This window comes from Mirounga angustirostris, unplaced genomic scaffold (assembly GCF_029215605.1).
Source record: "Mirounga angustirostris isolate CCGP_5_RB_7025 unplaced genomic scaffold, mMirAng1.0.hap1 SCAF_5, whole genome shotgun sequence".
NCBI classification, from domain to species: Eukaryota; Metazoa; Chordata; class Mammalia; order Carnivora; family Phocidae; genus Mirounga; species Mirounga angustirostris.
Genome location: NW_026991713.1, coordinates 146,932,583 through 147,004,249, shown reverse-complemented (window position 1 = coordinate 147,004,249; position 71,667 = coordinate 146,932,583). Strand labels below are relative to the sequence as shown.

General features: G+C 49.3%; 1 long non-coding RNA gene across 2 annotated transcripts; it reads right to left on the bottom strand.

Annotated features, from left to right (window-relative positions):
- Nucleotides 1-24,608: 24,608 nt before the first annotated feature.
- LOC135364531 (uncharacterized) lies at nucleotides 24,609-52,666 on the bottom strand. Of its 2 annotated transcripts, XR_010411841.1 has the most exons (9): nucleotides 52,448-52,666; nucleotides 47,510-48,103; nucleotides 42,884-42,956; nucleotides 42,535-42,721; nucleotides 40,668-40,756; nucleotides 39,323-39,590; nucleotides 38,513-38,836; nucleotides 31,100-32,659; nucleotides 28,088-30,545 (listed from the first exon to the last, which is right to left on the bottom strand). It is a non-coding gene; the product is annotated as an uncharacterized LOC135364531 (long non-coding RNA). The 2 variants fall into 2 exon arrangements; XR_010411842.1 differs by lacking the exons at nucleotides 28,088-30,545; nucleotides 42,535-42,721 and adding an exon at nucleotides 24,609-24,883.
- Between the last annotated feature and the right edge of the window lie 19,001 nt (nucleotides 52,667-71,667).

Genomic DNA, 71,667 nt, shown 5'->3' with positions numbered 1-71,667 from the left:
GTCCTGTTGTCTGCAATATCTGCCTCGGTGCTGTTGACATTTGGGGCCAGATGATTGTTGTAGGGGCCGTCCTGGGCACTGTAGGAGGTTTAGCAGCGTCCCGGGCCTCTGTCCAATAGATGCCGGTAACGCCTCTTCTCCCTGAGTCGTGACAACCCAAAATGTCTCCAAACATTACCAGATGTCCTGGGTGGCAAAATCACCCCAGTTTGAGAACCTCTAATCTGGACCCAGCACTGCTGTATCCTGCTGTACAGACCCCAATTTGAGAAGCACATTGTGTCCCATTGAAGGATTCTAATCCAGGGTGGGGGGGGGGGTCTCAGGCAGAAACTGGACACTTCTTTTGGCGATCACACTGGAATATTAATAATGTGATCTCCCTCGTTCTGCAAACAGAAGCTCAGAGCAACAAGGTGAGTCTCTGCCAAGTCACACAACCATAAGTGGGTTTGTAACCCATGTCTGTCTGACGCCAAACCCTCACTCCATCCACAGAGTCACACTCAACTCTCTCCAGGGCAGGGAAATCCTCATTCTGCCCCCACTTATAGACACCAAAGAACCTTCTCGGGGCACACATCCCAGCCTGTTTACAGGAACTGCACCTCTCCTTCTCCAGCATCAGCATGACAAACAATACGGCCTCATCTTTTCTGCCCCACAAGATCCTCTGCCGAGCCCAGCCGGAAAGAGACCTGCCTTCCCTGCCCGGGGTCACCAAACTTTTTCAGTAAAGGGCCAAACATTTCAGGCTTTACCAGCCTTTTGGTTTCTGATACAGCCGCTCAGGTCTGCCACGGAAGCACACAAGCATCTACACACAATTTGTAAACAAATGGATATGGCCGTGTGCCAATAAAACTTTATTTACAAAAATAACCAGCCAGCCCATGGGCCATAGTTTGCCAGCACTGAGCTGTTCAATAAAGAAGATGTGGTGTGTGTATACAGGGGACTATTATTCAGCCACAAAAAAGGCAGAAAATCATGCCATTTGCAACACCATAGATGAACATGGAAGACATTGTGCTAAGCGAGATAAGCCAGACACAGCAGAACAAGTACTGCATGATCTTACTCACATGTACAGTCTTAACAAGTTGAACTTACAGAACCAGAGGGCAGAATGCGGTCGTCAAGTGTCGGGGCCAGGCAAAATGGGGAGAGGTCGGTCAAAAGGTACCAACTTTCAGTTATAACATGAATAAGTTGTAGACATCCAGTGTGCAGCCTGACGACTGTAATTAATAATCCTCTACGGTACCCTTGAAATTTTTTTTTAAAGATTTTATTTATTTATTTGACAGAGAGACACAGAGAGAGGAGGAACACAAGCAGAGGGAGTGGGAGAGGGAGAAGCAGGCTTCCCGCCAAGCAGGGAGCCCGATGTGGGGCTCGATCCCAGGACCCTGGGATCATGACCTGAGCCAAAGGCAGACACTTAAGGACTAAGCCACCCAGGCGTCCCTGGTGCTAATTTTTTTTTAATGGAGATATAACTGGCGTTTGACATCTAATTAGCCAGAGGAATTGTGCTGGAAGCAAGAGCATGTGCAGAACCCTCCACAGATGACCCACAGCAGCTGACCAAAATGAGCACAGATCACCAGGCATTTACAGAAGGGACATGGACCCATTTGCAGCCAGAGTCAGAGCTGTTCCTCGGGGAGCAAGTCTGCACCAGCACAATGCGGGGTGCTCCCAAAGTGCTGTCACACTCAAGCGTGACAGCGACCCTTCCTTCGTCCCCATCGTGCAGAGGAAGAAACGGAGCTTAGGTCATCGACACAAGATGGAAGAGTCAGCAAGAGGCTCCACAGCCCACCAAAGCATGGGGCACAGAGAGGGGAGTAAGGGAGAGAAGGGGGTACCATTACCAAAAGAGAAGGGAATGCACCGGAGTGTCCGGACCTCAACAGTCACCATTCCAGGGGACACTTATGTAGTGCTGGACATGTGCCAAGCACTGCTCTGAGTGACGAGCGTGCCAACTCACTGGTCCCCACAAGGACCAAAGACTGCCCGAAAGCACCTGCCACTGAGAAGCGCAGGCTTGTTGACCCCCAGCAACAAGGGAGAACACACACAGCAGGGAATCAGGACGGAGCTCAGGAAAAGGCTGTTGGGAGGGAGGTACTATAGGATTTGGGCTCCTGTTAGGTGATTCGGGGAAGAGCTTAAGGAAGCCTGGCTTTGTTCGGGGCTGGATACCGTCCGGAAGTGGGTGTATTCTATGATGATTTTCATTATTCGCACCTAGAAGGTGGGAAGAGCAAACCAAGCCCGAGGCTGTGATTGGTAAAGAAAAGCAGTCACTCGTGTCAGCCGGGAAAAGGAATCGTTTGGTCATTTTTGTGGTTTGGACAATGCTTATGTTTTGTCCATATTTAGACAGGACTGCAGAGTGGGCTTGTTTTTGTCTTGACCTATCAGAGTTACAGAGCACCCTTTCCTTTTTTAATTTATTTATCTTACTGAGATATGATTGACATATAACATTGTGTCAGCTTAAGGCGTCCATGCTGGTTCGATACATTTATATACTGCAATCAGATGAGCACCGTAGCGTAGCTCACACCTCCAGCATGATCACATCATTACCATTTCTTTTTTGTGGTGAGAACAGTTAAGATCTAGTCTCTTAGCAACTTTGAAGTTGACGATGCAGTATTGTTGACCGTAATCAGTAGGCTGTGCATTAGGTCTCCAGAACTCATTTATGTACTAGTTGAAAGTCTGTACCTTGAAATGGCATCTCCCCAGGTCCCCCCACCCTCCAGCCCCCAGTAACCGCCATTCGAGGCTGTTTTTACAAGTCACAGAGGGCCCTTTTCTGATATTGATGTTCCGTGGAGTTCATGCTCAGGAGAGCACACGGGGGTCCAGCTGTGTGCACGGAGCCAGCTTCTAGAGACACGGTGCAGCACGGGCCAGTTCCCGGATGTCGGGGGCTGCTCTTCTCCTTCTTAGAACTTGAGACAAGAAGGATCAAGCGACTTGCCCCAAATCACAAGGCTAGATAAAAAATGGAGCTAGGATACTGGCCAAGGCTCTGGAGTGTGTGAATTAAACCACACATGGCCTTGCCTCAGTTCCTTGATATTCCTTGATATGCCAACAACTATGGAAGAAGGAGGGAAACAGACATTTTCTGAATGTCTACTCTTGCCAGGCACTGACACAGGTCCCTTGTAACTCCTTCAAATCACCCACCCTTGTTATTCGTTAACTAGGGCAATCAGAACAAAGCACCCCAAATTAGGTGGCTTAAAACAACAGACCTTGAGCCTCCCCTAGTTCTAGAGCCCAGAAGTCAGAAATCAAAGTGTTCTCAGGACCAGGCTCCCTCTGAAACCTGTAGGAGGGGATCCTTCCTTGCCTCTTCCAGCTTCTGGTGGCCCCAGGCATTCCTTGGCTTGTGGCTGCATCCCGCCAGTCTATGTCTCATCTTCACACGGCCATCTCCCCTCATGTCCTCTGTGTGTCTTCTCCCCTTAAAAGGACACCAGTCACTGGACTAAGGGACCACCCTACCCCAGCATGACCTCATCGGAACGAAATTCCATCTGCAAAGACCTTATTTCCAAATAAGGTCACATTCACCAGTCCTAGGGGTTAGGACTCCAGCAGACCTTTTGGAGGGACACCATCTCACTTGCCACAACCCTTAATGCTCTTCATTGCACAGAATCGGATAGTGAGTCTCAGAGAGGTTTAGGAACCTGGGCAAGGTCACGCAGCCAGAACAGAGCAGAGCCAGCCTCCAAGCCCCCAAGGCTTTGATGCCTCACCCGCCACCTCAAAATCTCTGAAAACCGTAGCTCTGGAAGTCAGATGTGGCTGGGACAGAAGGCAAGGAGACACCACCTTCCAAGGGCCAGAAAGCCTGTTTCGCTTTCCTTTGTTTCTTCAAGAGTTTCCCTGCAGGGGACCAGCACAGCCCAGGAGGCGATGAGCCAGAACAGACACACCTCGGTACAGAAGCCTCTCCACCACTCACCAGCAGAGCCCCCACGCGTCCAAGAAGACAGTGGTGGCAACCTGACATTGACAAACGACCCACCCGTGTTTCCAAAGATTCCCAGAGCTCCCATTTTCCACACTTCTACAATTCAATTAGGAATCCCGAGATGTGTAAATCTTGGCATTCTTATTGCTTCATAATAGAAGCAAAGTATTAAACGCAGACGCATTTTCTTAAATCTTGGCGGTTTTGTTTCCATGGGCTCCGGATATGACAGCCAATCTCGTATAATAATTCCTCGGAGGATGACAGATACCATCCCTGCAGACAGCTCCAGAGGGGGCCACTGCGTGGGACACGGGGGAGTCACAGGTTTCCAGGGAGAGGGCTGGAGAATCAGCATAATTATCATCATTATTGTAATAATGACTGCCTTTGGTGTTCTCCCCTATCACTCATATTCCTCCTCAGCTCCCACCTCCCTTCTGCCCTGCTCACAGCTCCCACGACCAAATTCAACATAACCCCATTTCCTTTGTTGCTTTCCTGCCTATGGAGATGGACCCCAAAGGCCTATCCCACCCTAAGCTAGACCTAAGCTGATAGCGACAGGCAGCCAAGAGGAAAAGTTCAGCGAAAAAGAATAAAGCAGGTGAAGACTTAAAATATTACAAAGCCAAATGCCTGCCTTCAGACCCCCTACGTTGGCCCTTCCACGTGGTGTGACCTTGGGAAAGTCATTGAACCTCTTAGAGCTTTGGTTGTCTCATCTCTGCGGTACCTGCCATACGGCGTTCCATGAGATCACCCGTGGACAAGACCCATGTGGCATCTGGCACACACCCAACATTCACTGGACACCGGCTCCCTCCCCCAGCAACTGAAAGCCAAAGCATGGGATCACCCCAGCCAAGAAGCACATTCCGCCCATGCAGTTCATCTCCACCCTGGCAGCCAGCCTGCTGCCCACATCCATTCCCTCTCCTGACTGTACACAGAGGACTTACCCAGGGCGGACGAGGTTGGTGGCCTGGCCTCTGCTGGGTCCCTTAGCCCTTCTGAAGGGCCAGAGCACTGGGGCTAGCAGGGGGGAGGCTCAGGACATCAACACAAGGCCATGAAGGCGTGCTTCGACCCTGCGCCCGTAAGCCCTGCCCTCCTGAAGAGCTCTCACTGGGTATCGTGCGGTGGTGAGGAAGCCACCTCGCTGGTGTTCAAATCCCAGCTCCGCCACTTACAAGCTGTAGGACTATAGGCAAGTCCCACGGCTTCTCTTAGCCTTCGTCTGGCAAATGAGGACACGGGCCCCCATCATCAGAGCCATGCTAATACAGCAGCTTCCGGCCAGATGTGGATGTTCTTAAACGTTAATCCCCTAAAATTAAAGAAAATTTCAAGTTCTGTCCTTCAGTTGCATGAGCCACATTTTAAGTGCTCAGTGGCCACACGTGGCTAGTGGCTACCGTATTGGACAGCACAGATATATAGAATACTTTCATCAGTGTGGAAAGTTCGTTAGGCAGCACCGTCTCAGGATTACGCCAGGATCAAATGCATGGATGAGCGTGCTGAGCACCGTGCTTGACAGACAGGAGATGCTCGATACAGTGTAGCTCTTCCAGCATTTCATTCTCTGCAAGGGGGTGACGGGGGTGGCGTGGCTCCCACTGAGCTGATGGGAAAGCTGAGGCTCTGTGGAATGAAAACGTGTGTTCAAGTTCTCATGGCCAGTAAGTAGGAAAGCCAGATTTCAGCCAAGAGAGCCCACATGCCTCTTTGGCTTTCTGGAAGAATCAGAGTTGTTGGGTCCGCACGCTGGGAAGCACAGAAGCTCGCTGCCTCTTGGAGTGGCCCTTTAATGTGTTCATCTTTGCAAATCAGTGTTCCAGACCTCTGCAAGGATGCAGAACCATCCGTGCTCTTTACAGAAACAATCAATTCCTTGATTAAAATCTGACAGCTTAATTAATTAGGGCTTAATAGCTCAACCTTAATTATACTCTACATCATTATTTGATAATATGCACAGATTTCCCACGTGGCTGTGCACACATGTCTTCTATCAATCAATTACAAATGCCTGAACTTGACCCCCGGTACTCGAAAAATGTCTTGAGCATGAAAAACGTCATTAACGCGGACGCCGACTTCACCAAGGCCTGCTCATTATCGAGAATTCTCTGATTTCAAAGTTCTTTGAGACCCACTGGAAAGAAGTCACTCTGCATGGTCCTAATTCCCTTCTTGCCTCGATACATTTGCAGGTTTTAAAAAGTATTAAGTAACATCTCTGGAGCTTACTTTCACCTGAAAAGAGACTCAGAGATTTTTTTTTTTTTTTTAACCCAGAGAGTGAGTTGGCTTCTAAACTAGATGAGAGTCACTGGAATCCTTTGAGTGTGATGACAGAGTTAGGAGGGGCCCCATATAAGCAAGGAAGCCACAGGACCTGGACTCGAATCTTTGGTAGTGTTGGGTGGGTTGGTTTTTTTTTTTTAATAGGTTCTTTAGTTTTCAAGAGATATCATTAATATATAACATTACATTAACGTCAGATGTACAACATAATGATCCCATAAATCTTTGAGCTGTGTGATCTTGGGTGAGGTTCTCTACCTCTCTGACTCTCTGTTTTGTAAGTTTTGTAAAATGAGCCTCTTTGCTTGTGAAATAGTGTTCACAATTCCTAATCCTCAGGATACTCAAGGAGATGGAAAAGTGTCTGTCAGGCAGTAAATGCTCAATAAATGTTACATGCTAATCCATCCGCCGCTGCAGAACTATGCTTTGTCCAGTTGCCCATGGAGAGCACTCAGTGGGAGGAAGAGGTCGTACCTCTGCATCTGGGGGCTTCTGGGGAATGATCCAGTAGAAAGGCCCTCAGAGTTGGTAACACCATTATATTCTGCCAAATAAGCCGGTTTCTCCTTGGATGTGTTTCAGGGCCTTTGTGGGGAGTGGCGTAAGTTTCCAGAAGTTTTCGGAGCTACTACATGAGCTGTGGCCTGGCCTACAGGAGAAGGCCTTCATTTTGAGTTGAGATCCAAGCCTGTAGTTATGGTTTTGTGACAGGGGTATTAAGCAAGTCCCTTTCTCTTGGGACCTTAGTTTCCTTATTGGTAAAAGAGACTAGCCGTTTTTCCAAAGACCTGCTCCTGCTAGGGAATCACCTGGATTGTTTACTTAAATTGAAATATACCATGCAGTACACATAATACACACACACACACTCCCCAGGTAAGAACTCTTTTGACATAGTAACTTTTTTATGTACTGATTGCTGGGCCTCAACCCCAAAGACCTTGACTCAGGGCGTCTGTGGGGATTTCCAAGAATGCATTTTTTAAATCTTCCAAAGGACTTGTGATGGGCAGCCTTGTTGGGAGACAAACAAGGTTGCCAGCCTCCAACCTCCCACCCACCCGGAAACCATGACTCTGATTCTCGGTGTAGGACAGGAGGCACACGCTAACCCCATCTTTCCCTCAACTCACCCAACCTACCGAGTGAGTGAGCTGGGGTTTTATTTCCATTATTTTCCCAGCACGGACCTCATCATGACCAAAAAGTACTTTACAAATCCCATTAACTTTATCTAATGGAAATTCTCACCACATCACAATTGCCAAAGATCTTTTTTATTCCCAAGTTAACCTTGGGGAGCTGTTAGGTGTTCTTTGGGGCATGCATGCACAGAGGACTGAGGAAATCTTTCAGTTTTTTACCTCCTTGGAGAGCTTGGCACGGTTGGCTAAGTATGGAACTGCTCATTCCTAATTTGTTTCTCCGGGTGAATATTGATTTGACTTGAGTTGTATATCACAAATGCTCATCAACCTCCAGCAACTTGGGGCATGGAGGGGTTTGTTTACTATTCAACTCTGAGCCATCTGAGTGCCTGTGTCAGGTTTGGTTTTGGTCGCTGCACCTGTTCCCTCGGATGTCTTTGTTACGAACGTCATGTACAGAAAAGTCATGGCCGTGGTTGATGTGCAGGGCAGGGCTCCTTCCCCCACCGATGCTCTGCTGGGTATCTTCGAAATCCCATGGAGGTCAAGCTTGCAGAAGCTGGAAAGGGGAGCCTCTCATTTGGAACAGTGCACATTCCGTGGCCTCCCTGCTGCGGTACTGCCTGGCTTTGCATTTCTGATAGATCTGTCCTTTTGTGCTTTTGCACTGGCTAAGTCAGCGCTTGGGGACATGTGACGTCCCTTTTTCTCTTTCTTGGCATGCTCCGTGTGCACTAGGCAGCTCTCCATGCTGCCTGTGGGGAAGAACCATGTTCAGAGCAGTGTCTGCTGAGCCTCGAGCTTTGTAGTCCTTGATTCGCCTGGGCGTTTGAGTGATGGTTGTCAGGAGCATTCTATTTTAAGAATCTAGGAATGTATAAAAAGAAGGTAAGATCCTTAAGAGCAAACAGGTTTGATTGGGCGGCGGTGGGTAGGTCCTTTGGGTATTTGTTTTTTCCTCTCTTTCCTGTTAATATCCGTGGCTTATCGGGATGTTTGGGTTGGAGGGTGGTGTGAGGGATTTACGGAAGATGTCACAGATGTCACCCCCCCCCCCCCGGTGCTATCGAGAAAACAGCAAGTTTCCAAGGATTCTGCAAACCAGATGGGATTCTGACTTTGTTTCATCACTAGGGAGCTCAAGGAGGCCTCTACTAAGGAGGTGGGGACAGGGAATCCCAGTGGAGGCAGCCTACAGTGCCGTGTGCATTTCCAAAGCGGAACAAGCCAGATGTTGACAGCCCAGAAAACTGCACAGGCAGGAAACTAGCAGCAAAGTATAAGACAGGTGTCTGGAATTGGAGGGGAAGCGGGAGACACAGCAGGACACGGGAACCTCCTCTTCTGATCGGGACTGCGGAAGCAGAAGGGGTGTCCACTGTGGGACCGGGCCTGCCCGAGGCAAGAAGGCTCAGGCTGGGGTAGAATAACGAACCATCGCACTTTGCCCAAGACAGAGGGATTTCCTAGGATGCAGAGCCTTCCGTTGAAAAACGAGGAAAGTCCCGCAGAAAATCGGGATGAGTTGGTCACCTTCGGTAGCAAACACAGTTTCTCATAGTTCCTCCTGCGTGGACTTTAAAGTCAGGCAGACAGGGGTTTGAATCCCAGCTGGGCCAGCTCGGTGACCTGGGGCAGGCGACTTCACAACCCCTTGCCTCTGCCAGGGGAGTGGGGAAGGAGCCTCCTTCACAGACCTGCAGGAAGGTAAAGATTAATAATGCAAGCCAAGTGTGTAGCCCAGGGCCCGGAGCGAGTGGGCACCAAGTACATTTTTCTGCTCGCCATTCTGAAAAAGCGAGATACCAGGGCGCATCTCGATGCCTACCAAGCAGGAAGGGAAGAGTCAAGCCAAATGTGGGGGTGCAGCAGGACAGCGGGAAGTGGAAGTTGAAAGGCCATGAATGTCTGGAGCAGATGGGAGAGGTCAGCAAAACCAGTGCAGAGCAGGGACTGGGAGAAGATGAGGTGGGACAATGTTGCGGAGAGACTCAGGGGTAATCTTTCATGCTCCGTGGGATGCCTTAATGTCTCAGGGGCTCAACAGCTCTGGGGCTCCCACTTGATGGAGAAGGAAGACTCCTTCTGGAAGGAGGAAATGGACCCCTGTGAGCAGCCTACAACCTGGAGATGTCACCTCTCCCATCCTCCTCTTTGACCATTCTGGAGAAGGAATGCTTCTCCTCCCTGCCCACCCCCCCAAGTGCCTGATGCACCTGATGCACCTGATGTTAGCTCCCAGGAGACTGACCTGCCAACTGACTCTTCTGTAGACTAAAACAATCAAGCTGGAAGGAAAGAAGAAGCGGGAGAAAGAGCTTGGAGCAGGGAGTATAAGGATGTTTTCAATAGAACAATACTTCAGTGGCAGAAATAAAACACAGTATGAAATTATTCTAAGTATTTGCAACCTCCTTTCTCTTCCCTGCTCCCTCCCTATGGACCTTTTATGGAGAGTGAGTTCTTTCCTCCAGGGTCGGCTCTTGGATGCTACTTTATTCATGTGTTCAAAGGGCAGAGTGGAAGGAAAGCTTAAAAAGTCAGAAAGGTAGAGTTGATCTACAAGGGAAAGAACAAAGACAGAGACAAGAGTGGAGAGGACCAAGTCTGGGCTGTGTGTCAGGGCTGTGTGTCAGGGTTTCAGAAATTAAGAACAGGGAAGGAGAGAGGATGTGGTGGGTTCCCAGACGCCAGTGCAGTGTTTTAGATGGAGATTTGAGAGACGTGCTCATGCAGATTTCTTTTTCTTTTTTTATGTTCAGTTAGCCACTGTATAGTACATCATTAGTTTTTGATGCAGTGTTCAGTGATTCATTAGTTATGTATAACACCTAGTGCTCATCACAACACGTACCCTCCTTAATACCCATCACCCTGTTACCCCTCCTTCCACCCCCCTCCCCTCTGAAACCCTCAGTTTGTTTCCCCGGGATCCACAGCCTCCCGTGGTTTGTCTCCCTCTATGATTTCTCCCCCTTCAGATTTCCCTCCCTTCCCCTATGGTCCTCCATGCTATTGCTTATGTTCCACATATGAGTGAAACCATGTAATTGTCGTTCTGTGGTTGACTTACTTCACTTAGCATAATCCCCTGCAGTTCCATCCATGTTGATGCAACTGGTGGGTATTCATCCTTTCTGATGGCTGAGTAATATTCCATTTTATATATGGACCACATCTTCTTTATCCATTCATCCGTTGAAGGGCATCTCAGCTCCTCCCACAGTTTGGCTACTGTGGACATTGCTGCTATGAATGTTGGGGTGCATGTGCCCCTTATTTTCACTACATCTGTATCTTTGGGGTATATACCTAGTAGTGCAATTGCTGGGTCATAGGGTAGCTCTATTTTTAACATCTTGAGGAACCTCCATACTGTTTTCCAGAGTGGCTGCACCAGCTTGCATTCCCACCAGCAGTGTAGGAGGGTTGTTGTTTCCTGATTTGTTAATTTTGCCATTCTAATTGGTGTAAGGTGGTATCTCATTGTGGTTTTGATTTGTATTTCCCTGATGGCTAGTGATGTAGAGCATTTTTTCATGTATCTGTTAGCCCTTTGTATATCTTCTTTGGAGACTTGTCTGTTCCTGTCTGCTGCCCATTTTTTGACTGGGTTATTTGTTTTTTGAGTGTTGAGTTTGAGAAGTTCTCTATAAATTTTGGATACCAGCCCTTTATCTGTAATGTCACTTGCAAATATCTTCCCCCCATTCCGTGAGTTGCCTCTTAGTTTTGTTGACTGTTTCCTTTGCTGTGCAGAACCTTTTTATCTCGATGAAGTCCCTAAAGTTCATTTTTGCTTTTGTTTCCCTTGCCTTTGGAGACGTGTCTTGAAAGAAGTTACTGTGGCCGATGTCGAGGAGGTTACTGCCTATGTTCTCCTTTAGAATTTTGATGGATTCCTGTCTCACATTAAGATCTTTCATCCATTTTGAGTTTGTCTTTGTGTATGGTGTAAAGGAATGGTCCAGTTTAATTCTTCTATATGTAGCTTTTTAAAGATTTGTTTATTTATTTGAGAGAGAGAGCAGAGGGAGGGGCAAAGGAGAGGGAGAGAAAGAATCTCAAGCAGACTCCCCACAGAGCATGGAGCCCAACTTGGGGTTCGATCCTGAAATCACGACCTGAGCCGAAATCAAGAACCCGCTGCTTAACCGACTGAGCCCACGAGGCACCCTGAAGATTTTTAAAGACCAAGGAAAGAATTTTATTTCTCTCGATTAGATTTTCTTCCAGAAATTCCCTTAATGCCATTTCTCCGAAAGCAAATCTGTGCTGAGACTAGACCACATACACATTCGCATTTATACAGGTTACCCCAAGTGCCATTAATTCATATTCATGAAATGCCTCCTCACTTCCAGGCAGTTCACCACTGAGTGCCCATGACAGTGGGTGGATTGCATTGATTGCCCAAATTAATGGCCTCCCTGCTTCCAGAACTTTCCAACGTGATTTTGCGGCTTCTCCCATCAAGGGGTAGAGTCTCTTTCCCCTTAGTTCCCTGGCCGTATGCCTGATCTGCCAATAGAATGCAGTGGATCCGAGCAGAGGCCAAGAGGATTTGCAGGTTTCGACTGCCTGTCTTGGGCCCTTGCCTCACACTCAGGTGAGCCCTCTGGAGGCTGAGACCATGCAGAAGGGAATCCAGAGACCACCTCAGCCACCAGCAAGCCAATCCCCAGAAAAAGCCACCAAGCAGATGATCAGTGGATCACAGACATGTGAGAGAGCCCCCCTGGGAGGAGGAGGACTGCCCGGCGCCCCACCACCACCAGCAGCTTGCCAGTACACAGGAACCGGGAGCAAAAACAAATGTTTGTGGTTTTGGAAGCCACTAAGTTTTGAGATGGTTTGTCGCCTAGCAATGTCTGTCTGACACACTTACTAAGTAAACAGTGTTTTGAATATATTATTTTGATCCTTGCAACTAAGAAATTATAATTCTCTTTCTTATGAGAGGTTTCACTGCAGGAAGGAAACAAAAAGAACTTGCCCAAAGTCACTCATGTGTAAGTTCCAGAGCCAGAATTGAAAATAGCTTCATTTAATTCAAAACCCATATCTGTGCTTCATATCATGCTGCGTATGATGATGCTGAATCTGCCAAAGCCCAAGGTCATCTCTATATTTCAGGAGAGGTGATAGGACAGGTCCGGACATCAGCTATGGAAGCCAAACTCCTCCATGTCCAGGCCAACAAAACAGCCCGAAAGGAAATGAGCACCCCATGAAGGCTGGGGCAGAATATTAAACCTCATAAAAGACACGCCAATGTTGAGAGCCACGAGAGATGTGGGAATCAGCAGGGCTGGAGTCGCCAAAGCGAGATTTAGGGAAGATAAACAAAACCCATTTGATCAAATGGAAAGTGAAATTGCAGAGCAGAGGAGAGCAGTTCCAATAACAGGTAAACAGACACTCTCCAGCACCTGTTTAACAGGTTGGTAGGAAGTCAGAGGTATCTATATACACATTTCCTCGTTGTTAAGTCTTTCTACACACACACACACACACACACACACACACACACAGGCATAAATGATCCTGGAATGTACAACACCAAGACACACACAAAAGTATACACGTGGAGACACATAGATATTCCCAGAGAGACATGCTCGCCCTCTTGTGCAAGCGCACATGGGTTTACACACACTTGCAAACACACTCACTTGCGTGCATACACACACTCACCGTCATCAACCCCAGGCAGGCAAAGAGAAATCCTGCCTCTACTGGGAGTGGATTTTCTCCTACAGGATTTGTCCTCGGAGCTAAACCATTTCACCTGCAAATCCCACCAAGAATTTTCCAGTGGATCCCTCAACCTCAACAGGAAAGTTCAGCTCTCGCAGGAACCCGGGTCCAGTTCTGACCCTGGATTGAAAGAGGCCAGGGCCAACAGCTGGGGCTGTTTGTGGGGTCAGCACGCTGGCCTCCCTTTGGGGAAGTAATGCCTGTGCTCTATCCTTAGGCTGATGGCTTTGACATCATGAAGACCTGGGTTCGAATCCTGCCTCCGCTGCTTCCTAGCTCCATGACCTTGGGGCTGATCACCTAACTATGCTGAACATGAGTATCCTCACTTGTAAAACAGGATTTGTCAGGATTAAAGGTGATCGTGTGTGTAAGTGCTTGACTTAGTATCTGCCACATAGTATATGTCAGGAGCTGTTGGGAGAGAGAGAAGATATTTTCAAGCAAGTGCTCCATCCATTTACAGACTTAATCTTGGGTTTTCCTTTTTTCTTTCTTTCCTTTTTACTCCAAGCATAACATAAACCCAGACTTCTTTGCATTTATATTCTATCACTTTTTACGCCTCATTATTACAAATTTTATCCAAAATGACCCTTTTTCCTTTAAATCTCCTTTAAATTTCCCTTAAATCTGTAATATGAACAAGGCCTAATTTCTTCTTCTGTCCTCAGGCATCATCTTTTGCGAGGGATGATATATCTGGTTATAATCATTATAACCTTTCAGCAAATCGATTTTGTTAAACCCAAATTCTCCTTATAGACGTTTCAAGACCCAAAGCCTCCTGGAAAAAAACAAAGAAATGGAAAAGCTGCCATCTCAAAGTCAAAACCACTTTGCTGTTAAGAAAAGCCCATATTTAAAGGTGGACCTTGAAACAACCAGGTTTCGAATTCTCATTTTACCGTGCATTCTTTCGATGCCACAAGCAATTCTGAGCACCTACTGCATGCCAGGCACTGCGTTCGGAATCCAGTTCACAAAGATACATAGCCAAGTGCGAAAGCAAAGTACATAAAGAACCATAATTCAATATGGTCAGTGAAATTATTTGCACAGTATTAATCTTTTATATGTACAAGGTAAAGACCAGAAGAAGGAATAATTAATTCTTCAGCAGAGAGGTCAAAAAGGTCTGGGAGGGAACACCTGGGTGGCTCAGTTGGTTAAGCATCTGTCTTCGGCTCAGGTCATGATCCCGGAGTCCTGGGATCGAGCCCCACATCAGGCTCCCTGCTGAGTGGGGAGCCTGCTTCTCCCTCTCCACTCCCTCTGCTTGTGCACTCTCTCCCTCTCTCAAAAAAAAAAAAAAAAAGTCTGGGTGATGTGTTATCCTAGTTCAGCCAGTTTCCCCACCTCGTTTATAGGAGAATTCCATTTCCTTTGGGGAATTCTCCCTCTGCAAATCTACGCAGCCTTTCTGAGGCTGTTGATCCAGTGTCACTCCTAGGGGTGGGCACTTGACTCAACTCTGGTCTGTCAACCTCTCAAGCCGGGAATATTAAAGTGATCAAGCAAAGAGATACAAAGGCAGCAAATGGGTGGCAGTTGGGAGAGACTCATCTTTACTGTTCAGGGCAGGCCAGCAGGCTGGAAACTCAGGCAGGACTTTCATGTCACGGTCTTAAGGCAGAATCTTCTCTTTCCCAAAATCTTCTCTTTTCCTCACTCAGGAGAGTGAGTTAGGGGTGAAGGGAGAGGGGAGAAGCCTGGTCCAGGAGCTCCCTGAAAGAGTGAGCTATCGCAAGATTCTTATTGGGGAAGTGCCCTGTCTTAGCTTGGGCTGCTATAACTAAACACCATGGAGCATGTGGCTTGAATAAAGACATTTATGCCTCACGGTTCTGGAGGCTGGGAAGTGCAAGGTCAAGGTGCAGACAAACTTGGTTCCTGGTGAGAGTTCTCTTCCTGCCTTGCAATGCTTTGCTGGAGTTGCAGCTGAGGGACCGGGCAGAAGGAGCTCCATGGTGTATCAGGTGTCCTCCCCACCTTCATAATGATGACCAATGAAGGGAACATGCCTGACAGCTCAGTTAGCTCTCCAGCTCCGCAGGAAGAGCCCTCAGAAGGTGGTCAGTCCACTGGGGAAGAAAGAAACAAGTCTGGCTCCTAATCAATGGCTCTTCCAATCTTTTTATCCAAGCCCCAACCTGTCATTTTCTATTGTCTGGAATTAATGAGTCAGCTTCACGTGGGCCTTCCATGGGTTCCCTCGGATGGAGAGAATTTGCTTAACTCTGGGGACTGCTCTATCCTTGATGACGTCGTTCCGTATGTCATGCTTGCAACTATGACAGTTGTCACTTACAAGGACTCTGCTCCTGTTAGCTCTTCCGGTCTTCACGTCAACTCTAGCAGAGAGGTTCTAGTGGCTTCCAGCCCTGCCACTTACCAGATGAAAGGCTTTGGGTCTCTCCGTGCCTCTGTCTTCTCATCTATAAAAGGGGAATAATAATAGCACCGAACTCACAGAGTTGTTGTAAAGATTCAGTAACTCTTTTTTTTTCTTTTTTTTAAGGTTTTATTTATTTATTCAAGAGAGAGATAGAGAAATGCAGAGCACGAGCAGAGGCAGAGGGAGAGGGAGAAGCAGGCTCCGTGCCGAGAAAGGAGCCCAAAGTGGGACTCAATCCCTGGACCCCGAGATCACAACCTGAGCCGAAGGCAGATGCTTAACCGACTGAGCCACCCAGGTGCCCCCTCAGTGAGTAACCCTTGTAAAATGCTTAGAACAGTGTCTGCCACACGCAACTGCCTATAAATGTTTGCTTTTGTTGTGGTCCCCACCTTATGAGCAAGGCAACTGAAGTTTCCAGGGGTCAAGGAGCCGGGCTGAGGTTTCTCCTAGACCTTTCAACCTCACTGGCTCCATCCTCAAGCACCCTCCACCCTCCACACACACACACACACACACACACACACACACACACACTCTGAACCTGCATGTGTACCCATAGCCGCCAGTCTGTGAGCTCCATATCTGTTTGTACATACTCTCTGTGCCATCTGAAAGGCCCTCCTCTTCCCCATCCCCACCTCCCACCCATCCCCTGAAACTCAGCTCAGATGTCCCTTCGTCCAGGAAGCCTTCTATAACCACACTCCCCGCCCTGGCTGGGCTTGGCACCTTTTGGGGGCTTTCCATGGTGCTGCCCTACCTTTCCAGATTGAAATTGCCCTGTAATTACCATTCCAGATTGCCATTGTCTGTCTCCTCTATGGACCCTGGAGCTTCTCCAGAATTGAGCCAAGAGGCCAGCCTGAAGTAGGTGCTCAGGAAAGGTTTGGGGGTGAATGAAAGAAGGCGTCTTTAAGGCATGGGTAGTCTGTGTGGGTGTCCTCCTGTGTGCAAAGAGATCTCACTGATTCCATGGCTCCATAAAGACCATAAAACCCACGAGTAGGTAATTGTCCCAGAAACCTATGCTGACACAAAGTAGGTACGTTCAACCACATCTAAAGTAGGTACACTCAGCAGAGCAGGCAAGGAGCTCCCCAAGACTGGGGGAGTCCAAGCAGAAGCTGAGGGGACACTCATCAGGGAAATCATCATTAGTGTCTGAATTACCTAAATGATGGCTGATGTTCTGATGCTTTTGGTCCATACTCAGTTCACCCTGAATCTTTTGAGGAAAGCATAAGGAGGATGAGGATGGGGATGACCACCATCAGCTGGGGGGGCACCCCTACATACTGTGCACTGTGGTGGGGGGCCTCTACATGAAGAGCAATCACAATGCCCCGCTGCAAACGTGTATAAAAATTGAACAGTCAGTTCCTATCGGGGGAGGGAAAGATCAACTCTGTACGCAAGCTTCAATTACACCTCGTTTTTCTGATGCCGCCTTCAACCATAGAGTTCTGACATCTTCATCCTTGTTCTTCCGTTTTATACTTGTCTTTCACAACTGAGTGACAGACAGCAAGCTGAGCCCAGAGATCCTCCAGCTAAAGGTAAAGATCTGCTGTGCTGGTGGCTTGTGATTTTGTCTCTTTTTTTTTCTTTCTTTCTTTCTTTGGCTCAGTTGCATTTAGTTTATGAGAGTTGTGCCCCTTTACCAGTAGGATCAGCACTTCTTTCTGCTTGGTTTTATACAGTAATTGCAAAAATGCAATAAAATATTAAAGTCCTTGGCACAAACACTGCTGCACAGACAAAGGTGGAGACCCTCCTGGAGAGGAGCTGTTTGCCCAGAGACATCATCACACACATAATAGGATGGCCTTGCATCAGCTGATGTACAAAAGCCCAAACCCACATGGAAAAAGCAGCATGTGGGCTTCCAGGTAAATGCCCCCAGAGGACGGTTTGTCCCAAAGATGGAGATGCGAAAACCAGAAGCTACAAGTATTGTTATTCTATTCGCTTGTCTGATAGGATGTTGTAGCTCAGAGCAGTCAAGTAGCTCACCCAGTGTCACACAGGCATCAGGAAGCCAAAATCTCAGAACAGACCCTGAGCATACAGTGCTCCTCCATCTCAGAGTAAGGACTGGGGATGTGGCCAAGAGGACCCCAGTCCTTAACTGCATGGATGGATGGACCTTGCTGCACACGGACATCAAGCCAGGACCGAAGCTGCTTTTTAAAGGAGCATTGTTCTGAGAAGCCCATTCTGAAAATGTTTCTCAGGCACGTCCCATTCTCACGAGGGGCCATCAGTCCTCAAAGAGCTGAATCGGGAACTTCACTTAGTGCTGCAGAAAGCAGTGCCGTGTGGGTCTCTACAGGTTCAACTTTCACAGCATTTATGCTTTGGCCACTAAATCACAAGATGGAAACCACAGGCCTCTCAGTGCAGGAAAAGGATGTACAAGGGCTTGGAAGTCGGGAGAGCTTGGACCGCAGCAGAATTAAATGGTGGTGACCAAGACCGCGAGACCTAAAGTATATATTATTTGGCCCATTGCAGAAAAAGGGTGCTGACCCTTGCACTAGACCATGGGCTCCCTAAGGGCAAACTCTGTTTGTTGTCCATTGGAATGTGGCCATCAGCATCCAGTGCCAAGCCTGGAAGACAGACTTAAGGAACATTGATGAGTGGGTGGACAGGTGAATGTTGAGTGTGCTGAAGAGTCAAGCGTGGTGACAATGTAACATGCTAGAACAAAAGGGACACCTTCGGCGAGATAGTACCAAACCCTAAGAAACGGTCTAATGGAAGCAGAAACAGTTCAGAAACACACACGCGCACGCACACACGCACACAGACCCGGCCTCTCACACAATGAATGGCTGGTAGCTGTTACGTTGGCTTCTCACTTGCTGGGGATGCCACACAGAGAGAGAGGTTTGCTTAAGGTAACTTCCTGCTATGAGCTTCCATGATTTTTCCTTGAATGGTTTTTTTCCCCTCCAATGTTTTGAAAAAGAACAATCAGTTGTTGAATTAAACCTGAATTTCAACAGCCTAGAAATTTGAGTTGGATAATCCAGACTTTTTTTGAAGCTTGGAAGGAAGGAAAAAGGGAAGTAGAGTTGATACTATCTACAAAGAGTAAGCCTGGCCTCAGCTCCTCAAACTGGCCACGCCCCCCAAAATAAACCTTTTCTCTGGCTGTCCAGCCAATAAACAAGTTCCTCCTTTAGGAACCAGTTTGGATGTTGTTGCCTCCTTGAAGCCTTCCCTGATTCACCTCCCTAACAGTTCCTCCCCCTTCCAAACTTAATAGCACTTTGCTCCTCCCTATAGTCACTTCTCAGACTTGCTTGCATATCTGTTTATAACATTGGACTATGAGCTACCCAAAGAGTTCATTCTCCTCTACATTCCCAGGTGTGATAGTAGGTGCTCATCAAATATTTATAGAATGGTTGAAATAATAAATGAATAAGGCAGAGAGGGGAGTAGGAAGTGGTTCAACCAAATGAATGAATGCATGGATGGATGGACCAGTGTAAGTGAATGCATGAGTGGAGAAATGAAGGATAGGTGGGTGGATGGATGGATGGATGGATGGGTGGATGGATAAGTAGGTTGATGGATGGACAGATTGGGTTGGGTTGGTTGGGTTAAGTTGGGTTGGGTTGGGTTAGGATGGGTTGGGTTAGGTTGGTTGTGTTGGGATAGGTTGGCTGGGTTGGGCTGATATGACCAGATCAAACTTATGAAGGAAGTGAATGATACTCTCAGAACCCTCCATAGCTGGTATCCTACAGAGGACTGTCCCACACATCTTCCCCACCCCCATACCCCAGGCTTCTCTCCTCCAGGTTTAATGTGTCCAAGCTCTAGAGCATTTCTTCCAAGCCCTCTCACTGTATCTCTCCATCATTCCCTCATTCCTCTTCTCCAGGAGCTGCCCCAGCCCCCCCTGACTCACCAAGTCAGCTTTGCCCGCAGATCTAAGAGAGCAAAGGAGACTTTGCTCATAGGAAGCAAGCAGATGGCTAGCTTCCAGCCCCCCAGGTAGATTGGAGGGAGGCCACCTGCTCACCCATGAAGGGTCTAATTAGAGCAGATGCTTTTTTCTGTGACTTACAGAGCTTTGTTCTCCTTTCCCACCTCTTCCCCTGGAGCAAAACACTGGAGCTGTGACAGAAAATGAGCTCTCTCGGGGACAAGGTTGTAGGTGTCTACTTCTGAAGCTCCTTCCCTGTCCTCTAGCGACCTTCAGTTCCAGACTCAGCTGATCCAAAGAGGCAGCTGCTTTCTCAGGAGCAACCCCTGAAACCCCAGGACTCTGGGGAACACAGACTAGAAACCTCTGCTCTGGCTTGGGGGCACCGCTTGGAAGATGGGAAAACTGAGTACCAGAGAGGGGAAGTGACTTACCCGGGTCACCCTGTCAATCAGTGGAGACTGGGATCTGAGGTTCAGTATTCTTTGCCACCACCCCACCTTACTGTGTCAGATTTTGCATGATTCCCTTGGAGACCCCTGGATGAAATTCAGCATCCTGTCCAAGGGAGGTGTCCCATTTCAAGCTCATTTGGCATTCAGCATCAGTTAGAGCTGATTAGAGTTCTGATTAGGATGCAGACTCATTTTTATTTCCAAGCTTTAGTAATTTAGTATCAGGTGGTATTAGTTAATAGGGACTTAAATCATAAGCAAATCATAATAGAGAAGTTCTCTCTCACACACACCTTTCTTTCATTAGCTTTAATTAGGTTGACCCAGATTGATCTGGAAGCATTTCCAGGCCCAGAATGAATTTCTCTTTTATGATTGTAAAGATCATGAGATTTTTCAGAGAATGAAACACCCAGAGATCAATAGAGCGACGTGGTAGCTTTGGGGCTCCTCCAGCAACAGCAGGTAGACAAGAGGCCTTGATCAAAATTCAAGACAACAGCCAAAGCCAGGATTGTCAAGACAAACAAACATGCAGTTTGGATCCCATCGTTGCCCCTCTGTAGCTGTGTTACCTTGGGCCACTTACTCACCTTCCCTGAGTCTCCACTTCCGATCTTGCACACATGTCCCATCTCCAGGTGCATTCTTTGCTAAGGAGCCAGGAGATTTTTCCAAAATATAAATCCAGGCAACTGACTGATTCAACATCTTGCCATTTAATGGATAAGGACTAAAACGCACACTCCATAATGCATCCAACAAGGACCTCCATGACCTGACTTTTGCCTGATATGGTTGCATGTTAGGATTGTGTTTGGTTCCATGTAACAGAAATTTAAATATATTTGCATATATTACCAAAAAGGGAGATATTTTTCTCACATGACAAGAAGTCTGAGAGTAGTCCAAAGAACTGCTCTGCTCTCCTCAGAAAATAAGAAGCCTCATGGTCACAAGATGGCTGCTCAACATCTAGGCTTTGTGTCTACATTCCAGGCAGGAAGAAAGGAAAGAAGCAAAGCAGAAAAAGCACATGCCAGTTGGGTCTGTCCTTTTTTATCAGGAAATGGATAACTTTTCCTTAGATTGTTACAAGTCATTGGCCAGAACTTATCACATCACCAGTAATAGCCCCAAGGGAGCCTAGGAAGATGGCACTTTTCCTCCTGAAGAAAGTCAGTCTTTATTGACAAGGAAGAAAGGGGAGTTAGATATTGGGCAGGCCACCAGCAGCCCCTACCACATGGCTGTCATTCTCATTCACACTGGGCCCATGGGAGGCAGAATTTGAAGACAGGCCCCATGACCTCTGCCCCCTGTCCAGTCTCCTCCCTTTGAGGATGGGCAGAACTTGCCTTGGCCAGTAGAACAGGGCCACAGTGAAGAGATTTTGCAGGTGTAATTAAGGTCCCAAACCAGTTGATTCTAAGCTCATCAAAAGCTAGATCATCTTGGGTGGGCCTGGCTTAATGAGGTGAAAGCCCATAAAGAAGGGCTGGGGTCTCCGTGAGCAGAGACCCTCCCTGCCGGCTCGATGGGGTGGACAGTCGGGTTGAGGAAGCCCATATGGCAGGCAGCTGTGGGGGGCTCTAGAACTTCAGATTCTAAAATCTGAGAGCTGCCTCCAGCAAGCAGCCAGCAAAAGGCCAGGGCCTTTGGTCCTGCATCCATAAGGAAATATATTCTGCCAACAACCTAAATGAGGTTGGAAGAGGATCCTTCCCCAGTTGAGCCTTGCGATGAAAATGCCATCTGGCTGATGCCCCAGCAGCTGCCTGGTGGGACCCTGAGCAGAGGACCCAGCTGAGCCCTGATCAAATTTCTGACCCATTGGCCCTCAACGAGATAATAAGTGTATGTGGCTTTGAGCTGCCAAGATTGCGGCTATGTGTTAGGAAGCGACAGATAACAAATATAGTGCCAAACACGCAGTTCTTTTTTCTTCTCTTTTTTTTGGGGGGGGGGGTCCTTTTTTTAATTTAAATTCAATTAATTAACATATAGTATATTATTAGTTTCAGAGGTAGAGTTCAGTGATTCATCAGTTGCATATAATACCCAGTTCTCATTCCATCACGTGCCCCCCTTAATGCCCATCACCCAGTTACCCCATCCCCACACCCACCACCCCTCCAGCAACCCTCAGTTTGTATCCTATAGTTAAGAGTCTCTTATGGTTTGTCTCCCTTTCTGTTTTCATCTTATTTTATTTTCCCTGGGTTTCTTTTACTAACCAGAATCAGGCTGTATGTATTGTTCTTTGATGTGCTTGTTGGAGATGTTCTCAGCCTAGCACACTCCTTTTATCCATTCTGTATTCCACAGAATTAGTGTCACTGTTTGGGTTGCTTCATTCTGCTGTTATAATTATGCCCACTTTTGTGCACAAACTTGAGCACAAGGGCTGGAATTTGAGGGGAAGAGTGCCAGTTTGAACCCTTGGCAATCTGAGGTGAAGGCATGTTGACTTGGCATTGAGCAGGTGGCAGGCTGTGCATGCTGACTCAGGCAGGAGGGTGGCAGGACTGTGATTTTGGGACTCACAGGCCAATGGCATCGTGTGTGACAGGGACATGGTTTTGCTTTTAACTTTTGGGTTTTTTTGGAAACTCTATCTCTCCTTCTATTCTAAATGAAAACCTTGCTGGATAGAGTATTCTTGGCTGTAGATTTTTTTCCTTTTAGCAGTTGGAATTGATCATGCCGCTTTCTTCTGACCTGCAGAGTTTCTGCTGAAAAATCCACTGATAGCTGTATGGGGTTTCCCTTGTATGTCACTCCTTCCCTTTCTCTTGCTGCTTTTAAAATTCTCTATCACTACTTTTGGCCATCTTATTTACTTTGTGTCTTGGTGCAGGCCTCTTTGGGTTGGTTTTGTTGGGGGCTCTCTGTACCTCCTGGATCTGGATTTCTCTTTCCTTCCCCAGATTCAGGAAGTTTTCAGCTATTATTTCTTCAGACAAATCTTCTGCCCCCTTTTCTTGCTCTTCTCCTTCTAGGATCCCTATCATGCGACTGTTATGCTTGACAGTGTCGCTGAGGTCCCTGGGTCTAGTCTCATTTGGGGTATTTTTCCCCCCTCTCATCTGCTCAGCTTGATTACTTTCTATTACTCTGTCCTCCAGGTAGCTGATCTGTTCTTCTACTTGCTCTTGTTATTTATTCCAGGTGCTCTATTTTTATTTCCATTTAGTGAGTCCAGTATCTCTAATTGGTTCTTTTTTATGTCTCCTATCTCTTGGTGGAGGGTCATATGGAGGTCCTACACTCTTTTCTCAATTCTAGCGAGTATCTTTATGAACATTACTTTAAATTCACTATCAGACATATTACTTGTCTCCATTTTGCTTAGTTCTCTTGCTCTGATTTTGTTCCTTTTTTTTTAAGATTGATTGATTTATTTATTTATTTATTTATTTATTTATTTGAAAGAGAGAAAATGAGAGAGAGAGAGAGAGCATGTGAGAGGGGGGAGGGTCAGAGGGAGAAGCAGACTCCCTGCTGAGCAGGGAGCCCGATGCGGGACTCGATCCTGGGACTCCAGGATCATGACCTGAGCCGAAGGCAGCCGCTCAACCGACTGAGCCACCCAGGCACCCCTTGTTTCACTCTTTCATTTGGGACATATTCCTCTGTCTCATTTTGTCTATTGTTGTGTCTGTTTCTACATGTTAGGAAAGTCAGCTACGTCTCCTGCACTTGAAAGTAGCGGCTTTATGAAGAAGAGGTCCTGCAGCGTAATGTCTCCTTTTCACCAGAAAATGGTGCTTCGGGGGTGTCTCCTATGTGTGTTGCTACAGGAGTGTCTTACTGTTGTGGTGGAGCTGTTTGCCTTCAGTCCGGCCTGCGATGGCGCTCTCCCTGTTTTGGGCAGAGTCGGATGCCTGTGGTGTTAGTGGGCTGGTCCGGGGCTGCCCTGGGCTTGAGTTGAGTCAGAGCAGATGTGTTTATCAGAGATGCAGTAGCACCAAACTGCAGGGCACTGTCCCTGTGTTGTCCCCTAAGAAGGTTTTGTTGGTGGGCAGGGCCTGCAGTCAGACCAGCTGCCTGCCCCCAGCCCACTGCTGGGGTCACAGACTGGTGTGTGTGGTTATCTTCACCTCTCCCTGGAGCAGGACTCACTTTGGAGTGGTGCTGGCCCCTGTCTGGGCTGTGCGCACATTGCCGGGCTTGTGGCACCGCTTTGATGGGATCTTACCAAGAGCAATTGGAGGGCATGGATCTGCTTCGCTGTGGCCTCTCATCTGTGTTGGGATGTGGAGAGTCTGTCCTGCCAGTTTTCTGGTTGCTTTCTGGGTTATTTATGCCGATGTGGGTGTTCTCTAGGTGGCCACATGGCAAGAAGTGAGCCCAGGGTCCTCCTACTCCACCATCTTCCTGGCAGCCTCTGATACAGGTCTTTTTTCTGTCACTTGGTTGTAAGTACAGAGGATTCCCCCCCACAATCCACGGGGGTACATTCGAAGACCCCCAGTGGATTCCTGAAACCAGGCCCACCACCAAACCCTGTACATACTAGGTTTTTTCCTAGACATACATTTGTACAATAAAGTTTAATTTATAAATAGGCCCAGTAAGAGATTAACAACAATAACTAATAATAAAATAGGACAATTATAACACTGTAGCGCAATATTGTGAATGTGGTCTCTCTCTCTCTCTCAAAATATCTGTCCCGTACTCGCCCTGCTTCTTGTGACCACGTGACATGACACAATCCCACGTGACGAGATGAAATGAGGGGGTGATGTAGGTGCTCTGACGTAGCGTTAGGCCCCCATGGACCTTCTGATGAGGATCATGACCAGGATCATCTGCTTCCAGACCAAAGTTGACTGCAGGCCACTGAAACCGCAGGAAGAGAAATCAGAGAGAGGGGGGGACCACCAGAGGCCTTCCCAACTCGGGGTCCCCACTTTTATCCTCTTCCCTGCCTTCACCGCTCTCTGCCTTCTCCTCCCTCCCTTCCTTCAGCCTCCAGCTCACAGCCCACCAGCAATGCCTTTCTCTCCCACCCCACACAACCACCATCTAAAATTATCCTGTGACTTATATACTTCCTTGAGAGGGTCTGTCTCCCCCACGAGAACGTCCACTCCAAGAGAGAAAGGAAAGGATTTTGTTCTGTTCATCCTTCTTCCACCACACATAGAACCATACCAGGTGCATGGTAAGCTCAGAAAAAAAAAAAAACCCTCTCTCGGTGTACCTGGACTCCTCATGGAGTTCTGAGGCTGCTTGGAAACAGGATTCCCCAACCCACTTTAGCAGCACACACTCGAGAATGTTCCATGAAAGGAGCAGAGGGTGCTCCCAGCTCCATAGCGTCCCCCCCCCCCCACCGCCTTCTGCACATCTAGCTGTAGGGTCGTCCAGAGCCTCAGCCGATGGTATTTTCCTCCCTGGCGCATTGTTACAATCAGTGTTCAAATTGTTGTCTTACAAGAACTAGCAGGGAATTTTTCGGCTGATCTCCAGTGGAAATAGAAGAATATCCTAGAAATATAAATACAGCTTCCTTGTTCATAGATGGCACCTTCTCCCTGTGTCCTCCTGTAGCAGAGGGGGTAGGGAGCCCCATGGGGGCAGAGAGGCACGGATCCCATTCATGGGGGCTCCACCATCACGACCTAATCATCTCCCAAAGGACCACCTCTTAACACCAGTGCATTAGGGACTGAGCTTCAAAATAAGAACTTTTCGGGGGACACGAACATTCGATGTATGGCAGCGCATTTAACAGAACTACATCTCAAGAACAAAGGTCAAATGAGGGCATTTTCAGAAGAACAAAAACTGAAAGCTTTAACTACCAGTAGCCCAAATGAAAGACCTTCTAAAGGATACAGTCAGGAGGAATGAAAGTAACCCCATAGAGGAAGGTCTGAGATGCAAGAAGGCACACACAAGGCGGAAAGGTAGGTGTCAGTGAACCTGGATGCTCATTGTGCAGTAAAAATAGTTGCCTAATAAGCAGGCTTAATGAAAACAGAACTAAAATCCACACCCTAAGAGCATGTGAATTAGTAGGAAGGTGACTTGGGTTAAAATAGTCCATGTTGTCTGCATATTCAGGCAGGGCAGGGAGGTGGTAACAGTTAAGATACTCACACGAGACCATCAAGTTTCAGATGCATAGTAAAATTTCCAAGATAATCATTTATGTTTTTTTTAAGATTTTATTTATTTGACAGAGACAGCGAGAGAGGGAACACAAGCAGGGGGGAGCTGGAGAGGGGGAAGCAGGCTTCCCGCTGAGCAGGAAGCCCAACTTGGGGCTCGATCCCAGGACCCCGGGCTCACAACCTGAGTCGAAGGCAGACTCTTAACAACTGAGCCACCCAGGCGCCCCTCAAGATAATCATTTAAAGAGTAAACACAGAGGCTATAACTTTCATCCCAGGAGAGAGAGAAAAGTACTAAGAAAAAAATTTTCAATTTTTACAGACCAGAAAAGATTATATATAGACTAACCAATAGATAGATGATAGATAGATAGGATGGATAGAGTGGATAGAAAGGATAGATAGATAGATGATAGATAGATAGATAGATAGATAGATAGATAGATAGATAGATAGATAATAGATAGATAGATGATAGATAGATAGATAGATAGATAGATAGATAGATAGATAGATAACAAGGAATGTAAATGGAATAACCATTCCAATTAAAGATTGGAGTGGGGGAAATCCAGCTACATGCGCTTTACAAACAAACAAGAGAAAACAACCCCCCCAGAAAAGCTAAAACATAAAAACACGGAAAGATGAAAGGTATAGGGATAGAGAAAGCTACATCAGGCAAACACTAGCAAAATAAAGGTAGAGTAGCCATATTAGTACCAGATAAATGGTCTCTAAGTCAAAAAAGAAGTGATTCGGGATAGAGAGGGTCACCAGAGAATGATAAACCTTCACCTCACCAGGAAGATAGGGTTGGAAGAGAATGGGCACCTAAACAAATAACTTGGCACTAAGTACTGCAGGTGCTTCTCCACTTTCCACATGGAGGCTCGTGCCTGTGGGTGGCCAGCTCAGCCTTTGGCTGCTGCATCCGGAGCCAGAGAAAAGGATCCGCGGACTGGCAGGCCCTCCTCAGCTCTCCAGGTACATAAGGAAGAAGGAGCTGGAGTCAAAGCTGCTTCCCACACTCCCATGAGAGGCCAGGTGAGTTAGGATGTGAGTTCTCACTTTATGGGTTGGGGCAGGAACACAGAGAAGAATGAAGGAAGATTTCGAATTCAGAAGGCAGAGGTCCTGTCTTTGCTAAACCCAACATTTCTCGAATTTTTTTCTTAGCACCTTAAGATCTGGAGAATTTGGACAAACAGTGACCTGATGCAATTCTTCCGTTTCAAAGACAAAGAAACAAAGTGCAGGGAGGCGATGCGGCGTGAGGTAAGTCACACACACGAATGATGTATCTGTGTGTGCATATAATCATTCATATTCACACAGTGACCCAAGAGAGATCTTGAAAACAAATGAATCTAAATGTTAAAATGGCAAATTTCCCCTGGATAAAGAAAGAAAGAAAAAAAAAAAAAAAACCCTCTATCAGACAGCCCCGCGAAATTAAAAAAGGCACTGCGGTAGGTCTGCTTTCGCTCCGCAAAGGGCCAAACAAGCAGGCTGTTAACACCGTGTGCACCACATTGAAATGTCAGATTGCTTCTGACTCGGGTAATTCATTACTGAATTGAAAGCATTATATATGGGAAGAGCAAAAATCTAATTCCAGCTCATTTCAATAAGAATTGATCTAAGAGTTCATTACATAAAGTAATTTTTACCAGCACAACTTCGAAGGCATGCTTCAATGAGGATTAGAATCTCTCCTGATAGCTGAAACTGATAAGGGGAAATTTGCATACGGATAGCGCAATGCTAAGGTGCACCTCTTGTGTTGTACATAACAAGTTTGTTTTTCTGATGTTTGCTCCATGTTGGAGATGAAGGTTAGGCCTGAAGAAGTAGCGTTCGGGGTTATTTTTTTTTTTTTTAATATTTTTATTTATTTATTTGACAGAGAGAGACACAGCGAGAGAGGGAACACAAGCAGGGAGAGTGGGAGAGGGAGAAGCAGGCTTCCCGCAGAGCAGGAAGCCCGATGCGGGGCTCGATCCCAGGACCCTGGGATCATGACCTGAGCCGAAGGCAGACGCCTAACCGACTGAGCCACCCAGGCGCCCCCGGGGTTATTTTTAAAAGGGATCTGAAATCCAGGTTCATTTGTCTCTATCTCATGCAATAACTTAATAAGGAATTGCATGTAAAGCACTTAGCACAGGTTGAAGTTCTTGTTGAAAGGTAGCTTTTAGAAAGCTCTTCAAACCCTGGTTCGCTAGTCTGAAATACCAAGATAGTACACCTGGCCTGGTGTCCTTAAAGACCCAAAGAGTAAATATGTGTGGGATGCAGTTTCTGCTAGATCCAACCACTGCCCCTGGGCAGTGGGCTTGCGTGAACACCTCCAAGATCTGGATCCTCAGCTTTGTGTTTGATTGGCATCTGCGCTGGGGCTCAAGCAGCTGAACCCAGGCCCCCAATTTCTCAGGCACAGCAAACGATTCTTCCATCTCTTATTAAATAGGCTTTCTGGACTCAAAGAGCAGGTCTCTAGCCAAATCCTTGGCTCTTCACTGGGATCATCAGGAGTGGGGGTGGGGTTCTTTAAAAAAAAAAATGCCCAGGCTGCCCCCAAAACCAACTAAAACAGAATCCCTGGGCATGGGACCCAGATGTCAGCATATGTATAAGCTCCCTGGTGATTCCAATGAATGGACAAGGTTTTGAACACCTGGGGCTAACGGGTGGTAGAGAAACAAAGCTAGGGGCTGTGGAATGGTGCGGATGGCTTTTCCCTATGTTTGTGCCCCCAAAACGTCTGCTAACAGCTTGAAGGGTAATGTGAGGAAGAGGTAAAGGAGCCCAGAGTTTTTCCCCCAAAACACTTTCCAGTAGCAAGGTAATAGGGAGCTCTGCCGAAGCGGGCTTTCTAGTTAGCACGGAGAAGGTCAGAAAACTCTTTTCAGATCACAAAAAAGGCCTCATGTCAGCCTCTGCCTTGGTCAGCAGAACAGAGCACCTGTCCAATAAGAACCCCCTTCTTTGACTTTTGTCCTTTGAGACCAGGCACTTTTTTTTCTTTTTTAAGATTTTATTTATTTGCCAGAGAGAGAGCGCACAAGCAGGCAAAGCAGCAGGGAGAGGGAAAGGGAGAAGCAGGCTCTCCACCGAGCAGGACCATGGGAGCATGACCTGAGCTAAAGGCAGACACTTAACCAACTGAGCCACCCAAATTGGCGTTTCCGGAACTGTACTATCCAGGCCAAATAAAGAATGAATGAAGAGGCAGGAAGAGCAGGTAGGAGCTGATGGGTGAAGCCAAGGTCAGGCATTCCTAGGGCAGCCGTGGTTCTCGTCGTTCCCGTGCCTCACTCCTAGCATTTCTGACGAGGTAGCTCTGGAGTAGAACCTGACCGCCTGCATCTACACGCTCCTAGGCTGGTGGTTGTGACTGCACATTGAAATCACCCGGAGACACGGGGCCCCACCTCACCCCTCTGCATGGTTCAGTTGGTCTGGGGTAGGACCCAGACATGAGCATGCAAAACCCCCCAAAGGATTCTCGGGTGAAATCAGAAGTGAGAACTGATCTCTGTTGCTCAAAGTGTGGGCCAGGGGCTCGCACCAACTGGAACGTGTTAGAAATGCAGAGTCTTGGGCTCCATCCCAGACCGAGAGAATCTGCGTCTGCATTCTGACAAGATCTTGGGTGATTCTCGTGCCTGTGAAAGTTTGAGATGCACTGACAAGTAGCATCTGGCCTGAAATAGGATTCCAGAAGCATCTGGAAGCATGGGGGGAGATGGAGTCCAGACCGCAGGGTGAGAACTCAGAAACAGACACAGGGGAAGAGAGAAGTTCATTTGTTCACCCAAATGGACTATAAGGACCCACAGTGCGTGACCCTCACCATGTGACCATGACCCTCAGTGTATGACGGATACTGCTGGGTTAAGTGCTAGAGAATCAGGGGGCCTCATGCCATCCAAACACCACAATAATAAAACAAGGGGCCTTGGGCGCCTGGGTGGCTCAGTTGGTTAAGCGACTGCCTTCGGCTCAGGTCATGATCTTGGAGTCCCGGGATCGAGTCCCATGTCGGGCTCCCTGCTCGGCGGGGAGTCTGCTTCTCCTTCTGACCCTCCCGACACTCCCCCCTCTCATGTGCTCTCTCTCATTCTCTCTCTCTCAAATAAATAAATAAAATCTTTAAAAAAAAAAAAAAAACAAATAAAACAAGGGGCCTTGAGCTGTCACCGTAAAGCTCTGGAGGTGCTTCTGATCCAAGCAGCCTGGGTCAGGAACTCGTGCAGCATCCCGGCACACAGCAGGTTCTCCGTCAATGCTGAAGGAGGAATGCCCAGCGGAGCGGCTTTGGATCCACACCTCCAAGGTGGAGAGGGTCACGACAGGCAGAAAGGGGATGTCAGAGGCTGGAGCATGCAAAGGGCCAGAGAGTAAGTATTCTAGGCTTTGGAGACCGTGTGGTCTCTCAGCTCTGCCCCCACCATGTGAAAGCCTCCAGAGGCCTGCTGTGTGCCAGTCCGAGTTTATCTCCAGCAACAGGCTGTGGGCTGCGCGTGGCCGTGGCGAGCCGGCCCCTGGTCTGGAGCAAGAGGGGAAGGCAGGCTGAGGTGGAAGCACACAAGGGCGAATCGGCCGTGGCTAGCAGGCCGTGGGAGGCCTTCACTACGGAGCAGAGGGGAGCAGACCTGGAAACAGGAGTGGCCAGCTGGTGCAGGACTTTGGGAGCACAGAGGGAGCGGCTCAGAGGCCAGCTTGCGGGGAGCCACGTGGAAGACTCGTGTCAGGGAGGATCAGGAGACTCGTGTCAGGGAGGATCAGGGAAGGGAGATAGGCAGGGGGCCAGGTAGACGTAGGGATGGTTCCCAAGAGCGCTGGAGGACAGGGAGCCAGAGTGAGGAGGTGCTCTGGCTGTGGGATCTGCAGGGCTGAGGGTCGGGAGGGGTGGTGCAGGGGGACTCACAGACAAAGTCGGTTCCTGGTCCCAGGGTCACCGGGTTGATGGGGATTGCTGTGGCCAGGCACGGGGGCCGGGGAGGGTGCAGCAGGATCCGTAGGCAGGAGGTGAGCCAGATCTGGGAGCTCGGGGGAGTGTATGGAGCCCGGCCGGGCCCACTGCAGCATGTCAACCCCCGTCACACCGGAGCACCCAGGCAGCTGCAGAAAGCGTTCCAGAAAAGCAGGAGGAAAGGCTCAAACGCAGGGCTTGCCTGATGGTCGATCTTCTGATGGATGTGAATCTGGGAGACAGAACTCACCCAGGACTGGGCAGGGAATCCCAGCCCTCCAGGGCTGGAAGGTGCCTAGGAGCCGTGTTCCTCCGACCTCGGGATGCCACGAAGCCCCTGGGGGTGCTGTGAAGGAAGAGTCTGGCTCCGTGGTTTGGGTGGGGCCGAGACTCCACGTTTCTAAGGAGCGCAACTGTGTTGCCTGCTGCCGGCCCAGGAGAGGCTTTGAGAATCAAGGCCTTGGAGCTGATCCCCACCTCCCCCTCTTGCCTCCAAGACTAGGGCGGTGAGACCCACTGGGCTACTACTTGTGGGATGGCCATTATACCAGCCCCTGGGGACGCTGAGGAAATATGAAAAGTAGCTCATACTGGAGTCCTTGTGATGTGGCAGGCACTGTCCCATTCACATTGTGACTCATTTACTCCTCGCTGTGGCCCAGGCGGTGGGTTCCCCTACGGCCCCGTTCCCCACACGGTGACGGAAGAACAAGGCAGCCACACTCTTGAGCCAAAACTCCATCCCTGAGGCCCACAGAGGGAAGCCACGCCCCCCTCCCATGGCAGGACCACCAGCCCCAAATGGGTGCATTCCCCCACCCCAGGCTCGGTCACCTCTCCTGGAAAATTCCAGACTTCGGCTATGACGTTGGACCCGAGGCATAATGAACCCACTAAGTCGGGTGGGCTGGTGCGGGGAGCGGCCTGCAGCAGGGACACGGGGGCGCTCGGAGAAGTCTCCAGCGGTGCTTCTCTCGGCACTAGGTCAGCCCTTAGAAGACACACCTCCGCGGAGCTCCTGCAATGCAAACAAGTGCCCCCCAATAAAAGGGAAATAATTTTTTGCGGCCAGTGCGTATTTTATGGGCATCATCCTGAGGAGCGGCTCCGGGGCCCGGGGGCGCGCGCGCTGCGATGCTGCCACCTAGTGGCGATTGGGGGGGCGGCAGCTGCTGCGGAAGTGAAGTCTCCAAACCCCCGAAGAGGCAGGGGAGGCGGCATCCTGCGAACAGCCATTCTGGGCGGTGGCTGTTTTTAGCTGGGTCTCTCCTTCTGTGCCACTTCCATCATGGAAACTGGCTCTCTAGACCCAAAAAAAGCTGCGACGTGCTCTGCAAAAGCTGTTCGAGGGCCAATTTTAGCTGCATTTCTTGGAATTTGGGCTCCCGGGAGGGAGGAGGGATGCGTGGTTCCCAGGAAGTCGGCAGCTTTTGAGAACCTAGAACCTGGAGGTTGGTTCTGGCCATGAGCGTGTGAGATTATGGATCCCTTGGGTTCCAGCCCCGGTACCCGGCCCTGCAAAGGAAAATGTATTTGGGGGCGGTTTAGAGGTGGCAGCTACTGTGTCCTTGGGAGCTTTACCCTGTGCTATTAAGAGCTCTCTTATCATGGACAATCTCACTGATGCCTCAAACCCTAAGAGGAAATGTACAAATTACATCCATTTTACAGCTGAGGAAATCAAGGCTTGGAAAAAAGTTCAATGACTTAGCCAAGGTCATAGAGCTGGTAACTAGCAGAGAGCCATGATTTGAATTCTAGAGTCTGCGCGTTAACCCAGAACCCAAACAAAGCAGTGGATTCAGGAGTTGAGAGTCCTGAGTTCATCCACACTCTGCTGCTGCCAACTCACTGTGTGACCTTGAGTAAGTAGATGAACCTCTCCGGGTCTCAGTTTCCTCTATGGTAAAGCAGGTATGGTATTCATGCATTCTGCTGCTCAAGGCTGAGTGGGGATCCAAAGATAAATCTGCCATCCTTGGAGCCAGTGATTCCATTCCCTGGCCTGGGGGCCACCCAGACCCTCAGATTCTTCTAAAGATTCCAGGAGATCAATGGAGATACACTCAGGACCCCCGCATGGGAAGGAACCCCTAAAATGAGCACTGCCTTTGTTTAGTCCCTGGGAATCCATACAGCAAATCAGCCCGGCCCCCAGTTTCTGGGGTTCCAGTTCCCACCCTGCCCCTACTCACCTTTGGGTCCTGGTTCTCACCTGTCAAATGGGGTTTGACTCTGGCACTGACTTGTCGCATTGTTCCAGGATTTAAAACTGCGTGCTAGTGAGTAAATCTTCCAGGCAGGTGCAGGCGCTAGAATCACCCTCTCATCCTGATTTGTCCAGGACTTTGCCCATTTTAACTTTGACATTCCGTGTCCCGAGAAACCCCTCAGTTCTGGGTGAACCGGGATGACTGGTCACCCTACAGGACACACAGCTCAACCCTGACCAGCAGACTAGATATCCCCATTCTCGACACCCCTCATGGCCCTTTTCATGGCTGGAAATAATCTAACTGTGTGTCAACCTCCCCCAGTAGATGTAGTCTTATCTGATCGCCGCCGTGCCTGGCTGGGGGCTTAGCCCCTGTCAGTCCATCAGCAAACCACAGGGAGTAAAGAGGCCTCTGTGTCAGGTCCTCTTGCTAGGCACTGGGAATACAAGATAGCAGAGGCCGTGGCCATGTGGTCGTTAAGGGTTGTGATGGGGTAAGCATGGGATCAGGGAAAACCACAGAAGGACCATAAGCTAGCATGAGAGGACAAGTGTCAGAGAGGCCTTAGGAGGATCTGACCCAAGGCAGGCCCACAGAGCTGAATTATTCAGGCAAGGAAGAGAAGAAGCGAAGACAGAGGTTTTGTTGGCCACATGACAAGCCTATGCCTGGAGTGTCAGCCTGACCCCAAACCAGAATGCAGTCTCCCAAATCCCAGAAACATCCCACATCTCCTCCTCCGAACACCACCCAGTCCCTGCTCACTTGATAACACAAAGGAGACATTACCTTAATCGACAGCTCATAGCCTTTGTCCTTGTCCCCAAAGGTCCAAGTTCATGCCTAAGATCTTGGATAGGGCATGGGAAGAAGCTCTGCAACCCCCAGGCCAAGCCTCAAAAATTCTAAATTATTGGTTTACTATACAGGTGGAAGGACAGGCTCACCGTTCCCAGCTTTTACCTTATTTACGGGTGGCTGTCGCCCAGCTGAGACCTGGGAGCACAGCTGATTATTGGAGTCATGACCCAGTGGTTCTCAGCTGGGCTCATAGCATCTTCCGGGGAATATTTAGCAATGTCTGGAGATGCTTCTGGTTACCCCGTCTGGCGTGGGGGGTTGCTCCTGGCATCTGGTGGGCAGAGGCTAGGGGGGGTTGCTAAGCACCCACAGAGCACAGGACGGCCCCGCAACAGAGAGTCATTCAGTCCAAAACATCATTACTGCTGACATTGAAACCCTTGCCCTGTTGTAACTGGCCACCGAGGGCTCCACAGGAAGCCACCGGGCAGCCATTGAGCTGTTCAGTGACCTCCCGGATAGAGATTGAGGGGACACGGTTGGGCCTGAAGTTTCCTGTTCGACTTTATTTCCACGTTAGCGCTGCATTAGTCTTCCATGTGACTTTTAATATTTTTCCTGGTCCCTGACCCTCAACGCTGACCCCATGCCTGCAGGAGAAAGATCAGGTGGCATCTCAGCCCTTCCGCGTGCCCCATTCATTCCGGGCACGCTGGCTAACGGCCTCTGCCCTCAGGAGCATGCAGTCTCCCAGCTAAGGCAAGCTTTGGTCCCCTCGTGACTGGAGAGCCAGGCAGCAGCACCACCAGTGGTACCTCCCACCTTGTGCTCCATGAGAATGGCACCCCCTGAAGCACAGCTCAAGAAAGCAGGTGAAGGTGACCCCCCACCCCGAGACTGACCGCTCAGCAGCCCCACGAAATGCCAGACCACAGCAAATGATCAATGCCACTTGAGCATGCGCGGCTCCTTTAGGGCTGACTCTGCTGAGGACCTCACCTGGATGATCTTGTCTTGACCGCACCACCCCTGTGAAGGAGATGTTAGTATGAGCATCTGCAGACTGCAGATAAGGAAGGTGAGGCTCCGTCGCTGAACGATGTGCTCAGAGCTGCCCAACTCAGAGGTGGCAGAGCAGGAATTAAACCCATGGAGGCTGATTCCAGAAACCATATGCTTAACAAGTCCCCTGTCAGCTGAGAAGAAAACTTCAAAAGCTCAGTGAGGAGTGGGCATTTTTAGAGCCCAGGGAATTGCTTGAGGCAGAAAGTTTCTGGCAGGGAATAGAGGTGGGCTCTGAAAGCATGAGATGTCAGTCTGAGCAGCTTGACCTCGACACTGGAGACCTGGAAAAGCACCTTGGTTTCCTCTTGTGGTCAACCCCAATCCGTGGCTACCATAGGGAGACGGACCACAGAGGAGCGTGGGGCTTGACACTGATCAGTGACGTCTGCTTTGGGTCTGGGAGCGAGGAATAACAGCGTGCACACACATAAACACATACGAACACACGCACACACCTACATATATGCAGAGACACACAGGCACATGCATACAGATAGGTACATGCAATATACACATGCACACAGACACACGCATCGACGCAGAGACACACATACAGAGACACACACAGAAAGCCATGCAGAGAGACGGGCATATGCACACACCTGTGCAAACACACAACCCCAGACACTCAGACACGTGGACAGACATATACACACTCACGTAGATACATACAAGGAAACACACACACACAGACACACACACAAGGCTTGCTACATAAGCTGCTGAGGACAAGAGAACGCCCAGCTCACATCACCTGGAATGATGACCCTACACACTTTTTGGACTATTCTCCCTACAAAGAAGTCTCCCAAGTTTAAAAAAAAAAAAGCAAGTGTTTAATACCCGCCTCCTAGCACCTTCAGTGCTAGCGTGGGCTTCCCACGTCACCATGGAAACTGTGCCACCCAGCACTTGCCATTCAAAAACTTTTGTGGCATTCAAAAACATTCACGTATGTCAAAACGACACTGATCCATTCCAGATAGGTGACCCTAATTTTGAACACGGTTCCAAGGACTCCTGGAAGGCAGAATGCGGAATGACTTTGCCGGCACAGGGTGAGTTACCAGGAAAAAGAAGGCAATGCTGTCAGTCCACACGGCTGCAAATTCCTGTCTTTAATGCCGCAGGCAGCCCTGCCCATCGAAGAAGAAAAGATGCCCCAAAGGAAACCACCACCTTGTAGCTTTATAATAAGTGCCTGGCGGTTCTCACCAAATGTCTGTAAAAACATATAATGGAGTTCTATTTTATGTTACGTTCCTGATCAGTTATAGCATTTCATGTTATCAAATGGGCCTTCGGAATAAATTCTTGATTTATAACATGGGGCTTTTAGGAACGATGGGTGCTCAGAAGCTCCGAGAAGTTAAGTAAGCCCTCTAAGATCGCACAGGAGAATCAGGATTTGAATCTAAGTCTGATCCCCAAACCCTGGACTTTCTCCTCCAAGTTGCCCCCACTCCATAACTCCCCTTCCTATGACTGGGGAGTTGATGTTTTAAATCTCATGCCAGACCCTTGTCTCCTTATGTCCTTGAGATGCCCCCACCCCAACTCTGCACTTCACTCTTCCGAATTATTGCATTTCTCTGTGTGTTTGTCTCCTAGCGCCGCCATAACAAAGCACCACAAACTGGGTGATTTAAACAACAGAAATGTATTGTCTTACAGATCTGGAGGCCAGAGTCTAAGATCAAGGTGCGCCCAGGGTCAGGTCCTTCTGAGGGCTGGAAGGAGGAACCTGTTCCAGGCTTCTCTCCTGGCTTCTGGTGGTTTGCTGGCCATCCTGGTGTCCCTTGGCTGGTAGGGAGTTAACCCTGATCTCTGCCTCTGTCTTCACACGGCTAGGACTGGGGTCCCAAGGTACTCAGCCGCTGACAAGGGACTTCTTGCCCACCCCCCACCCCGTTCAAAAGAGTTCTCGGGGAAGACTTCGCAGGAAAGGTCCCAGCTAGCTGCAAAGGGATAGCCCTGAGGACACCTACACAAGGTTCTTAGAGATTCAAATTCCAATGCTACAAAACATCTCAATACAGGTTAATGAGGCAGGTTAAAATAGCCAGAATCTAAGAAGCAACCTTGTGGCTCTGGAGGAAAAAAGAGTGACAGTCTGCTCTCTCTCTCTAACTCATTCACACACACACGCACGCACACGCACATACTGCCCACGCTCTGCCAGCAATTCTCAACCAAGGTATGGTATGTTGCAAGCAGTTTTGAGGTGTATCACCAAGTAATCTGTTGCTAATAATAAAGTGCCAAATGTTGCAAATATATGTACAAGTAGATTCAAGGTTATTCCTGTGAAACATCAGCCTCACTCACTGCATTCTGATTACATTTCTCCAGCGGGAGAGGGAAAACGAGAACTTACAGCTAGAGCAAGGCGCTGGAATGGGAAGCCTGGGACAGCCTCTCTGTGCCCCATGCCCTGTGAGATATGGATGGAAATGTCAAGCTTTCTTCTTTTTAACAGACACAGATGCACGTACTGGGGGTAGACCCCCGGGAGGAAAGGAGGTACACGTGACCAGTGGAGGTCAGGGAGGATTCCCATCCTCGCTAGTGATCCACAAATGCAAATTAGGAAGAGGAGGCACCATTATCATCCATCTAATTGATAAAACATGTTACATCTGATCTTAACAGGTATTGGCAAGGGTGGGAGGGTGGAGAGAGGGCTCCCCTGAAACATGGCAGAAGGGGGCATTGCAGATCTGGATGCCATTACCTTCCTGACCGCAATTCCTACGGCTCTCTCACTTGCTCACTCTGCCCTAAAATCACCAGGAATGTCCCTGCCTCAGGGCCTTTGCACTTGCTAGCACCGCTGTCTGCAACGCTCTTTCCCAGTCTCCTGCATGGCTCATTCCCTTTAAGTCTTTAGTCACAGGTCACACATATCCCAAGCCATATTTTCATTCCCACACACATACACACACGCTTTCCCCCTCTCTCTGTCCCTCTTCTCTACTCTTTTTCCATAGCATCCACGAATCACCAGATATACATAGGCTTTACCTATTCCTTTGTTTATTGTCTACCTCCCCCCAGCACACACCTCCATAAAATGTCAGCACCAAGAAGGCAGGGACTTTGTGGCTTACCTATTCCCTTCTATGCCCCCAGAGTTTGGAGCAATCCTGCCCTGGACGGACAATACCTATTTGTTGAAAGAATCAAGATTTTAAATGCAGATAACCTTTGATTTCACTTTTAAGAAACCCTCTGTACTTGTTTTCTATTGTTGCCTAACAAATTAACAACTTAGAACAACACCTACCTATCAGCTCCCAGCTCCCCAGGTCAGAGCTTCAGCCTGGTGTGGCTGGAGACCGTGCTGAGACTGAAATCGAGGGGTCTCTGGGCCGCTGTGTTCTTTTCCGGAGCTCAGGATCCTCTTCCACACCCATTCCTGTTACTGGCAGAACGCTGCCCCCGATTCGTTGCTGGCTGTCTGCTGTGGGGTGCTCTCAGCTTCGAGAGGCCACTTGTTTTCGTCTCAACGTGGACCCTCCATCTTCACACCAGCACGGCATACCCCAACCTCTTCATGCTTCACACCTTCCTGCTTCCTCTTCTGCTCCCAGCCGGGAAACGCGCTCTGCTTTTAAAGGGCACATGCACTCAGGTTAGGCCACCTGGATCATCTTCATGTCTGAAGTTAACTGACCACATATCACATCTGCAATAGCCCGTCCCAGCAATACCTAGATCCGTGTCTGAAGAGCCAGACGAAGGAAATCCAGGAGCATCTTTATGACTCCGCCCGCCACACCAGCCTAGGCAAACACTCAATGCAATATGCATGGGGAGATGGGGATGAGCGTGCACGCTGCAAAACTAGTTAGAACAGAAAGACACGGGGGCGCCTGGGTGGCTCAGTTGGTTAAGCGACTGCCTTCAGCTCAGGTCATGATCCCGGAGTCCTGGGATCGAGTCCCGCATCAGGCTCCCTGCTCAGCAAGGAGCCTGCTTCTCCCTCTGACCCTCCCCCCTCTCAAGTATTCTCTCTCTCTCTCATTCTCGCTCTCTCAAATAAATAAATCTTTAAAAAAAAAAAAAAGAAAGAACAGAAAGACATGGGACCCACCTGCATGTTCATCAGCGGGAAACGAGATGTATCAGCTACGGTACAGCCACACTCCGGAACATTCCACAAGCATGAAAAAAAAAAAGGAAGCAGAGCTGCAGAGCACATTTTCACCTGCTGAATCTACACAGTGGGCCATGCGCTTCTCCCGGGGTTCAGAGCACCAGCCCCGGAGCAAGGCTGCCTGAGTGAGAGTCTCTGCTTCAGCGTGTCTTATTTGTGCAAGCTAGGTGATTGTCAGAAACTTTCTGTGCCTCTGTTTCCTCATCTGTAAAACAGAGATGATCATCCTAGTACTACCCCACAGGGATTGCCTGGATTAATTAAGATAATGCATATAAAGCGCTGGATACTTGGTTGGAACAGAGTGAATGCTAAATAGAGGGCAGCTATCACCAGCTTTATAATTATGAACATCGCTCTCACTTCCGATATGCCTGTGAGGTCTCTTTATTCTGCATGATATATGCCACTATGCCAGGATTTAGTATTTCTGCACATCCAGATACGGCACTTTTTACTCTGCTATAGAAAAAGATATAGGATGTTTTCACTCTGTTATTTATACCAATAAAAGGCAAGTGTCACAGCAATCACGCACTTTACTCTGTTATTCTTAGGCAAGGGTTTCTGGATGTTACGTATGCGGTTAGGAGATATGTATGTTTACTCCTCGCAAGCCATGCAGACCTGGCATGTTTGGGTTGGCTGCATATGCTTGGCTCACGGTGCCGGCATTATAGGGATGCAATCTCAGTAGAGTCTGGAGCAGACTGGAGATGGAAGTTAAGGGGGATGAGGACTCTCCCGGACATGGGACTTTCAGGTTTAAAACACAGGAAGTCGCGGGCAAGCCAGGCAAGCCGGTCACCCCACACACAGCTCCGGTCAGTGTTCTCCAAACATCACTCACTCATACCCTACCCCATACACATAACCACTCAGGAACATAACTCTGGGGTCAGGGTCTGGGTTCACATCCCGCCTCCATCGCTCACTCGTCACACAGCCTTGGCAAGATGGTTAAGTCTCAGTGCCCTCGAAATGCTCAACTGCAAAGTGGGACTGATCATAAAACCAAGCTCAGTGGCCGTGAGGACTGTAGTAAGTAGAAAGCACCTAGAATCATGCCTGGCCCATAGTAAGCACTCAGTAAACCTTTGCATATTGTTATGAGTGTATCTGCCACCATGCCGGCTAGCTATTTAAATATTTTTATATCTACACACTCTTAAAAGGCTTAAATGAATTTACTGTAAAATGCAATTGTATATCACTACCCTAAATGGAAAGCCAGTGCTCACAGCCTTATAAATAGAAGGTAACTGTAAACACAAATACATACCTCTTTTCCAGGTCAGAGCAAGTTGAGGCCCCACTTAGGGGATGCAGACACCCTTGGGAAATCCAGCCATCTGGACCAGTGGAAACAGGCTACAAGACAGGGAAGGACAAGATGAGGTAGAATTAGGGCTCAGAACTGATTGACAGCGGGCCTGAGGACTCCAGGCCAGATCTAAGCACACCATGCCCCACCCTAGGGCCATCAAGGAAGTGCCTGTAGGAGGGGCGCCTGCATGGCTCGGTAGGGTGAGCATCTGACTCTTGATTTCAGCTCAGGTCATGATCTCAGGGTCGTGAGATCAAGCCCCATTTTGGGCTCTGCACTCAGCCGGGAGTCTGCTTGAGATTCTCTCTCTCCCTTTCCATCTGCCCCTCCCTGACTCTCGGGGTGGGGGTGGTGGTGAGGAAGAGCCAGTAGGAGGTGGTAATTTTCCACAACTTGAGATAAAATGCCTCTGTTCTCACCTCATTTGGGCCTCCCATAGGCAGCCTAGGTGTCTGGTTGGGACAACTCCCTGCAGCGCCCTTCCCCTTAGACAAGTCGTGTCACCTCTCTGAACCTCGGTGAACACCCTCGGGAAAATGGGCACAAGAGCGCCTGCCTCTCAGGATTTTCGTCACCCTGAGAGGACCAGATGGGCAAGAGGTAAACACGCCTCATGGCTTTCAAAGAAGCATTCATGCTCACCACCTGGCCTTTCCAGGTCTCAAGAATTATTCTGTGGCAGCTTCTCATCATGTGGCCATTCCCAAACTGTCCCATATCCCCTAGCCTCAGTGGCCTGGATGAACCATGCAGGTATATAAGCAGAAAGCCCTTCCGAAGGCCAGGAGAGAAGGGAGGCTAATTTTACCACTTTTAGGTAATTGTTCTTTTTTTTTTCTCCCCTGTACTTGAAAACCTGGTCTCCCACTTAAAAATACTTCAAACATTGAGCTTGAATCACGGTACGAACTTCAAGTGACAGGCTCATAATACAATCCGAGCACCTGCTCATAGTCTCCCATGATTGAATAATACGTGAATAGTTCTCCCTCCTTTACCATAACATTCCCTGCTAAAAAGAAACACAAACACCAAGACCCAGGGTGGCTGAGAGCTAAACCTAACCCCCATCTGGCCAGCAGCAGCACTGTGTGGGACCTGAGAGCCGGCGGACAGTGGGCATGACCAAATCCAGCCCAGCTCCAACCCTCCGACCTGTTGATTATCCACCAGGCGTGTAAAGACAGCAGGAAATGAAAGGCCCTGCACGTGTTTTATCTGGCATCATCCTCACCACATTTCTGCAAACTAGGTGTTTTTACCATGACTCCCCACTCACAGATAAAGAGACTGAGGGTCAGAGAGCTCCCCTGACTTGCCTGACCAGGACAGAACAGTGAGGCAATGTCAGAAGCAGGTGCAAACCCTGCTCTCTCCACTTTACAAATGTGTGTGACTGTGTCTGTGTGTGTCCTTTCCCACAAAATAGGTAATCATCTGCGTTACCCTCCTCGTCCCCCTCCTCCTGCTTGCTGCTCTCTCTCCAGCGTGGGCATCCAGGCAAGGGAGAGGCCTCTCCTAGGATCATGACAGATCAGCCGTGCAGGTCTACGTGCTCAGAGCTGCCACTACACGGAGGGCTGTGCTTTCTCCCTTCGGGAGCCAAAATTGTCTTCATGGAGGATCTGGAAAGTCACATAAATAGCTGTGGTAGACGCCAACAGCCACCTTCAAGCTCTGAAGTTATACTGTCCTCCCCTGAAATAACTCAGGGATTCAGGGAACAAAAGGCCTGCACTTTTGGTCTCTCCCACCCCATAACAATGAGGATGCTCTGTCCAGAAATCATCTTCATCCTGCTCCTGGGCTCTCCCTCACTCACCCCTCCGGGCTCTCCCAGTCCATCAGTCCCGTTTCACAGAGGACAAGCTTGAAGATCAAGAAGGGTCTGTTCTCCAGTTAACAGATGGGGAAACAGAGGTCCACAGAAACTGTACTAGCAAATATGATGGTTAATTTTGTGTGTTGACTTGACTGGTTCTTTTGGTCAAACGCTATTCTAGATGTTGCTGTGAAGATATCGTGTAGATGCGATTAACGTTGACGTTAGGTAAAGATTACCCTCCATCCTGTGGGTGGGCCTCATCTAATCAGTTGAAGGCCCTCCGAGCAAAAGCTGAGGTTTCCCAGAGAAGAAATTCTGCCTCGAGCCTGCAACATAAAAACTCTACCTGAGCTTCCAGCCTGCTGGCCTGCCCTTCGGATTTGGGATTTGTCAGCCTCTGCCATCGTATGAAGCAATTCCTTAAAATTTAAAAAAAAAAAAAGATTTTAAATATATTGGATTTCATATTTATTTATGTATGCTATATATATATGTATATATATGTATATATATGTAAAAGATTTTGTATATATTTCTCTGGAAGATCAATGGAGCAAGTAAAGACAGAGCCTAAGAGGGTGGAGAGGACAAGAGGACTCACGTGAATGAAGCACCACTATGTTCCGGAAGCTCCTGCCTGTGTTATCTTGGTAAAACCTCCCCCGCCACCCACAGAGGCGGCTTGTGCCCTTTCCCGGGGTTCAGAGAGTGTGAGTGACCTGCCCAGGGTCACACAGCTGGGAATCAAACGCCATCTGCCTCCACCGGCCATACTCCCCAAACACCATGGTGCTGGCAAGACGATGGTTCCCCGGGAGTTGGGGGGGCATCATTCCCTTCCAGGATCCCAAGGGGAACGCCTCCTCAAGTCCTTCTATGGGAAGTCACTGAGGTCAGAAACCAAGATGCACTGTTTCTAGTGGCACAAAATGGAAAACCCAACTCAAACTCCCTTCAGCAATAAAGGGAATGTCTTGGTCTGCACGTGTGGGAAGCCCAGCGGTAGATCTTCACGCGTGGGCTGAGACTGGGCAGCCGCAGAAGCAGCCTCTCCCCCAGAGGGTGCCCATCCCCCTCCCATCCGGGCACAACCCTCTCAGGCTCTCCACCGTGGCCCTGGATGCTTCCAGCTTCCGTGTGAAACTAGCAATTCCTGTGAAAAGAGAAATCCTCTGCTGTAGTTTGAAGGCTCGGGATCGAGACCCCAGGCAATGGCTTGGCTCTCTTCTTTCTTGCCTGAACGAATTGAGATGTAACCCAAGTGGTGGTCAAGAGCCACACTGCCTGGGTTCAAATCCCTGCTCCATCACTGACCTGCTGGGTCCCTTGGACAACAGTCTTAACCCCTCTGTGCCTCCATTTTTCCACCTGTAAAATGGGGATAATAATTGTACTTCCTTCAAAGGCTTGTGGTGATTAATAATTAATGGGTTGCTTTACATTTGGGGGTGCACCTCTTTATCTGGAACCCGGATCTGCCCCACCTGAGCCACAAGGATTAAGAGGCACAGGATGATTCTCCAAAAGGAAATGGATTTGCTGTTAACAAAAGGAAGGAGAATGGCAGGCAAAAAGGCCAGACTAACAGCTGCCTAACAGAGTGGCCTCAGCAAAATGCCACAATGCCTGATTATTTTCTTCCCCGCTGGGTACGAACCTGAGGTCAAAAGCAGCCTTAAATTAGAAAGATAAAAAATATCCTAATTACGTGCAAGAATCAAGTAAAGCAGGTCATTCTGTCCTGCTGCTACAGCTTTCTTTGTGCTTCTACCCACTGAAAATGAAACCAGTAAAAATCAGGCATTTAAAAATCTACCCTTGACTCGTTTACTCATTCAACAGGCATCTAATGAGCGCTAGAGATGGGTTTCCCTGAAAGTAACCTGCCTTAAGCTTCAGGGGCTGTCTCTCAGATGGGTCTTTTCCAAAGCCTTCTACCTAATTTGGTATTTGTAATTCTGTATTCTTTTACTTAGAGATGTCATCCTTCAAACTGTGGAAGCTTGAGACTGCACGATTTTTGGATTTGCCCTCGGTGAGTCCCTGTTAAATTCCAGGCAGAGAGGGACGACGGCTGCAGAGTAAATCAAACGGGGAGCCCTCTTCGAGGAGCGCCCTCTCCTGGGGGACCCTGGGAATGAGCATGAGGATCATCTCCCAGGCAAGATACGTGCTGTTCTTTCATTCATCCACTGAACTAACGTGTATCGAGCACCTATTATGTACAAGGCACCAGGGATCCGGGATGAAAAGTCAGAGGAAGGCTCTTCTCTCAAGGAGCTTATAATCAATCAATCAATCCCCCCAAAAAATCAGTACGAAAAACAAAGAGGATGAGGAGGTGACGGATGATTAGAGTAATACCTACAATGGTCAGGCAGGCAAGGCTTCTTTGAGCACAGGTGCTGGTTTATGAACATGGAGAAGCTGCAGCTGTTTCAAGGGGGAAGGGAGCCCCAAGCAGAGCGAAGTGCACGCCAAGGCCCTACGAAAGGAATGAACTCCGTGCTCGCAGAGGGAAGAGCAGAGAAATGGCCAGGACAAGCAGGACCAGGGGGAGAGAGCAACAAGATGAGGTCACAGGTAGAGACAGACGCTAGATCATGTAGGACTCTACAGCCAGGGTGAGAGGGTTGGATGTTGAAATGGGAAGCCCTCAGGGTTTAAGGCAAGGGAGTGACATGATATCGGGAACATTGTAAAGAGAGCTCCTTGACTGCTGTGGATGGAGCATATTGTTGGGTGGGAGCGAAGACCAGCTCAGGGGCTTCTGCTTCTATCCGCAGTTGGCAAACATTTCCCGAAGTTTGGACAACCTCTTGTTGTAGGTTGTGGGGAAACAGGCCTCTCGGACATTACTGGTGGGCATGCAAAAGGGCCCAGCTCCTACAGAGGGGAATTTGGCAGTATCTGGCAGAATTCCATAGGCATTTATCCACTGACTCAAAATCCCACTCCTAAACATCGATCCCCAACATACACTGGCAGAAAGACAAAGGAAGGGTGCACGAGGCTATTCACTGCACCATCAGTTACGATGGCACAAGACTGGGGATCGCTGGTACTTGGGCATTAGAAGGAGCCTGGTTATGGGCGTCTGGGTGGCTCAGATGGTTAAGCGTCTGCCTTCGGCTCAGGTCATGATCCCAGGGTCCTGGGATCGAGTCCCGCATTGGGCTCCCTGCTCCTTGGGAGCCTGCTTCTCCCTCTACCTCTCTCTCTCTCTCTCTCTCATGAATAAATTAAAAAAAAAAATCTTTAGAAGGAGCCTGGTTAAATTAATACTGTACCTTGACCCGATCCTATCCATGATAGAGCTGTCCAAGCAAGGTGCAGAGTCTTACACTCGGCTATGCAGTGATCGCCAAGATGTATTATTAAAGGAAACAGCAAGGTGGAGAAAAAAATGTGTCTATTTTGCTGCCATTTACCTAAGAAAGAGCTTGAATATGAACAGATGTTTTTTAATGGGAAGATGACGCAAAAACAAGAATGACTACCTACCAGGGGAGGGAGGAAACAGTTGAAGGGGGAAGAGACAGAAACTAGATGTCGCTGAACAAATTGTTTCAATTTGACTTCAAAATATTGTGCGATTTTAAATAACACATTTTTATTTAAAACTTAAAATTTTTTAAGACTTTATTTAATTTTAGAGAGAGAGAGGGAGAGAGAGCACGTGAGCAGAGGGAGAGAATGCCAAGCAAACTCCCCACTGAGCACGGAGGCCAACGCAGGGCTCGATCCCAGGACTCGTAGATCATGACCTGAGCCAAGATCAACAGTCTGATGCTTAACCCCTAGGGGCGCCTGGGTGGCTCAGTCAGTTAAGCGTCTGCCTTCAGCTCAGGTCATGATCCCAGGGTCCTGGGATCGAGCCCCGAATTGCGCTCCCTGCTTGGCAGGAAGCCTGCTTCTCCCCCTCTCCCACTCCCCCTGCTTGTGTTCCCTCTCTCGCTATGTCTCTCTCTGTCAAATAAATAAATAAAATATTTTTTAAAAATTTAAATTAAATTAATTGTTTTAGTTCCTCAAAATTAAAAGCAAAATGAAACCAATGAGCCTAAGTGTATATTGACTTGGTGGCATAACCACATGGAAAAAAGGCTAGTTGAGTGACTTTAAAACATAGTGATTTTTAAGCATCCCCTAGTAAGAAATACATGAAGGACAAAAAAGGGACAGCAAACAAAAGTCTGTTTTCATTAATCAAATCATCGAGGGTAGTGTTGTTATTATTTTCCTGAGACCATTCTGTGTGCATGATAAAATAAAGCGAATGAGTAATTACATAGGTTTCCTGGGAAATCCAGAACTTGAGTGTGGAAGAAAGGAGGCACGGATATAAGATTGGGGAGGTTAAGAAAAAACCCGCTAGTCCTGAGTTGACATTGAAAGTCTCTCTATTGGGGTACCCGGGTGGCTCAGTCGGTTAAGCATCTGCCTCTTGGTTTTGACTCAACTCATGATCTCAGGGTCATGGAATCGAGGCCCATGTTGGGCTCTGCGCTCAGTGGGGAGTCTGCTTGAGATTCTCTCTCTCCCTCCCTCTGCCCCTCCGCCCATTCATGCTCTCCAAATAAAATTTTTTGGAAAAAGAAAAAAAGTCTCATATAAACTCAAGATGTATTTTATCTCCAAAAAAAAACACCCCCTAGCACGCAGACTGTGGGCTCTAAGTACCACTGTCCACCAGGAGAACCCTGGGGTCAATGCAGAAATGTCTGATTCTGTGTCTGGGGCCGAGGAGGAGAAGTAGGAAAAGGGAACTATAAAGTAGCTGTCAGTGAACAGGAGAAAAAAAACCCAAGAGAGTGAATGACACCAAAACCAAGAGAAGCAAGTGTTCTAAGGTGGGAGTTGCAAATTATCAAGAACAGCGGCAAAATTTAAAAAATTGTTCTGGAAACTACCAATGGAAGAAAAAAATATCACAGCCAGAGGAAACAGATCCAAATCCTGCCATACTCACCTCTAATAGGAACCTGGCATTTGGAAAAGGCAGATGAAAAATACACATTCTTTTCCTTGTGCTTCTCATCTGCACGTGGTGACATTTAAGCAGGAGCGCATCATCTCAGCTCCCCAGACCAAGGTGAGGCAGTGAGCACCCCATCTCTGGAGGTGATCAAGTTAAGGAAGGGAGAGCAGGCTTCAGGGATGCTAGAGAGGTGATCCGGCCTTGGAGAGTGAAAGAAGGCTCCCCAGAGCAAGAAAGCAATATGGCGTAGCACACGGCAGAGGCTTGGTGAATGTTCCAGGCTGATCTGTGGAGCTTCTGCAGTCAGCCCCTCGTGTCCTCCAGCTCCAAGATACGCTCATGGCATAGTGTTAGCTTTGGACCCTGAGTCCCTTCCATGGAGCCTTCCTCCAGGTATTTCTCTGCACTGTCATCTCTTCATCTCCATCTGCCAGGGCTTCGCCTGCGCATTCTACTCCCAGGATTAGCCACAGAAAAGCAAGCAAAAAGGAGGCTTTTATGAACACCACCAGCTGCAGAGGCCGGCCCCAGGCCCTCCTGCAGGCTCCAGCCATGTAATGGTCGTGAAGCAGGCCTGGAGTACATCTGTGGGATGGAAAGGAAATGATCAGTCCTCTGGTGTGACCTCTGTATGAGTCGGGGTTCCCCAGAGGAATAGGACCAATGGGAAATATGTAAGTATATAGAAAGACGTCTGTTATGTGGGACTGGCTCACGTGATTTTAGAGCAGAGGGGTCCCACGATCTGCTGCCCACCAGCTAGAGGCCCAGGCAAGCCACTGGCATGGTTCCAGTCCAAACCCGAAGGCCTGAGACCCAGGGGAGCCAATGGTGTGAGTCCCGGGTCCGAGTCTGAGGGCCTCGACTAATGGGCATGAGGACTGTCATTAAAGCTGTGGCAAGAGCTTCACAACTTGGTAAACTTGCTAAAAAAATCACTGAGTTATACACTTGAAATGGCTGAATTATGCAGTATAGAAAATACGCTTCAAGGAGCTTTTTTTTTTTTTTAAGTATTGGCACCAAAGGATCCCAGCGGATCAGCTAGGAGAAATTCCAGCGTGAGATAAATAGGTAAAGGATGTCCTAGCAGAGGGAACGCAGCAGCACCCACGAGCTCAGCGGCAGCCCCCAGATGTTTAAAAGTGATTTTAGGCAAGATAATATACTGTTTTATTATGTTGGTAGGAGAAGGCTATGAAGAGGGATGAGTGACCATGAGGACCAGGACATCATTTGTAACAGGTTTGGAGTAACTCGAATTTATACTTGTTTTGCTTAAAAACTTTTAGGGGAACGAAGTTGTCCAGACTGTCAAGTGACTATTTCTCCACGTTTGATTAGTGGTGACTGGCTGGAGCTTTGTGTTGGGATTGATTAGTGATGTCTTCCAGGGAGCCAGGAGTGGGAGCATGAGCAGGTGTGCCGTTTATTTGCCAACCCAGCTTAGACACTGGGAATCATTGCCCCAGTACAAGAGGGAGATGCCATAAGCCTGAGATACCTGGGAGGCAGGGAGAGCAGAATCATGCTGTCCTGGATCCAGCAGAGAAGAAAGTCCCAATGCAAAGGGAGCTTCTGTGGTCTGTTAATGCTTGTAAAGCCCAGAAGAGAATCCTTTTCCCTAGGAGCCTTGTTCGCACAGATGGTGTGCTAAAAAGAAACCATTCAGTGAAGCCAGAACCTCTAAGGGGTTCCACTGATACACTTAACCTACCAAATGTGCATTTCCACAGAAGCAAGGAAAACCACAAAGCAATGAGTCTGACCCCATCTCTCTGCAGCCCGTTCGTGCAGTCGGAAAATTTTTCCCACCTCTTTTTTATGAGAATCTATCATCCCATAGAAAAGTTCAAATAATAATAGGATCATAAACACTGAGATTCATCTAGATTTATCAATCGTTAACACTCTGCCACATTTGCTTATCTTCATCCATATTTTTTTTGCTGAATTGTTTGAAAATAACTAGTAGCATCATGACATTTTATCCCTACATATCTCAGCCTATATTTCTCAAGAACAAATACGTTCACCAACATCACCACTGTGCAATAGGACCATTAGCACGCCCATGAGATTTAATCAGACAATACTGGTACCTTCTAGGCAGCCCACATGGAAATCTCCCCAACACCCCCAGGAATGTTCTATTCATTTAATTAATTAACCCAGAATCCAATCAAGGCTCATGTACTTCACGTGGTCGTCATGTCTCCTTAGTCTGCGTACCCAGGAAAGGTCTGGCTGCCTTGAGTTTACCTCCATTCATTGATGCTCCTTCAGAGTCTAGGCTAGCTGTCTTGTGTCTTGTGGAAGGGCCCCCCTCTTTCTGAAAGGTGTATAGCTCTTCAAGAAGGCTTTAACATACCTATTTTCCCGACTCTTTCCTACCCTTCTGCCTGCAATTACGAGATTTCAGTAAACATCCTATGCACAGCTGATTCCATTCCGATTCTCCAGTTAAGAATGGATTCAAGGCACCTGTCTCTTCTCTACACGCTGCCCTTGTTAGAGGTGGCCCCCAACTACAAGGCGGGCCTCTCTGGCTTGGTTTAAAGTCAAGGGAAGGTTATCTGGCTGGCCTCCGCCTACCCAAAGAGGAGAGAAAATTCGCCTAGGTTTGGGGCTGTTGGTATAGTTTTGACACCTTTCTAAAATAACCTTCTTGCTGCTTTATTAATTCCAGCGGGTGTTTCTTAACAGGTGACAGCTTTGCCCTTTAATTGCTGAGGGATTTTAATTTTGCACTGCTGTTTGCTGCTCAGAATGATTTACCTTGGTTCATAAACACCTGCATCCCAGGGACTTCTTGTACGGTTAGAAAAGTAAACGTACAGGCTGCATGATTCCAACACACACACATGCGCACGCACTTCCAACTGGGGCGGTGTATCTGACCTCACGAGGCTCCTGTCACCTTCAGCATTTGGGGGCAATCTCTATAATTACTTCCCTAATACCGTCCTTCAAACCAAATTGCTCTTCTTACCAAAATAAGTAACTTTTCCAATAAGATCTTTTATCACTATTAATGGAAAACTGGCACGATTTTCCATAATCGGCTGTAAAAATAAGCTGAGCCTGAGGCCTGCTGCATCTCATTTAAATGGAAGATCGGCAGGAGTTCAAGACAGAGGCCAGCGAGCCGAGACTGTCAGCTCCGAGCCATCACGGGAATGAGAGGGAGCTGAAAAAGCATTTTCCGCCACAAGATTTGCAGTTCTTTTTTTTTTATTATTCTTACGTTAATCCCCATACATTACATCATTAGTTTTAGATGAAGTGTTCCATGATTCATTGTTTGTGCATAACACCCAGTGCTCCATGCAGAATGTGCCCTCCTCAATACCCACCACCAGGCTAACCCATCCTCCCACCCCCCTCCCCTCCAGAACCCTGTTTGTTTTTCAGAGTCCATCGTCTCTCATGGTTCGTCTACCCCTCCGATTTCCCCCGCTTCATTCTTCCCCTCCCACTACCTTCTTCTTCTTTTTTTTTTCTTAACATATATTGCATTATTTGTCTCAGAGGTACCGATCTGAGATTCAACAGTCTTGCACAAAGATTTGCAGTTCTTTAATGTCCAGTCTGATGACCACCACCTGGAGTGATATTTCATGCCCCCGGAATGGCACACACTCCCCACCTTGAGCAACACCCATCTTCCTATTTGGGGTGGCTTCTTTTGTTTTGGTTTCTTAATACTCTCTTCAAAGATCAAGCTTTACAGTGGATGACCTATGCACCGTAGGTTTTTTGGAAAAGCTGGTCATCACATCGCTGAGAAACCAAAATGAAAAAAGATTGATAACATAAAAAATTGATCTCACCTGGGTTTTTTTTTTTTTTCACTTTTTTAATGTGGCCACTAGGAAATTTTAAATTGCATGTGCAGGGGCACCTGGGTGGTTCAGTCGGTTAAGCGTCTGACTTCAGCTCAGGTCATGATCTCAGGGTCCTGGGATGGAGCCCCACGTAGGGCTCCACACTCCCTGCCGAGTGTGTCCCTCTGCCCCTCCCCCCAGCTCATTCTCTCTCTCTCTCTCTCTCAAATAAATATATAAAATCTTTTAAACAATGTAAATAAATATATTGTTCATGCAGGTTGCATCTGTGGCTGATGCTGTAATTTCGCTGGACCATCCAGTGGCTTCTGAAACAACAGCACAATCTCCAAGCTGGAGTCCACAGGGATGGGAAAGGGAAGAGAGAATTAAGGAAAGTCTTCGGATGTCCCTTCCTAGTCCCCACTCCACCCTTCAATCAAAGAATCTCAGATGTGCATGGCACCTAAAAGATTACCGAGCTCAGGAATCAGCAAACGGCAGTCCAGGGCCCTGTAAAGGCAGGGTGCTTAGTGGACATGCCCCTTGGTTTGGTTTTGTTTTTTTGTAAAGTCACTCCCTGTGTGACCATGAGCGACACTGGGAGCCAAACACCCCAGGTTGAGCAGGAAACAGTTTTATTTGAAAAGAAAAGCGCACCATCCAAACCGGGGGTACCATATTAGTTTTTTGTGGCCGCAGCAACAAATTACCAGAAACTGAGCAGCTTCAAACAACAGAAGAAACTTATTCTCTCAAGATTCTGGAGAGGAGACATCCAAATCCAGGTGTCGGCAGGGCTGGTTGCCTCTGAGGCTTCTCTCTTAGCGCCTGGTGGCCACCACAAGCTTTGGCCCTTCCTTGGCCTGGGTGTCCGTGTCCCAGTCCCATCTCTTTCTCCATCATCGTATGGTGGTCTCTTCTGCATCCGCCCTCCTCTATGTCTGTGTCTTCTCCCCCTCTCAAATCCACCATTCATTGGATTTGGGGCCAGGACCAACCAGATAATCCAGAAGGATCTCATTGCAAGATCCTTAATTACACCTGCAAAGATCCTTTCTCCAAACAAGGCCCCATTCACTTGTTCTGGGGAGGGACATACCTTTTTGGGCAGCTGCCGATCGAGGCATTTCGGGCACCCAACACAGTCACCCCAGCTGGAAACTGCTTTCAGTCCACGGGAGAAATAGTGGCTGATGGTTATGAAGCGTTTCCCGGGTGCCAGGCACCGAGCAAAGTGACGTCCACTCGTTAGCTTGTTTATCCCATTCAGTCTGCTCCAGCTCAGCCCTTGAAAGTGTGGCTGTCAGTTCCCCGGGGCCTTAAGTGCCTGCGCACAACGACATGTGCATTAATAAGTGGCGCCATCTGGAAGGCGATGGAAGCAAGCACCCTCCCTCCTCCGCCATCCTTTCTCCTTTGATGATCCGTAATTTGATCACTTTAAAGAATGTAAGGTAATAACCCTGCTTCAGAAGGGGCATCCCTTTTATCTTCTCCAAGGCTCTCATTCGGCTGGGGACAAAGTTTCAGAAACGAACTGTAGTTTGTTTCTTTAAAGCTCCTGTAAGGATGTAAGGTGTGGTGTTTGCCCATGGTGGGGGGTGGAAATAAACGTTTTCCAAAGTTGTGGATTTTCAACAATACTTGGTGCCAAGTAGAAGTAAAAGTAGCAAAATAATAACAGCAACAAGAAAGGCAGGTGGGCCCCTCCATGCCACATCCTTCTCAGGCTCTCCTTCTGCAGCCTTGGGCTAAGGGAGACACAGCTGGAGCGCTGGGGGAGCTTACAGCCCAGAGCGGAAGGCGGGGGAGCGGAGGAACATTAATTGTGAACGGGAGACCAGGAGTGTGCACCTCCAGCCTACATAGTGGACACGCTGACAGCGATCTGAGGCCACACAACCAGGGAGAGCCCGCTTGCAGGTGAGAGACCTCAGGGAGAGCCGCCCACACCAATCTGATACCGCCCGAACTAAGAATATTCCCTGGCAACGGCTCTAGGACACAGAAGAGCAAATGCATGTGTGGACCCTCTGTTGTCAGACACAGACTGGGCTCTTTGCATGTGTCACCTCAGGTAACGCTTGCAGCAACCCCCGGTGCCCGGTGCTATCATTCACAGCTTTTTCCAGCCCGCCCCACAGCCTCCCGTGGACAGACCATTTGGGGCAGGCTGCCAAAGCTCCCCCCCTCCCCCGATGTGTGGTCGCCACAAAGAAAAATATTGAAAGTTCCGGTGCTCGAGATTTTCCTTCCCAATGCACATTTCTGGTGCTACAGAAAATATTTTGACATCTGCTCATAGCCAGTTCTAACAAGTACCTTTCCTCTTCCTCCTGCTATATGAAATGTGAAAATTAAACTTGCAGGGAGGACTGGAAGGACAGGACATTCACAGCGCAACTCGCGGACCAGACTGCAGTCACTCTGCTGGGTTACCTCAGATGAGCAACAGTGCCGCTCTCTGCCTCAGTTTCCCCACCTGGTGTAAGGGGGTGGCCATAATTAGACTGTCGTGGGAATGAAATAACTGCATGTAACAAAGCAGGATTCAGTAAACTTTTTCTGGGCAGAACCAACTCTGCCATTAGAGGAAAAACAGCCACAGAAAATATGTAAATGAATGGGTTTGTCTATGTTCCAATAAAACTTTATTGACAAAAGCAAACCATGGGCCAGGGTTTGGCTTATGGGACTGCAGTGTGCTGACAACGGGCTTGGCTTCAAATCCCAGTTATGCCTCTTAGAAGCTGTGTGACTTGATGCAAGTTACTTAACCTCTCTGATCCTCAGCCTTCTCATCTGTAAACTAGTGTGAATAATAGAATCTACCTTTTAGGGCTCAAGACCTGTGAGATACTGTTTGCAATCCCCTTAGCACATGGCACATGGAAAAGACTCAGCAAACATCAGCCCCTCCTATTACTAATACAAACCCCTGTCTCTCCGGAAGTCTTCTGGGCATGGTCAGCCCCGACTCCGGCAGCCCACCCTCCATCACTCACGGGACTGCATGGGAAGCCTGCTTGTTTCTCCACCACCCTCTACCCGTGAGCAACTAGAACCTACAATAGCACAGCCTGGCACACAGTAGGTGCTTAATAAACATCACTAGACTAAATGACTACGTGGACCTCGTTCCTAAGCCCCAAGCTAAACCAAGCCCAAATATGAATTTTGCCCCCCAAATAAACCTGGAAAAAGCCAGGCGGGGGTGAGTAAAGACTCATTGGTCGGTCTGCCTTGGACTCATAAAAAACCAGTCAGATGTGGAAAGTGGGGGCAAGGGAGACACAAAGGTATGCTTAAAGCCCCTCAGCACATTCAAGGCAAAGGAAGGAGTAGAATTCAGAGTTTGTTCCCAGGCTCCTTGCTTAGTCACCATATCCCTGTCCTTTCTCCCTCACTTGGCTGGCCCTCGGAAGAATGTCCCCCACCACCCCCACCCCACTGCCGCCAGGCGGGATTTCACTGATGCTGGTGGCCTACACAGGTGAGCCCGGATTTCATGTCTTCTGCTTGATCACCCCAGTCAATGCTGAATTCCTCCAGTTTAGTCCACCACCCTGCCCAGTCATGGCTTGGAAACAGGTTCACTCACAAAGCTGGGCTCCACGGAACCAGGGCGGGGATGCTCACGGAACTGTAGTGCAGGAGCAGGGCAGGGAAGGGAGAGGCTCTGACTCTGCAAAGGGGTCTCTGAAAGGATCCCGGCTTATTACAGATGCCCCCTTCTCAATTTATCCTCAGGATCCAGAACCTCCTGTCGGCTGCTCTAACAATGAAGATGAGTAATAACTAAATCTTGGCAGACAAGATCTGGTTTAAGCTTCACAACGAGGAGGTAATAGAGCCCCCTCCAAATTTTAGCAAGACACATAGCTTTGGTGCTCAGATAAGAGATGAGACTTCCCAGCCTCCCTTGCAACTAGGTGTGACCATGTGACTAACTCCCGACCAGTGGGAACTAAACAGAGGTGATGAGTTTCCATGTCACCGCCTTAAAAGGAGTTGCTAGTCCCCGTTCCATAGATGTACTGCTGGTGAGCGCACTTGGCCATGCCAATGTTAGCAGAGTGACAAAGTAGAAGGAATCTGGGTCCCTGAATGGCTTCATGGCGATGTCTGCCTGGAAACACTCACGTTGACTCTTGTGTGAGAGACAAAATGAACTTCTGTATACTTAAAATCGCTGCATTTGGGGGCCTCTTTGTTACAGCCTTTACCCTAATACGTCCTTAGGGCCCTAATGAGCATGTCTATTCAGCAGATGAGGAACTGGGTCTCAAAGTGGTTAAGTTACTTGACCAAGAGCATGCAGATGAGATGCAGCCAATTAGGGACGAACAAAGCTGTGTTTGACTCCAAGGTCTGTGTCCTTCTCCTAAGTCCCAATGCCTCTCAATTACAGGGCTCATGCTGCATGCACTTTTTCAATGTACAAAGCCCTTTCATGTAAAAGGACATTGTTTCTGAGCTTTGCCCTAGCCTGGTGAAAGAGATTACTCCTTTCGTTTTACAGATGAGGAAACTGAGTTTCACCAGGATTAAGACAGTGCCCAAGCTTACACAGGTGGTAAGAGGCAATTCTGGGATCTGAACAGAGTCACCTAGCTTTAAAGGCAGATCTCTAATGCTCTACAACTTCCCAGCTATTTCAGTATTGACAAGAACCCCTAGAGAAATGTTCCCAGTACTTGTTCCTGAGGTCAAGATGCTTCCACAAAATCACAGATGGCCAGCCATCTCCGCTGGGTTCCCCTGGAGCAGACCCTGAGACAAGGTGTTCAAGTCAGGGTTCTCCAGAGAACAGAACCAAGAGGATACGTGTATTTATTTTAAGGGACTGGCCCACACAATTATGAAGACTGAGAAGTCCCCCTGTCTGCCATCTCCAAGCTAGAGGCCCAGGAAAGCCAGCAGTATACTTTGATGGTCCGAGAGTCAGATAGCTGATGGTGGAGATTCCACTCCAGGTCTGAAAGCTTAAGGTCCAGGAGCACTGAGACCAGGAGAGCAATGTTGCAGCTCAGCAATAAGGCGATTAATTCCTCTGCCATTTTGTTCTATGCAGGCCCTCAATGGATTGCATGATGCCCACCCAACACGGAGGAGGGCCATCTGCTTTTCTCAGTCTACCAATTCAAATGCTAATCTCATCCGAGCACCCCCTCACAGACACACCCAGAAGTCATGTTTTTCCAGCCACCTGGTGGCCCAGTCAAGTTGACACATAAAATGAACTATTACACAGGTTTTCTAGTGAAAATAGTTTATCTGGGAGGGGATTGCAGGTGTATGGAGAGGAAAGTGAGACAGGGAGAGAGAGACAGGCAACCAAGTATGCATTATCCAGAAAGATGCCTTGTACACAAAGTGGAGCTCAATACCACTGGGTAACTCTGGGCAGAGAGTGCTGAACACCCCTCCGTTTCCCATGGAAGGGGCAAGGAATCTGCAGTATTTCCTACCCACTCCCAGCCCTTGTTGGTGGAGGGCTGCTTTCAGGAGTGGCAACTCCCTAACCCCTCCAGCCTTCCCCATGCACAGGCAGATCATGCCGTTGGCCCCAAGGGCCCTCAGAATACAAGCACAGGAAGACGGAGGCGCGTAGAGATGGATGCTGAAGGGCAGATACAGCACCAACACCTTCTGCCCTCTAGCGCTTGGAGGACACGGAGCGGGCAACTGTTCTACCTCTTTATAGCACAGAAGAGGATAAGGAGGCCTCATTCTTTTTTTTTTTTTTTCACTGTTCAAAATTTATTTGGTATTTTAGTTGGTATGACAGGATAGTTGGTTGCATTGTCTTTTTAAATTATATGGCCATGTACACTATATAGGAGGCCTCATTCTAGACTGATCACTGATCCAGGCAGCTTTGATTTCAAAACCATATTTGTTTGATTTTAAGATACCATTGCCTGTAAGATACACAGTATTATAAACAACTTTTCCAGACTTAAAAAAATCTACATTAAACCCACACAAAAGGCATTTTAATTTCAGATCTCTTAAAAGGTTTAAAAGAAAGCGTCTCAAACTCTAGACAATACGCCTTTGTCCTGCTGTCCCCATAAGGACACTTGCACCCTTCCGACCCTCTGACCCACTCTGGGCTCAGAAAATAGAGGTATTTTGTTTGAAAGTCTGTTCTGCCTCTGAAGTTCTGTGATTTTCTATTTCCTTGCTACATCTTTGTCATGGCAACACAATGTACATTTGCATTTCAAAAACCACCCCTGCCTACTCCACACCTTAAAACCAGAATCACAACCCCACCCCCTCTCCCCCCCAACATTTATAAACGGGCAACTTCAGCCCCTTTGTATCCAGGTAGCAGCAAAAAGAGACACACACAGTTCCTTGTTCACTGTGTCAGTATCTTTCAAATGCAAATTTATTAATTAGATGCAGGAGGGGCTGGCTAATTTTGTTACAAGGGGAAAGGAGGAGAGCTAACATTTATTGATTGACTGTGACTCCTAGACAGTACCTAACGGCTTTAGATGTATCATTTCATCCAAGTTCCACAGCCCTTCCACAAAAGAAACTAAATCTCAGCTCGGTTAATATCACCTGCCCAAGGTCAGGGTAGCTGGCAAGTTGCAAATCCGAGACAATGTTGGTAAAATTGCCTCCCACCACAACTAGCATCTTGTCAGGGCTTTCTGCAACAGACAAAAACAGAAACAGACAGGGGAAAGAGCGGGAGGAGGAGGAAAAGGGAAAGAGACAGAAAAAAAGGAAAAAGAATTCCATCCTCAAAAGATCTACCCTCCTCCTGATGTCAGAGATCTGATCACCCAGCAAAAAAAAAAAGGGAGAAACTTTCCTTTTCCTTTCCTCTACCCATTTCTAACCCACTTAAATATTCTCCAGCCTACATCGGCCCACCAAACTCCCTGGTTTCAAGGTTTGTTTTGTTATCTGTTCTCTGATCCATTTAATTGAGCATGTTGTTTTTTATTAGCATTGTCCTCTTTCACTCCGGAAAAGTTTTAGAGAATAGTAAATCTGGTCTCTTTAGAATCCCACATCAGGGGCGCCTGGGTGGCTCAGTCGGTTAAGCGTCTGCCTTCGGCTCAGGTCATGGTCCCAGGGCCCTGGGATCGAGCCCCGCATCGATCGGACTCCCTCCTCGGCGGGGAGCCTGCTTCTCCCTCTCCCTCTGCCTGCCTCTCTGCCTACTTGTTCTCTCTCTCTGTCTCTCTGTCAAATAAATAAAATCTTTAAAAAAAAAAAATCCCACATCAATCTCTCAGACTCTGTTTTCCCACTTTGGGATAATAAAACCAGTCGCTATACATTAAGCTGCATTAGCCCAGCTGTCAGGCAAGCCTGGTCCATGTAGGGCCAACTGAGCAGGCTCCAGGCTGCCCCATGCCCTGCCATCCGTGTGCTCCCACCACTAAAGAATTAATAATGCCGAGCGCCTGGGTGGCTCAGTCGTTAAGCGTCTGCCTTCGGCTCAGGTCATGGTCCCGGGTTCCTGGGATCGAGCCCCGCATCCGACTCCCTGCTCCGCGGGAAGCCTGCTTCTCCCTCTCCCACTCCCCCTGCTTGTGTTCCCTCTCTCGCTATGTCTCTCTCTGTCAAATAAATAAATAAAATCTTAAAAAAAAATAAATAATGCCACCATTAAAGATTGATTCTTTGGCTATTCAAAAGTCATCTGTAAAAATCTAATGATCCTGGGAGAAGTGACAGATACCTAAGATCCAGTGGTTCTTAACTTTTTTATGGTTTGAGAATGGGGATGCGGCAGAGGCTATGGACCTTCTTCCTAGAACAATGCAGACAGATGCAAAATCCTACACGATGCGTGGACCCAGGCGGAGAGCCCCTGCTTGAATCTGCTATCAGCTGATTCCTCAGAAAGTGGGTTGCAAGGAGGGGTTATCTCATGCTGGCAAGAGCCAAGGCCCTGCAGAGGAGGAGGATGGTAAGCCCCAGGAGAGAGCAGGGAGGTAGGAGGGAACCAGGGCTTAAGGGGCAAGGAGGGCAAAAGGATGCGGAAGACGAACTTAGTTTGTTGAACGATAATCCTGGGTCAAGGAAGAGGAAGAAGCAGTTACCAGAATCTGGAGACAAGGACAGGTGTGAGCAGAGGGCTATCTGGACAGGAAGCTATGACCTTCGGTCAAGAGATGCAGTGGACCCTGATTGACCTTTCAAGGAGGAAACAAAGAAAATAAATTTCTTGACCTCACTGCCCCCTCCTCCTACTGTTATTGATCCCGTTTTACAGATGAGCAAGATGAGGCTCAGAGAGACGAAGTCACCTGTCCAAGGCCATACAGCTGGGAAATGGAAGAACCAACACTGGAACCCAGTTACCCTCTCCCAAAGGTCATAGCGTTGACCCTTGGCTGTCTCCCAGGAGAGCCCAAAGGAGGCTGGGATGAATGTGTCCCCAGGAACCTGGATAACTCTGGTTTGTTGTGATTCGGCTAGGGCCGGTTTGCAAAATTTAGTTCCCGAACTGCCATGCTACCAAAGGGACTGCAGGAGAACGGGCTCTTGCAAGTGAAATCTACCAAAGGGGTGATATGCATGTGGCTCCATCCGGTATCTTTATCATCAGGCGTTAAGCAGAGACGGTCCCTGGCAAGTCTGTCCCAGGAGCATCGTAGAAGCTACTGAGCCTTCACCAGTTCTGTCAGTCTCCCAGGCCTGCAGGGAGGGAATAAAGCCCAGCCAGGAGTCTCTCACCCTTCGAGAGTGGTCCTGGCAAGGAACGAAGAGCTGACGTCGCTAGCAGGGGAAATGCGTCCCTCCTCCGTCTCCTCTCCCCGGGGCCTCCGAGAGCCCTGCCTTCAGTCTCCAACTGGGCCCAAGACTGTGCCGACCCCAGGCTGGGGGAGCAGGGCTGGCTCCACACTCTCTGCGGTCAGCTGCAACAAGTCATCAACTTGGACCCATGTGGGCTGCCTTTCCCCACCGAGTGGGGCTGCTGTGAACGCCCAGCCAATGCCCCTGAATGCAAACCAACCGCGGCACTGCGGGCATCCCCTCCATCTTGGGGACTCTCCTTCCCTGGAGGGGCCTCCCCAGGGATGTAGAGCTAGCAGCGAGAGATGGGTTAGGGGGAGTCACCGTTTCCAGGACAGCAGATATTCTCACTGATAATCCCCTGGGCTGGGAAAGAACTCAGCATTGCATTGAGAGTTCGTGGCAGTCGGGCTCATGAGGGTCCGAGGACGGAGACAACTCTGGATTGTCGGGGCTGAGCTAGCACGGAGGATACAGCGGGGACAAAAAGGACGCCAGCCATGCTTCTGAAGCTGTCCAGAAGAGGGGACAGACATTAACACCACAGTGGCACCCTCGCTCCATGAGGTGAGCGCGGCGCAGGAGAGGGAAGAGGTGAAGGGGCAACCCTCACCAGGGGGGCCTCCATGGGGAGGCGCTGTTCGAGCTGAGATCCGAAGGGCAAGGTGGAGCTGACTGGGTGGAAGCGGGCTGTGGCCTGCGGGGAGGACAGGAGCTACCCACGTACCGAGAGCCTCCATTCACAGACATTGACCCTGCACCAGGCACCAGGCTCAAGCTCTACCCACTCATCTCGTTTAACCTTCCTGGTAACTAGGATGTTGGCAACGCTGCTGTGCCATGTTGCAGGTGACAAAACTTAGGCTTACAGAGGACCAGTCCCTTGCCCAGAGTCCCACAGCTACTGAGAGGCAGAACCGGGACCCCACGCAGCCAAGCTCCAGGGTCTGTGTCCTTCTGCGCTAGCAAACAGCAGGTGCTCAACACAAGATGGGTTTTCTCACTACCTGGGAACAGGCTGGGAGGGAAGGCAGAGAAATGGGAAGAATGATCGTCCTGGGATGCGGGCAAGAGAGGGTTCTCTTTATTTTTTCAAAATCTAGTGTTGCTACAAGAGCATGTCACTATAAACGGATGGGATCGGTGGAGGGAGGAAAGGAGGAGAGTAACCCTCCTCCCTCACCCCCAATACCATGTCTTCAGCAGGGGAGGCAGCCTGGGGAGCTTGCTGTCTTCTTGGGGGACAACAGAGCTGGTGGGGTGCTGGGAATGAGGGAGACAGAGCATGACGTCTCTCCCAAGCGCCCCGCCAAAGTCATTCCAGTCCCAAGGGCTGAGGACATAGCAGTGAGGGCATCAGGGCCCTTTGCTTTTATTAGAAATCCCGAGCAGTCTGCCCATGAGCCGGGGCACCCTCTGATTAGAGTAGGCTCTACTCGGCGCCCCCCAAATCCAGCAGGCCTCCTCCCTTATGCCTTCCAGTCTGAGGCCGCTGCGCGAGGGGCCCTTTCCAGCCCCCCCAGGAGAGATGGCAGGAGGATGGCCCATTCTCTTTCTGTAAAACACGCCTACCATCTCACTGGGGAGGGCAAGAGCACTGGGAAGAATCCGAGATTCCGCGCAAATGTCCATGTGGGCCTGGGGCAGGGAGAGCACACATCCCTCAGATTAATCCTACCATTTACCAAGGAGCACCACTCTCAGCACGCAATGGGATCCAAATACTCATTCACTTGTGCGTTTATTCATTCAGGAAGGACTTACTTGACGTGGCTTGAGATGTGACCCAGCACCTTCATTTACAAGCGATGCCACCCTGGAGAAGTTCCACCCCGGAGAAGTTCCACCCCATCTTGGACTCATGGTCCTCTCATGGGTAAGTTGAGTGGGATCCTTCCTGCCTTGTGGAATACTCTATTTGCTTGTTTTCTGTCTTCTTGATGCTCTGGCCTCTGGGATCTTGTGGACCTGGTCGGCCAGGGAAGGCTGCCTTTCTTTGCAGAGAGCGAATTCCTCCTGATAACAAAAGACACGCCCTCGAGAATCCCTTTCATACGCAAACCCCAGCTGGCCCTGCGCCTCTCCACCTGACGCCTGGAACCACAGGCCCTCTCGCCATGCTGTATTGGTTGGTCTCCCGTGGCAAAACAACAGAAACTTGGTCTCCCACAGTGCTGGAGACCAGAAGTCCAAAATGAAGGTGCCTACAAATGCTAATAAAGGACACTCCAGCTAATGGTTGCGTATTTGCCACACCCCAGCCCTATGCTCAGGCCCTCGCACGCATTCCTATCTGCCTGATGGTGTAGAGTGTGGGTGCCGAGCCGGCCTCCTCCAAGTTCCACCTGTCATTTACAGGTTGTTGGACTGTAGGCCAGTCATGTAACCTCTCTGGGCTTCCGTTTCCCCGTTTATAAATGGAGATAAGAAGGACCAAGGGTGGTGTCGCCAGTTTAATATTCTAGAGATGGCCCCAACAAATATCCACCCCCCTTGCGTGTTCTCCTGCAGTGAGTGTCTCCATCGAGACAGGGGGTCTGCCTCTCTGCCCTCCTCGATTGGGGTGGGGCCTGTGATGCTCTGCCCCATAGAACACAGCAGAAGTGACCCCGGGCCAGAGACAAAGCATTTCACTGGTCTGGCAGCTTGCAAATCCACTGCCGTGGAAGAAATGCAGCTAAATGGAGACCTCTTTGGGGGAGGGGGCCGCAGAACAGCCCCCAAAGTTGTCCAGAGATTAATCTCCATACCCTGTCAACATGATACCTTAAAAACAAAAGGGCCATCCGGATGGGATAAGGTTATGGACCTCCAGCTCAGATTATCCTCACCATCCAGGTGGGCCCAGTCTATCACATGAGCCCTTAAAGCGGAGAACCTTCTCTGGCTAGAAGCACAGACATGCAGCAGAAAGAGAAGTCAGGGAAATTCGGGGCATGAAAGGGACTCAGACCATCGTTGCTGGAGGGGCCACGTGGAGAGGAACATGGGCAGTCTCTGGGAGCCAAGGCTGGCCCCCACTGGAAATGAGGACCCCACCTGCGTCACTGAATTCAGCCAACGACCCGCACGCCCTTGATGTGGATTCACTCTCAGAAGCTCCAAAAGGAACGGCCCATCCACCCCTTGATTTTTGGCCTTGCGAGACTCTAAACAAAGGACTCGCTGAGTCAGCTTTACCCGAATTTCTGGCCTCTAGAACTGCGACTTGCTAACTGGGTATTATTGAAGCTGCTACATTTATGGTAATTTGTCCCAGGAACACACCCCCATGCCATGACAGGGTCACAGGGAGATGTCCGGGAGGCTGAGAGCCCATGGAGAGAGAGGCCAGGAGCACCACGGCGCCTGGGTGCAAAGAATCAGCTGGGACATCCAGCCCAGCCAGCCCCACGGCGGCCAGAGCTGATTCCAGCCCGGCTGCACCTGACCCCACATCTGCATGGCAGACCCCAAGCCAGGAGCGCCAGCTGAGCCCAGGCAGCCCACAGAAGTGGGCAGACAAGGATCACGCCACTAAGTTCTGCAGAAATAGAAGCCCAATCTTGTTAGCAGGATAAATTAGAGCTAATGCCCTAAAGCATCTGGAATAGTAAGTATTCCATAAATGTCAGCAAATGCATTTTTACTATGATCATCCCCACATGACAAATGAGGAAACGGGGACTCGGGGCAGTTATGGGACATGCAGAGCTGGAAAGCGGTACAGCTGAGATGTGACTCCAGCTCTGCCTGATCACATCCTACTCTCCCCATGGCGCCGGGCTGCCTCCTGACCCTGGACACCTGCTAGAGAGGAAGGTGATGCGTTTCTCCTGCAGCAGCTGGCCCTGCGCTGCCAGGCCAGTTAATGGCTATACCTGGGGCCACGATAGGCTGCGGGAAGTTCACACCCCACCACCACCAAGACTCTGCCATCACTGGATTCTCATTTCCCCTCGCCGGTGGCTGTGGGAAAGATCGGGCCGGGCTCGGACGGGGCAGCTCATGAGCATGGTGCCCACCGCTCAGCCCTGCCTCCTCTCCTCCACTCTGCACCCCAAGAACCAAGCGCAGGAGGCCGGGGCTGTTCCTAGGTCAGCGTCATTGCCAGGGCTGCTGGGCTGTCCGGCTGGTGGCTCTGGGCCCAGTGGGCTGGAAGATTCTTTCCCCACGCGTCCGCAGCATCCTGCTTCCTGAGCAGGATAGCAACGACCAGGTCCACCAGCGGTGCTCCCTCCAGCGGAAGCTGAAAGACCAGATGTGTAGCCCACGGACAGCCCAGAGTCAGCCACCCCCACCCAGCTGCGGGATGTTGGGTGGTCCCCTTCCCCTCTGCAAGACGCAGGGAAAGAACACAGCAGAGAAAGGGGTGATCTTTTTCAGTTCCCTCTCTCCCTTCCCTTCACCTTCCTTCTCGGCTGCCTTTCTCTCCTCCTTATTGCTTTCCCTCTTAATTCTGTGTACTCCCTCACCCTGTGGACCATTCTCTCTCTCCTTTATGTGCACACGCACACACACACACACACACAGGCACACCCATGTCCCGGACCCAGGGGAGAGCACCAGCCCCCGGCCAGGAAAGCTGCACACAGAGTCAAGACCTGGAACAGACAGGCTCCTCAGGGCGCGAGCCCAGGGGAGGCTACCACGGGCCTCCAGAGGCCTCAGCCTCTCCCCAAAATGCAGCCTCCTCCCTCCCTGAGGGCACCCCTGTCAAGCACCAGAGGAAAGGCTTTGAAAGGATAGGTCTCCTCCCCTCTCCAGGCCCTACTGCCCATTCCTGCCCACCTCTGCCTTCCCGCTACTCCAGGGACCCGGCTGATGGGGAAGACTTGCAGGCTGTGTGGGGGATCTCCTGAGAGCCAGTTGTCAGCTTCCTTCTGCACAGACCGTGGACGTGGCATTAGAAGTGAGAGGCCCCAGAGCCAAGACAGCAAAACTCCCCTGGGCTCCACCTGGGGTCTCTTGAGATCTCCTTCCTGCCCTGCCTCTCTTTCAAGATCTGGAGCATGGGGGCCTGGACACCCCTCCCCCCAGGACTGTAGGTGAAGAACTCATGTGTGGAGACACTGAGCCACAACGTAGAGGGTGGGGATTGTCAGACCTCTGTTGTCCACCACACCCATCGCCCTTCCTCCTCCCCCCACTCAGCTTCAGCAAGCCTTCCCTCCCTTTAGTTTTATTGGGAGACCAAAGGTGAGGAATGAGCTGTGTAAGCCATTCCTTACATGTGTCCTTGAAAGTCTGGCTTCTCTTCTGGGACGATCACTCTGGTGTGAAGAAAAGATGCCACTGGGAAGCCACCACGGCCTTGGGAGAGTAATAAAGCCTGCGGGTCTGAGTCAACTCCAGAAATCACTACCCGGATCTATCGATCCAAACACCTTGAGGAAAGAGGCTCTAGGAAAATGGTGTTGGTTACTGGTTTGGTCTTCCGGCAATTCTGACAGCAGGCTCCCCGGGGGACGTGGGAATGTCCGGGAAGGTGGGCCATGCTTCTCCCAGGACGCAGCCTGTGACAGGTGGGAGAAGGAGGTGTCGTATCGAGAGAATCCATCTTCAGGGCACCTGGCCGGCTCAACTGGTGGAGCACACAATTGTCGATCTTGGGGCTGTAGGTTTGAGCCCATATGAGGTGTACAGATGACTTAAAAAATAAAATCATACAAAAGGAGAAGAGAGAGAGAATCCACCTTCACCCTCCAAGATCTTAGAACAGCACCAAAACACACCCAGATGCCACCACGTAAGGATCATTAGTCCCATTTTACAGTTGAGAAAAGTGACACCGAAACGGTGAGGCGGCCTGGGTCACACGGCTTGTTATCGGATTCGATCTCAGGTCTACGCAACTCTTTTTTTTTTTTTTTTTAAGATTTTATTTATTTATTTGAGACAGAGAGAATGAGAGAGACGGAGAGCACATGAGAGGGGGGAGGGTCAGAGGGAGATGCAGGCTCCCCGCCGAGCAGGGAGCCCGATGCGGGACTCGATCCAGGGACTCCAGGATCATGACCTGAGCCGAAGGCAGTCGCTTAACCAACTGAGCCACCCAGGCGCCCAGGTCTACGCAACTCTTAACCACAACACTGGCCTCCGGCAACGGAGGGACGCTTGCCCACTCCCCTCCAAAAAGCCTGCATTCAGCACCAGCGCTGGAGGCCCAAGATTGACCCCCAGAGCTGGGAGAGAGCTATGCTGCTAATTTCCATCAGAACTAATAGAAGAAAGAGCGAGCCATTTTTTTGTTATAATTAGAAGAGAATTCAACCTTCACAGCCAAAGAGTCTAATATCTCAGATTATGTAACAAAAGACAGAGAAAAGCAAATAGATGTAATTAGGGAAGAGAAGAAACAATTTGGATTCCTGGCCGCAGAAGTGAGGAGGTGCGGGTATATAATGCAATTCCAGATGGAAAGAGTTCTCTGCGACAGATCTCGAGTCCCCATCCTGGTCAAAGCCATCACTTGTCGGGAACCCGTGTGTTCCAGCTCTGCATGTCATGTGCAGCGTCTCCTAATAACCCCTGCCCATTTCAGAGACGGAGGACCGAGGTTCAGAGAAGCGACGGGTCTTGCCAATGGCTGCAAAATGCGTTCCATCCCTCAGCACCCATCCACCCGGCAGGAGCCTGACATACGCCAGGCACACGCCAGGAACACCAGCAGTACTCAGAAGAGCAGAGATGATCCAGCATCCAAACCTGCACCTGTCTCACACCACATCCACTCCCTTCAGAGTAGGATCTCAATCGATATTTGCTGAATGAAGGAATCCCTTCCAAGTTTTCCTTCCACGGCTATTTCCTGATTGCTGGCAAGAGTTCCTGGCCGAGGTCAGCCGGTTTGACACCTCCCACGTCCCACACAGCCATCAGATCCTCGTGCCCCAGAGATGGCTGCTTCTCAAAGAGCCAAGGTTCCGTCTTGCTCCCACAGCCCCAGGGATGGGCTCCCTTGCACCCACCCCCAGTGGCCTGTGTTAGACAGCCTACGAAAGGTGTCAGCTAATTGAGTATTGATTTTTTTTTTTAAGAAGCAATTTTTTTAAGAAGCAAAAATTGCAGGTGTTACAGCAATCGATAGCCAGGGAGAAGGAGTAAAAAGAGAGCCCCTTGAGATCCTCCAGCATGTTCTCCCAGCTCCGCCAACCCCCTGCGTGCCTGTCTCCAGCTGAGGCCCCAGGAACATGATGGAGCAAAATGCAAGGAAGGGTAGTCGGTGCAGGCACTGTGTTGTGCTGTCAGCATCTGTCTTACAGATGAGGAAGCCCACGTGGGAAGGAGCTGGACCCTTGCCCAGAGTCACACGGCCACTGAGTGACAGCGTGGGGACCTATGATTATGACTATATAACCTGGACTGTTCATGTTGCCCCCGTGGCAAGCCCCAACATGCAGACTCTCAGGAGAGCTTAAGAAGCATGTCTTGTCCATGAGGCTGTTTCTAAGGAAGACCAGAAGCATGGCCAGATCAGAGCCCTGCAGGCAAACGGGCAAGAGTAGAAACCTGGAGGAGTGAGTGAGAAGTGCCGCGTACACTCACTCAACGGGTATTTATTGACTGCCTACTGTATGCCAGGCACAGGATGTCTGTCTGCCCCCAGGCAGAGGACATGTACTGGGGAGACAGGAATAAGCAGAAAGAAACACACTCCCTGCCTTCACAGAGCTCATGGCACAGTGGGGGATACCAGTGAATCAAAAGATCACAGAATGAGCCCAAAATCCCAACCTTACTTGGGCTCAGAAAGGAGTACTGTCAGAGCAGGGTAGCAAAGGAAACAGACATGGTCTGGGGCTTCCTGGAGGAAACGATGCTTGAAATGAGACTTCAAGGATACAGTGGAGTGAACTGGGCCAAAGAGCATTTGGTACAAAGGCAGGAGCATATGCAAAGGTCCTGAGGAACGATGTGTGCATGGCAAGGACAAAGATTTGCAAAAAGGCCGGGATAGTTGGAATTCAGGGAGCAAGGAGGAAGCCAGGCATAGCCTGAGGCTGGAGGGATAGGCAGAGGGGAGGCCTTGTAGGCTCTTTGAAGAAATGGTACCTTTATCCCAAGAGAAAGGGGAGTCCACTGAAGTGTCGTAAACCAGGGGGTGGGGTGGGAATTTCCATGACCGATGATCCCATGATCAGGCTGCTGGGTTGAGGATACACGGAGCAGAGATGAGATGCTAGCGCTGAGGCTCATGGAGCCTTGCACCACCGTCTCTGGGCCCACCTGGTTTGGCTGTGAGGGGCGCCAGCCACAGCCTATCTCGAGGGTGCACAGAGATGTTGTGTGCTCTGTTCCCTGCCCAAGGAGAGCCACACATCCCAGACATGAGGTAGAGCGACCACACCTGGGGCAAACCTCCACAGATGGGAGATGGCGATGGACGAGGGTAGACACCCCTGCCTGCCCCCCATCCTCTGGTGAGTCAGTTCTAAGATGTGTTCGGCAGTTCTTCCACAATCCCAGCTAGGTGAGCCCCATGCCTGCAGCCTTTCACCAGCTCCAAGACCCTGTCCCTGTCACTTCCCCAACAACCTACCTGTGCCCAAGCCCCTGCGTCATGCCCCACTTTCAGGAATATGCAAACGCAGTCAGACCGCAGTGGGAGAAGAGGTGAAAATCTGGGGTGGCTTGGAGCAAAATACCAGCAAAGCAGGCGTTCACCAAGGTTGTGGACTCACTCACTCACTTACCTATTCATGACCTCATCTCCTCGCTCATTCATTCCTTCCCTCCTCACCTACTCGCCTCTCCCTCCATTGCTGGAGTGATGGCAGAACCCCTGGAAGGTAAGAGAAACTTTCCTGGCCTGGTTTCCATTCCTGGCACTTGGAGGAGCAATCCCTTTCTGCATAGGGTGTGAATTCGAAATCACACCTCCATTTTTAGGCAGAAAGAATCCCATTCCACTTCCGAGACAATGGAAGTCCATTAAGGACCCTTTGAGAGAGGAGCCTAAAAGCACAGATTTCCCCAGGGGTCACTCTCCCGGGGAGACCCAGGGATCCGGAGGGAAGTCTCAACCCTGCACAGACTGTCTAACCTCAATTAAATAATCAAGCACAGCCTCCTCCCACAGGGCAGGCTGTTTCTTGTGAGCGTGAGATTGCATTACCTACTCGAAAGTCCATTGTTCACCGCATCTCAACTCTGAAACGTCTCGAAAATCTGAAAAGACATCCTGGAGAGATCGGAAAATCATTTTGGTTCTCAGTTGACAGGTTCTTATCTATAAAGCCTGGTTGTATTCACTGTGTCCACCCTACCTAACGTCTCCTACCCCCTCCACCTCTGAAGTTGGAAGCACTGTGTTTATTGAGCACCTACTGTGTGCTGAATGTTTGATGTCACTGGATTCATGACATCTGCAAAACAGTCTCGTGAGGTACACACTATCATCGTCACCCCTATTTTGAAATGAGAAAACCAAGACCCAGATTAGTTGTGGGTCAGCTGGCTGACGCATCTGGAAGCTGGCAGTTGAACTTGGGAGCTCAAGGTCATAGTTGTGGCACTGCAGGACCTCCCTCCTGTTCTCACTCCAAGCCTTCAGGGCCTTAAAGGGAACTTCCAGCCAGGGCCATTTGTACTGGAACCGAAAACAGTGGGTGAGGTTCTGTGCTGGGGGGCAACGGACCCAGAACTGGGAACCAGACCAGGGAGTTTACCGTATGACTGGGGGCAAGTCACCGGTACCTCTAATCATCTGCATCCCCAGCAGGTTCTCCAGGCTGTGGCCCTTCAGACCCGTGCATCCTCCTCCCCTTCTTCTCTGTTCCTTCCCCTCAGGCTGCAGAAACCCCTGACTGCCTCGGACTCCCTGTGCTCCTACACTTGGAGCCTCTGGTGCAGTGCCTCTCACCTGCAAGTTCGCTCCCCATTCTTTAGCTGAGCTCATTTTTCAAACCTCTGCTTAGGTGTCACTGTTGAGAACTATCGTTGAGCATCATAAGGTCTGATTTTAAAACAGAATTGGGGGGGCACCAGGGTGGCTCAGTCGTTAAGTGTCTGCCTTCGGCTCAGGTCATGATCGCGGGGTCCTGGGATCGAGCCCCGCAACGGGCTCCCTGCTCAGTGGGGAGCCTGCTTCTCCTTATCCTCTGCCCCTCCTCCCTGCTCGTGCTCTCTCTCTCAAATAAATAAATAAAACCTTTAAAAAAAAAAAAGAACTGGGGGCGCCTGGGTGGCTCAGTCCTTAAGCATCTGCCTTCGGCTCAGGTCATGATCCCAGAGTCCTGGGATCGAGCCCCACATCGGGCTCTCTGCTCTGCAGGAAGCCTGCTTCTGCCTCTCCCACTCCCCCTGCTGGTGTTCCCTGCTTGTGTTCCCTCTCTCACTGTGTCTCTGTCAAATAAATAAATAAAATCTTAAAAAAAAAAAAAAAAAAAAACAGAACTGGAGGGGCGCCTGGGTGGCTCAGTCGGTTAAGCGGCTGCCTTCGGCTCAGGTCATGATCCTGGGGTCCCTGGATTGAGTCCCGCATCGGGCTCCCTGCTCAGCGGAGAGCCTGCTTCTCCCTCTCCCTCTGCCTGCCACTCTGCCTACTTGTGCTATCTCTCTGTCAAATAAATAAATAAAATCTTTTTTAAAAATAATAAATAAATAAATAAATAATAAAAAAAAAAACAGAACTGGAAGTGCACATGGGCAGGTAGAAAACTAGCACGTCTTGTACCTCCACAAAGCCAACAACCCTTGTGAGACACACGCTGGTTTGCATTATCTACTGCCAAGTAGCAAACCACTCCAAAACTTAGTGGCGTCCAACAACAGTATTTATTTCTTGTGCTCACAAATATATAACCTGGGTAGGGTTCAGTGGGATTGGCTCAGCTCTATGAGGTACAGCGCGCACTTGGGCAGTGAGATTAAGGGCAGGACAGGCTCCCTTGACTGGCAAGTGCAGGCTGTCTCTCTGCTGGGACCTGGGCCAGGGCTGGGGACATCCATTCCTCCTCACCTGGGCCTCTCCATACGATGCCTGGGCTTCCTCCCAGCACGGTGGCTGATTTCCAAGAATGAGCACAGGTGGATGCGCATAGCATTTTTATGACCTAAAGTTGTATATACCATCACTTCTGCCATACTCAGTTGGTCAAGACAGTCACTGAGGCCATTCCGGGTTCACAAGGAGGGGACACAGACTCTTGCTGGAGCTGGCAAGGTTCTAGCACGTGCGTGGGCCAGGGAACACTGTTGCAGCCATCTTTGGAAAATACAACCTGCCACAATTTGCATAATGGCTTTCCTGTGATTTCCAGTTAATTGCTCTACAATGTCTAGTTATTTCCCCGCACCTCTCGGATAGGAATTAGTACCACAGAAGGAATAAATCCCAGGCAACCCCGGGTATTCAATACACAATGCTGAACTTCTTGATGGTGTTGGGTCGCAGGGATTATCAAAGGATGTGACAAAGCCCCAGGCAAGATAAGATCAAACACCATTCCTCCTGCCTTTTTTGTTTTGTGGGTTGCCATGGTGACGTGAAGGGCGGAATTAAGAAGACTAGACATTAAGGGCGTCTGGGTGGCTCAGTTGGTTAAACGACTGCCTTCGGCT